The sequence below is a fragment of the Marmota flaviventris genome, chromosome 1 (assembly GCF_047511675.1).
Source record: "Marmota flaviventris isolate mMarFla1 chromosome 1, mMarFla1.hap1, whole genome shotgun sequence".
NCBI classification, from domain to species: Eukaryota; Metazoa; Chordata; class Mammalia; order Rodentia; family Sciuridae; genus Marmota; species Marmota flaviventris.
This window is the reverse complement of record NC_092498.1, coordinates 111,549,802-111,621,890: the sequence shown is the minus strand read 5'-3', so window position 1 is coordinate 111,621,890 and position 72,089 is coordinate 111,549,802. Positions and strand designations below refer to the sequence as shown.

General features: G+C 34.7%; 1 protein-coding gene across 2 annotated transcripts; it reads right to left on the bottom strand.

Annotated features, from left to right (window-relative positions):
• Window positions 1–30,025: 30,025 nt before the first annotated feature.
• Vstm2a (V-set and transmembrane domain containing 2A) lies at window positions 30,026–54,518 on the bottom strand. Of its 2 annotated transcripts, none has more exons than XM_027949383.2 (5): window positions 54,440–54,518; window positions 52,475–52,641; window positions 51,126–51,176; window positions 47,957–48,293; window positions 30,026–30,114 (listed from the first exon to the last, which is right to left on the bottom strand). In XM_027949383.2, the coding sequence occupies exons 1-5, from the start codon at window positions 54,516–54,518 to the stop codon at window positions 30,026–30,028; spliced, it is 723 nt and encodes a 240-aa protein (XP_027805184.1). The 2 variants fall into 2 exon arrangements, with proteins under 2 accessions (XP_027805184.1, XP_027805185.1); XM_027949384.2 differs by lacking the exon at window positions 30,026–30,114 and adding an exon at window positions 30,160–30,236.
• Between the last annotated feature and the right edge of the window lie 17,571 nt (window positions 54,519–72,089).

Sequence of the window (72,089 nt, the reverse complement as noted above, 5' to 3'; positions counted from 1 at the left end):
AGGAATTAGAGAAATGCAAATAAAAACTAAGATTTCATCTCACTCCAGTCAGAATGGTAATTATCAAGAATTCAAGCAACAATAAGTATTGGTGAGGATGTGGGGAAAAAGGCACACTCATACATTGCTGGTGGGACTGCAAATTGGTGCAACCATTATGGAGAGCAGCATGGAGATTCCTCAGAAAACTTGGAATGGAACCACCACTTGACCCAGCTATCTCACTCCTAGGTTTATACCCAAAGGACTTAAAATCAGCATACTACAATGACATAGCCACATCAATGTTTATAGCAGTTCAACTCACAATAACTAAACTACAGAACCAAACTAGATGCCCTTCAATGGATGAATGGATAATGAAAATGTAATATATATATATATATATATATATATATATATATATATATATATATATACACACACACACACACACACACACACACACACACACACACACAATGGAATATTACTCAGCATTAAAAGAGAATAAAATTATGGCATTTGCAGGTAAATGAATGAGCTGGAGAATATCATGCTAAAAGAAATAAGCCAATCCCCAAAAAACCAAAGGCCATTTTTTTCTCTGATATGAGCACACTAATTCACAATCCCCAAAAAACCAAAGGCCATTTTTTTCTCTGATATGAGCATGCTAATTCACAATAAAGGTGGGTGGTTAGGGAAGAATATAGTTACTTTGGATTAGGCAGAAGGGAGTGAAGGAAGGTGGTATGGGGGCAGGATGGGTAGTAGAATCAATTGGATATTATTACCTTATGTCCATATATGACTACATAACTATTGTGATTCTACATCAGATACAACCAGAAGAATGAGAAGTTAAACTCCATTTATGTATGATGTGTCAAAGTGCATTCTACTGTCATGTATAACTAATTAGAACAAATAACAACAACAAAAACAACAAAACCACACATACAAAAAGCTCTGGTGACTAGTGCCACCCCTGCAAATTCTGATTTAATGGTTTGGGATGTGACCTAGACTTTGTAAAATTTTAAAGCTCTCCAAATGAGTCTGATGTGAATTTTGAGGAATTTTGGTAGGTATTAGCAGAGTAAGCTGTTGTATTTTACCAATCTCACTGGGTGATTTTGAGAAGATCAGAGAATCTCTGCTAGAAAGTTGCAGCATTTGCACTTCACATGCCATAAACCACTATGAGTTCTAGCTCCATTGGCCAACCTATAAGATGATTTTCACTATGCTCAGGAGCTCCAGGCATCACATGAAACCAAAATTGCGCTAAGAATGCAGATATGCTTAATCCTCCTGAGTGTGTCACAGGCTCATGCCTATAGAGCATAACTTGATTTCTTAATTTCTTTGGATATATGTCTATTTCCAGAGCAGACATGTTACTTTTTTGCACCGGTTATGTTGAGATCTATTGGCATGGAGTATAGGTGTGTTCTGAGGAGAACTGGCATCAGTTTCTAGGATGTCTGATTTAAATGAAGTCATTTATAAACTTTGATTTTATAAACTCTTTCTACTTATAAGAGTTTCAAAAAGATTTAGGAGTTTTGCACTCTGATCTTTGTCTTTTTTTTTTTGCCCCAATATTTCAGGGTCTCATATGAGTGAGACCTGTCAGGGTTAAGTATCTGTCTGTAATATTTAGGTTTAGATCACTGGCTTGGTTTATAGACCTACTTGGCCCATGACTCCAGGAGATGAGGAACTCTTTAAAATCTATTTCTGTGACTTTCTGATTTCTACTTGTGTAATCATTTTATATATACTGCTTTCTAGACAGAGTTTCTTAACTTCATTACTGTTGACATCTTGGACTGAATAATTATGGGGATTTTATAGTGTTTAACTACCTCCTTGGCATCTATCCACTAGATGCCACTTAAGTGGTGACTACCTAAAAGTGACTTTGGATGTTGCCAAATGTCTTGCAGAGGCAAAAATTGCCACCAGTTGAGAACCACTATTTTAAAGTAGTCAGAAAAAGCCATAATCTCTGAATCCCCACATTATCATTATGGGGGCTTATTGCTACAGCAAAATGACTTTCCAACAACTTGCCCTCGACTTGCCTTTCCTTCTGTTCCACTTTAATTTGAATAGTCCCACATGAGTTAGCTGCTGAAGTCCCCTTTGCCTGTGGCAAGGAGAGAATTCTCTTCCAGATGCTCATGTAGAGGGTCTGTTTCCTAGAGCTATTTCTAGTACCAACTTCTTCATCAGTTAACATCCCAGCAGGAAACAGATGTTGCCCTCAACATGAGCATTTTGACAACAGTTTAATCAAGGGGCTGGTTACATAGATGTGAATGGAATGTAGGAAACCCAGAAAGGAGAATATAGTACCTCTGAATTAGCAATGGGGGACTCCATTCTCACCTCCAGATCTGAATAAGCAGGGAAGAAGGAGAGGTCTAGAACCTCAGTACCAACACAGGGAAACAGAACAAGAGAGTGGGTTTATGTTAGCCAAGGCTTTCAGACAGCAGCTCTAGTGAAGGATGAAGCCTGGGAAGACAACTACTGCAACCTTGCTGTCTCCTCTCCTTTCTGCTGATGGTCTCTATAGGCAGTGCCCAACTACAAGACAGGCTGAAAGGAAGGCCCATGACCAAGGTATAATGAATTAATTGACCTTCTGGGACACATTACAGTGTAGAGAAAGGGGAAAATTAGATCTATAGGAGTGCAAGAAAGACATCCTGCTCAGGAGTTCTGCTTCCCTTGCTGGGAGGGAATATTATAAGGGGATATTATAAAAATATTCCCAATATATCATACATAATGCATATAAATATATATATATATATATATATATATATATATACACATAATATTATGTATATGTACATGTGCACAGACATATATGTACTTCTCTTTTCCTTTCCTATATTTGTTAGGGCAAAATTTCCACTTTAGTCAAGGCATAATTTTAGGGCTTATATTTTCTTTGGTTTTAAAATCTACTTACCATCCAATTGATTTTATCTCTGAAATGGCCCTTGAATCTATTCTCTTTATTTCATATGACTTTGTTCACCAAGTTCTTCTTTCTGCTAGATAATCACAAAGGCCTAATACTTCATATTCAGATTTTCTTTTTTTAAAAAAGTTACTTTTTACTAATTATTACTTAATCATATTATTTTAGGCTGATAATTTAATATGTGTCTCTAATGTGTAATGAGCAAACTCTAATGTGTAATGAGCATTCTGAATTAGCATGCAGAAATCTGGCATTTTCGTCTGCTTAAACTAAATTTTTTGATCAACATATAATAATTGTACATGTTTATGAGGTACAATGAGATATTTCAATACATGTATACAACATGTCTTAATAAAACCAGGGTAATTTACTTTTCCATCTCCTTATCATTAGTATATGTTTGAAGCCTTTTAGCTCCTCTCTTCTAGTTATTCCTAAAATATACTATATGTTATTGTGAACCATATCCACCCAGTTGTGTTGTAGAGCAATAGGACTTATCACTTCTATTTGTGTTTGGGTACTTGTTACCCAGCCTTCTTCTGTCTGCCAGGTCCTCCCCACCCTTCTCAGCTAGGCTTCCTCCTTATTCTCTTTATCACCAACAGTTTTTATTCTAAAACAAAATCTGATATACAAATTAATTGGATGAATAATTCTCAGTGTTCTCTGTTACCTATAAACCAAGGTTATAACACCTACCACAGCTTTAAAAAGATTCTGCTTTCAATGTATTTAGTTGTCATGGTCTCCTGCAATTTTGCCCAGATATCCCTTGTGGTACATTTAATAGATCACCATCTTATTGATCATTTCACGCTTTATACTTGTGTGTGTACGTCATTCTATCTAGAATAAACTCTGCACCATTCCATAACTACTTCCCATGTTTCTCATGAAAATGCAAATACAGTTTACTTTTCAGAAGTCAACTCAACTATTAATCTCCAGTGAAAGACTTACCAAGGCATTTGGGCAGATTAGTGCTAGAAAATAGAGTTCTTATAAGCACTAAAAGTACTCAACACTGTTTTTTAGATGTTTTATTGTAATAGCAGCACTTAACATGAAATCAACCCTATTAACAAATTGTTAATCATGCAATACAATATTTTTGACTATGGGTAAGTCCTGTTAACATACAAAATAATTAAAACAATGTGATTTCATTGCTTATTCCATGGTTACATCAGATGTGCCATGCTGGTAGGAATGTGATACAAAGGTCATTTTCATAAATTAATGGTTAAATATTAAATGAATAAAACATTTGTAGAAGGGAAAACAAAAGACAATGAATCCAAGCTATTGACTCAGTAAATTTGGTTTTAAGAATTTATAAGACCCAGTGATATGATATATGATTACTACTTCTGATATTACCATTGCTCCTACTGCAGCTTTGTTTTGTTAGGCAATAGCTCTTGATGGGGATTGTTCTGATATTATAATGGTCAATTCCTTCAATGATTCCATATGAAGAATATTAATACTTGCATTTTATGGATGCAGAAACTGAAACTCTAAGAGGTGAATTAGCATGCAAAAATCTATGGCACTTACTAGATGGCACCTCTCAGAATCACACCCAGGTCTCTCTGACAAGAAGGACTATGCTTAGAATGATAACAAAGAGCTATTACAAAATTTATTGAAACAATAATCACCCTTTCAAAAAATTAGGAAAATCATTGATAGAAGTGCAGTGTACTACATTTTACTACCACTATATTATGAAATATTTAGCTAGTAAGATAGTGTTTTGGAAGATATTTCAATAATATGATATTTCCATAATATCATTATATAAATTTAAATAAAAATAATATTTAAAAAGCTTATACCAGAAGTGAAATAAACCAGACATAGAAAGATAAATATCATATGATCTTGCTCATATGTGGAATATATATATGCTGTCTCATAGAAGAACAAAGTAAAACAGGAGGGTAGAGAGAGGTCAGTCAGCAGGTACAAGTTATAGTTCAATAGGAGGAATAATTCTGGTGTTCTGTCACACAACAGGGTGACTATGCTTAATAACATTGTACTGAATATTTAAGAATAGCAAGAAGACAAGGTTTTGAATGTTCTGACCACAAAGAGATGATGAATACATGAGGCAATGGATATACAAGGTACCCTGTTTTGAGTATTACACATGGTATACATATATCAAAACACCACACTATATTCCATAAATATATACAATTATTATGTGTCAATAAAAATAAAAAATAAAGTATATATCACATTGTCTATACATCTATCTTAAATAAATATATATTTAGTACTTTTTTTTGCATTGTGGAATCATGGAGGATTTTTCATTCTCATTTATTCTTTTCTATATTTTCCAAGATACCAATGAAGGTCATGTTTTATTTAAAAAATAAGAATAAAATTTATTAAAAAGTAAAGATTCAAGTTTGAAATTCATAGCAAAATTTAGGGAAACCATTATGACATGAAAGACAGCTGAGTATGGGTATGCCATTGGTTCTCACTCTTGGATTGCATCAGAAGAAGCACTTAAGGGATAGATAAAAGACAGATTGTGGACCCCCAAATTCAGATTTTCATATAGTAATTCTAAGAAAAACCCAAAGAATTTACATTTTTTTCCTTTTTTTTTTTTTTTTTTTTTGGTACCAACGATTGAACCCAGGGATGCTTAACTATTGAGCCACAGGCCCAGCACTTTTAAATTTTTAAAAATTGTTTTATCTTGAGACAGAGTCTTGGTAAATTGCTTAGGGCCTCAGTAAGTTGCTGAGGCTGGCATCAAGCTTACAATCCTTCTGCCTCAGTTTCCCAAGTTGCTGGGATTACAGGCAGGTACCATATTGCCTGGCTCAGAGTCTTCTTTCTGTAATCAGTGAATTAGGCAATACTCTTTGAGAACCATTAATTAAAACACAATGGTTACCAGGCTTTTTCTTGGCAACAAAACTTATAGTGCATACCATAGGTGCCTTCCTGAGATTTTCCTTAATTTCTTTCCATACAAATCCCACAATTTTAAATTCTTGGTCTATTTCTTATGTTTCTCCAGTGAAGTATAGCCTCTACTAACTTCCTAAGAAGGAGTAGATAGCAGGGTTAGAAGGTCTGGTTTTTCTTCTCCCTCCTAGACTTTCTCTTTTCCCCTTCCTTGTATTTTTAGTTTATTTATTTGCAATTTTTAAACTTTGAATTATTTGCTGCATTGGTATTTGGACTCTGAAATGATACTGAAAAGTCAAATGTCCTACTGATTTCCAATCTTTTGCAAGACAATATCATTTCCTTTCTGGACACTTTAGGATTTATTCTTTAGGGTTGGGGTGCTCCCCTTGCATGTAGAAGGCACTGGGTTTGATCCTCAGCACCACATAAAAATAAAAGAAAGGCATTTGTGTTCATCTACACTAAAATATATATTTTTTAAAAAGATTCATTCTTTAAATTTCATGTTCTGATATTCCACAACCATGATCTTTCATGTGGCTCTGTTTTCTCTATTTTTTTCTATCTGGTGAAGTTCTTGAATAATTCTTGAGATATTTTTATAATAATTACATTGAATTTATAAATTAATTTGGGAAGTATTGTAATCTTTAAAATATTTAGGTTTATGATAAAAAAACATGAAACAATTCTCTCCAGTTTTTAGGTTTTGCAATAACATATTTCATAGTTTCCTCTTGAACAGCTTTATTTAGCATACATTCCTATGTGTTTGGTATTTGTAGGTATTCCTTTTTTTTCCCTATTGGTAATGTAGCTTAATAGTAAATCTTATAATGTTTATTGCTGATTCATAGACAAATTATTAAATTTTGTGTGTTGATCTTTATATTGCCTGTTATTGGTTACTGGTAAATTTTATTATTTTTTTTCCCTGTGGAATCTCTAAGACTTTGTTTGGAACCAACCATATTATCAGTGAACAGTAATTTTATTTCTTCCTTTAAAATTAAATATGTTTTTGCATTCATTTTTATACATTTTTAAATCTATAATTAAGCTCTGATAGCAGGTGTCCTAGTATTGTTCTTGATTTTAAGCAGATGCGTCCACAACAGGAATATTTACTAGTTTATTGCCAGGTGTCTTTGGTAGATGCATTATCAGATTCAAAACATTCCCTTTATTTCTATTTGCTAAACATTTTCTTTTTATCACACATTAGTGTATCATATAATTGTCATGTTATTCAATGCTTTTGGTGCATTTGTTATATTGAAATAGTTTTTCTTTATAGTATCTGTTAAAGATGAATTATATCATTTTTTTCTAATGTAGATTCTCCTGGCAACATTGGGATCAATCCTTTTTCTTCAGTGTGCTTTAAGTGTTCTTTGTCCACCATTCTCTTGAGGACTCAGCTTTTTCATCCTTTGGATCAATGCTTAATGGACCTTTCATGGCTTTTGACAAAAATGTCTTCCTCTCTCCCTTTCCACACTTGACACTTTCAGAATTCTCATCTTCCCAATGTGTTTGATTATCCCTGGGACCAGATGAAGTCTAAATCTTCTAGATACTCCTTCGTCACCCATACTCTTCCATGGTCTAGAGTCAACAAAATTCTCCACAGCCTCACCTTCCACTTTTAACTTTTTGATGTAACTGCAAGTTGTTTTCCTCCAAAACCCTCTTGGATGGTAGATGTTTTCTTTCTACACTCCTACAATTGATCCTGGAGTTAAGGGAGTTGGCTGTGGCAGATTGTGTTTTCTAGAGATGACCGCATGGTGATGTGTCCCATCCATATGCTCTTCTTTCAATAAGACATTTTTACTCCTTCATTTGAAGTGTGGGTTCTGTTTCCTTCCCTTGAAATTAGATGGAACATAATAGTAACTGCTCAATCACCAGAATGTGGCACTGATATTGCCACATGACTTGCAAGGCTAGGCAATAAAAGGCAACACAGCTTTCACCTAGCTTGCTTTATTTTAGGGTGTTTGCCCTGGGAACCCAGTTATCATGTTGTGAGGCAGCTCATGTGTGGGTACTGCAGTTGGCTCATTAAGCTCACACATAATAGCCAGTGTCCAGAAAATAAATGCAATTTTAGATTATTCCTGTCCCTCAGGGTTTGCATTTTCTAGATGGGGATCCAACTCTAGAGATAAGCTGTCCCTGCTGTGCCTTTTATGAATTACTGATGCACAGGAATTATGAGAGGAAATAAACGACTATTGCTGTTTTATGTTTTGAATTAATTTGTTATGCAACAATAAATAACTAATAGAGGTCCTTAGTGTTTCCCATTACTGTTTCCAAATCATTATCCCTACCTTCTTCAATACTAAGTTCTTTGCAATTCATGTTCTTAGACTGTATCATGCATTACTTTTCATTCTTGCTTCTCCTTATTGGATATTTTAGCTCTGTACGTATCACTTTCTATATTAACATTTCATTATGCATACAATTTGGTTATATCAATATAAATTCATAGAAAATATTTCTAATACCTGGATGACTCCTCTTTTCTCAAGCTTGCCTTTTCCAATGATCATACCCATCATCAGTTTCAGCCACCTAGGTTTTTAATTTCAGGGTTGTTGTCACTCATGATCATCGAAACCCTTTTTCATAACCTCAATTTCAAATATTCCATTCTTTGACCATTGCTTAAAGTCATTGCAATTTGCCATCTCTGTACCAATTTCATTTATTCCATAGACCATTGATGAATTGACCTGCAACTCTGTCTTTGTCCTTCAGACTCAGTTCAAGTCTCATTTCCTTTCATTCCTAGATTATAGACTCTGGTCCTTCACTGCATTCATTGTCATATCCCTTGCCACTCTTTTTCTTTATTCCTGGCAGAGTACTTCACCTGGTTAATTCTAGTTCTCCATGTACTATCCACCTGTACTCAAGAACAGAAAAACACACTCTGATACTGAATGGCCTCTCCTTCAATTCATGATCATTATACCTAGAAGAGTTTGGGTACCAATAATATAACATGTTCCTAATTTTTTCAGACTCCCACTCTTCTGAAGTCTCCTTTTAATCTCCCAAACGTCTTGCTTTTCATTCTCAAGTAATGCTTTTTAAAATTTCCATTTCTATAAGAAAATGTATATATTAAATGAAAACTTTCACAGCTCCCACCATTCTACCTGTGTGTGTACACATATTCTGCCTTGCCTTATTTACTTTGATTCTCTTTGGTCCTAAAACCAGCTTCTAAGCTTATGTAGAGACTTATTTTCTTTCTAACTCAAGTACACCCTTGAATCATCTCTCTTTTGTATCACTACATTTCCTTTTCTATTCAACCATTTCCATCATCATACCTTTGTACATAAAAATGAAAACCTTAAAAAAGCCTTTCTTGACTCCATGTTCCCCTCCAGGTGTCCTGTTTTTCAGCCTATGCTTTAGAAAAAAAAAATTGAAAATGTTTCCTGTACTTCATCTCTCTATTTTACATCCTCTCATATCTTCTTGAGCCCACAGTGGTAAGCAATCACTGCTGCCATTCTACCATGACCTCTCTCAGCAAGGTCATCTATGATTTCCATGTGGCTAACACCAGTGAAGATTTCCACATGTGACAACTTGCTCTCCTGCCCCTTTTTAAACAGGTTTCTGTCTTTGGCTTCTGAGGATTACTTAATTCCCAGATCAATCATCCATGCCAAGGTATTTCTACTACTATAGAATCTCATGGAAGAAAGTGATGTCAGTTCTTTTGGGGAATTATTGATGAGAAGTCATTCTTCATGAATAGAATTTATATTCATTCATGTAAATGGAAGAGATGAAAAGGCATCACTTATTTTTGCTTTCTCTAATGCTCCTTTTCTCCCACTTTTCCATTTAGGAGTTTTTCATTTGTTTTAAAATTCTCCTGTTTATTTTAGTACCAAGGAATTTTGTGGTCAGCAAAGTTTCTGTTTTTCTTTGTCTATGCAATTTTTGTTTTGTTTAATAAGAATTTAAAGTGCGTATGTCATAGATAGTGGTTTCTAATTGAATAGAAGGATGTGTCCTTAAAGTGCTGTAGATAAAGTGATCTTCTGGACAGCAGTAACCTGATCCTGGCATTTATTTACACATGCCACATTTCTTTCCATGAAAGATTTATGGCAGTTTACAGAGAAAACTAAAATTCAAGAAGATAATAAATGTCAAAAGTGAAAGTTACATAAAAGATAATATACCAAAGATAGAGACACAAAATGGTACCAAAAATGAAGCAAAGTTGAATGAACTGGGTCAGCCACTAATTTTTTAGCAGACAACACAAAATGAAAAATCTGTCAATTATATAATTCTGTGTCCATGAGTGAAAAGTCAACTAAATTTTCAGAAGGTGTAAAACTAATTTTTTATGAGCACCAAAGAGGACTTCCTCTCGGGAGTAATCACTGCATGCTGAACACAAAATTGTTGTTGACAGCATCATTTACATAAGTTCTATTAATGTGTTCACAGCTTCTTTATTTTTGTTTCATACTGACACTCATTAAATGAGCACATGCTGTCAGACTAAAGTGAAGTAGAATAACCATAAGAATTCTTGTGGGCAGTGTGAGATGGCCCAGGTATCCTGTTCTCTGATTTCCTTTTACTTAGAGATGAAGAGTTATCTTCAGGGGAAGTTAGAAATCCTTCCTCTGATGCATGGATTATTCCCACAAAGCTATTGGTGAGAATTAGGTATTGATGAACTTAAGGTTGTGTGTCCTGAATTATGGCTGGGGAGAACCTAGTCTATGTCTCTCAGTGTTCCAATCCACATGATATAGCAGATAATGGCTTGTGCATACAGTTGATATTCTCTTTGAAAACTAGAGATTAATAAGTCTTCTGCCTAAATGGTAACACACCTCCAACCATTTCAAAACCTCTGTCCTGTATATAGGTGTGGGTAGTGCTTAGCAAGGTCATCTGGGATCTCCAGGTGGCCAACTCCAGTGATGATTATTCACAAGGAGCCTGGCTCATTGAGTAAGAGCTTATGCCAAGGAATCTAATATCCAATAATGTCCACATAGAATATTGGGTCCATGGCAAATTAAATATTTACTAAAAAAGTGCAAGATTTTAATATTATGAAAGCTTAGGATGTTTTAGGGCATTCAAGATAGCTCCAAATTAAACTGGGTATCTTTTTGGTTTGTGAGTTTAAGAGTGACCGAAATGTTTTCATCATCTCATGTTCCATTTCTATTTTCAGATATATGTAAAGCAATTGTTGCTGATGTGTATTTGTAATACTTGAGTCTTTTAGATCCTTGTTCAATTAAACAAATCACCAGTGCATAACAAACAGCCTCCAATCACATAAAACCACTCCTGCCTTGTTAAAATCTCATTTGTTATAGGAACTCTTAAAAACATAAGGTGCCTCCAAGGAAAAATTATTACTACTCATATTGCCACTGGAAATAATGTTCCCTATAAATCAATACCAGGAGGCATGGTTCTTATTAAAAATGGATTCACAGGTCAATTGCTAATTTCCAATTGACATCATAATTTAGTAAGACATACCATGCCTTTATTGTGGCTAGTGATCACATTTAGAAAGAGTAGGGGTTATTTTTGTCAGGGTCTGTTAGAAGTAATTTGCAGTAGAAAATAAAATAGAAAAAGCTTTCAGATAGGTGTGTGTGTGTGTGTGTGTGTGTGTGTGTGTGTGTGTGTGTGAGAGAGAGAGAGAGAGAGAGAGAGACTGAGGTTGAAATCAAACTATGGGAGAATTAGGCCAAGTTCAGTAGAAAGCATGTTTCTGCAAAGGAAGGTGAGTCTTCTGAACTTAGTAAAGTCTAGAGAGGATTGCAAAAAGGGCTGAAGCATGCGGTTCAAGTTTCTGACCTTAGGAATTTAGGAGCAGTGACATAATAGCCCACCAGTTTTGGTTCTAGACCATTGTTTCACAGACTAATGTATAGTTAAGTCTCATGGGAGGTCTGGTTAAAATGCAGAATTTTAATTCAAAGCTGCTACAGTTTTGAATTTCAAACAAACCAACGAATATGCTACTAATCCAAAGAACACATTTAAGTAGAAAGGTTCCTGTCTATTTATCTCATTTTCATTCAAGATAGCTATATCCTTTGTCCACTGGAGTTACCACTGTGTATAAGAATATCATTAGGAAGGTATGGAGGTATGAGGCTGCTTATTTTTTATTGTCTTCTGCTTTTTTTTTTTTTCCTAAATGAGAACACTAGTTAACATCTCTGGAAAACTTATTATATAACAAGTGCTACTCTAATTAAGACACCATTATTACATTTTATTTAAGAAATATTTTCTTTAAACTTCACAATGGTCCTATGATGCAGGTCCTATTATATCCCTAGTTTATGGAGAAAGATGCTATAAGACTTCCTTAGTCCAGATGGTCAATGGTGAGATCTGGACTGATCCCAAAGTGAGTCTGCCTGAGTCTATGTTCACGGCACGTGTTCTTGGTGAAAACTGCCTCAGAGATGGGTAGTTCAGACTCACATTAATTGCACAATCTTGAAAGCATCATGTATAGTTTACTTCCTTACAAGGTTGGCTATCTGTCCTGCTCATCTAAATATTATTGCTTGTTTTACCTTTTTTTACCACCTCTGGTTTAAAAACATTGTCTACCATAATCTCCCTGATATTTAAATACATCTATCTATCTATCTATATATTTATAATATACACACACACATATCAGACAATATAGAAAATGCAAGTAAAGGAACACAGAAGCCCTTAATAAAAATAATGCATATGTGTTGGGTTGTTAATATAATAAAGTCATTATAAGTGTCTACTTATATGTTTATGAGAATCAGGTAAATTTATATATGTAAATATTTCATAAATGTGCCTGAGACATTGCATTTAACATTAACTATCATTGTCAAATATTGCTTACAATTTTATGTTTTAATAATTTTCAAAATATTTTTCTCTGATGTTGCAAATGCAGTCCTCTTATACATCTAAATAATGTTTTGATTATATAATCATTAAACTGATCTGTTTATTGTGTTTTCCATATTTGGATTTGGTTGTCTTGAAGTAGACTACCAGAAGTGGCTACAATGATTTTTGCCTTTATATATTATTAAACTTATTTTAAAAGTACCAGTGACATATATATCTAATTGATTTTTATGAAACAGATGAAACTTCTTTATTAAATTCCACTATTTGGGGTTCATTTATTTTAATTTATCTATGCATGAGTTTTTTTTTTTTATTTTTGAAAAATCTGAACTAATAGAGGTATATTAAGACTTATTTGCTATCAGGATACATGGATTGATTTCTGCCCTTTTGACATCCACTCTGGACTTTAGTGAATTCCCATCTTCAATCTGTAGCTGCTATATACAAGCAAAGCCTCTAATATCCACAGATTAATCTAGTGAGGTTCTGCTGAATTGAAAAGCTATCATTCTCCAATGCTATCTGGCTTGTTTATTGACACTGAAAAGGTGGTGGCATAGATGAAAAACCACAGTTCTCAGATTGCTTGGGCATTGGACCTCTTCCTGTCTTCCCTGACCTAGTCTCTGATTGAGGTGTATATTTATCTGCCACTTCACAAGCAGCCACAACTCAGGGGAGGTCTGGTTTCTCTTTCCTGGAAGACACAGCTGTTGTAATCTATGAGCTGTAATTTAGAGGGCTGGAGGGTTGTTCTGTTCTGAGTGTGGGAGATCGCAGAGAACAATTCTAAATCCAGCTCCTTTGAGGTTGCAATTAACATAAAATCCTTGCAAATTCTGGCAATGCACTAGCTGTCAATTTTAGCTTTTAAAACTGGCATGAGTTTCTATCATTCTTCATAGGTGTTATTTTGGAATTTTCTAATGAGACTTCAGTTTAATCTAGGCTTTTACTCAAAACCATAGGCATTGTACTTTTAGGAAAAACATTTCTAAGAATCCTTAAATACTCTAATCATTTGCAAATTTTCTACTTCTTTGGGTGTCAAAAAGGCTATTTTAATTGCAAATTGAGAAGGCTTAAATCAGCATCAGTTTAACACAAACTTTAACTGGGTCCCGTAGGGATTGTGTGATATTTTGATCATAGTTTGAAAAAATGTTGGGTCCCAAAGAGCTTTCATTATTTGCTATGGTAACTCAGGTAGTAAGAGGTTAAATTTGATATTTCTCATCCTAGTGCTCTTCAACTGTCTTCCATGCGAAGATAATAAAATGACACATCTCATTTTTTATTAGACTTCAGAAACTTCTTTACATACATTACCTTATTTGCTTCTGACAGCCACCACATGAGATAGTCAGGGTAGCACTATGATTTCCACTGACAGGTAAGGAAATTGGGGGCCAGGAAGGTTAAGTGGCTCATTGCAGCCATGCTCCTGTAGTGAAAGATGTCATTTTTTGTGGAAAGGATCATGGGATAGGGGAATGACACCTGCTTAGGAAGCAGCATCTTAGTCCTGTCTTCTCCTATCTTCCGTACTGTCTTGGCCATGTCATTTATATTCCCTGAGGTTTGTGTCATTAAATGAGACACCTAAAATGAAACATAGCAAGTCACAGGAACCCCACAAATACAGCTCATGAGAATCATGTGAAGCTTAGGATGAGAGAAGAGTGGGGAAGACAGGCGAGGGTTGTATCCGGCCAAGAAAGAATGATCAAAATGAAGCAGAAAAGCAACTTTCATTATTATGTGTATTCCTCTGCTTTGATGAAATATTTATCTGCACATATAATTGATCAAAGACTTAAGATATATTGATGGAGAATACATGGAACTTATTGTCTTGGACATGATGATCTTTTCCCATAGTATCTGTCATTTCTTTGAAAAGAATTGACTAAGCAGAGGGCAAAGAAAAGACACTAAAAATAGACTGAGGGGTGAACTCGGAGGATTGAGTGATGTGTTTCTGGGTTGTATCACTGATGGCAACTTGTAGTGCATTGGAGAGTGATCACTAGGGTCTTATTTAGACCAGAGGGTATTTGGGAAGAAGCAGTGTGGGATGGAGCTGAGATAATAGTGTGAGGCCATGACTTGGAGAATACTGTTTATGCAATTTATACTCTTTGAATAAATGAGGGACTCTGAAAAGTGCTGAGCAGAATTATATGTTGCATTCATTATGTGCATTCACAGGTTTTCAAATAGATTCAACAAGATAAATGACTTTTTAAAAATTGAAACCTCTTGCATTATATGGTTTGTGTGTGGCTATAATGGTGTACATACACTTAATAGATACTTACAATAACTCTATAGATATTACAAAGGACATGTAGGATAATGCCTTGTGATTACAGTTTGTGAAACTTTTCAATGCTGTATTCTCTGCTTTATATTCTGGGGATAACAGCACTGGATCTGAAAGTAAATAGATTATTTCCAATTCTGATTTTTTTTCTGAGAAATTAGTGGTGACACTAGTAATGTTATCTCTGTTCTCTTATTAGCAACTAATTGGCATTAGATATTAAATTAGAGATTTTTGATGGAATTCTTTCCTATATTGCTTTATGATTGGTCTCTCATAGCTGTCTTTGTTGTTGTTCATAGCCAAGAGCACATGCCTATCTTTGCAATTTTCTTTTTTCCCAATGGCATTGCACACATTCTTCTCAAATTTATGAGAGTTCCTTTTTTCACCCTTCCACTTCCTGAAAGAGGATGAAAAAGGAGGAAAAAAGGATGATCAAATTAATATGTAACAAAATGATGAATCACTGCCTCTATAGTTAGGTATAATTTTTGAAGCTTATATAAATCATTTTCATTCCCTACCCCCAATCACGGATAATAAAATGCAAGGATGCAGCACAATAGACATATAAAATGATGTGACAATGCTATCTATTCCAACTACACTGTTCTCATAAAAAAGGGACCAGATATGTGTTAGTGCTGAGGATTATGCACAGCTGCTGCCAATTTAAAAATGAACTAAGGCTCTTATTAAAATTTTTAGGCATTCTTGTCTTAGTACATTGAAATATGCTAGGCATAACAGTCTTATCCATAACTATCACTGAAGCAAATACATATATAAAACAGATTGCTTAAGAAAAACCTGCATGAAGTACTAGAAAAAAAAATGAACTCGGTTTCAAGACAACTGATGTTGCACCTAATGTTTTCTGATTTTTTCAGAAATTTTAAATATAAATTAAATAATAAGAGTCCAACTATATATATGATTTCACAAAATCTGTGGGATGACAAAAGCTGATGATGTGTGTAAAAAATCAGAATACTGAGCACTCCCTCAAAGCTTAGATATTAAGTTTAGGTATTTTCATACACTCAACCAATAAATCTTACTTCTTTCCTCTTATTTTATTTTTCATTTTTATTTTCTCTTTCTTCATTTACATGCATGCATATATTACTACTTCAGGCAAGATCCTATATTGCTAGAGATGCATAGCTATACCTTATAGGATCTTATGAAATGTACCACTGATTTCTACCCACAAACCTGATTCATATTTTCAAACTTTTGAATTTGAGATAAAGTAGAGTGAAATCTTGTAACAAGTAAATTTCTAACTATGCATGGGGTGGAAAATAACCACAATGTTGGGGTTTAAAGGCTTGTTGATTCCATTATAGTTTTCTTTGCATAATCATCATAATTATGACATTTTAATAGTATAGGTTTTAATATATATATTGCATCTTGGTGTGTGAAGATTTAATTATTATTTGTCTTGAATTTTAGTCATGATACTGATTGTGACAACTTTGTAACATTGGCATTGGACATTAAAGACATATTGATATCACAGTGATTGCTATAACCCTATTCCAACCTTAATCACAATCAAGCTCAATGGTTAGTGTCTCAATTTTCTTTTAAAGCACAGAGAATTTTAAAGCATTTGAGTCACCTTAAAAAATTCATAGACTTTATTGTTTTAGAGCAGTTTTGTTTACAGAGAATTGAGCATACAGTACATGAGCTGGTACAACTTTTTCTCCCACTTAGCTTTCTCCCGGAGTGTACATTTGCAACAATTGATGAATTAATACTTTTTACATCACTCTGTCTTGTACAGCTCTGTGTATTTTGACATATGCACAATGTCCTGTATTTACTGTTACAATGTAATACAGCATAGTTACACTGCATTAACATTCTTCTGTACTTTTCCCCCTTCTTCTTTCTCCCATTCCCATGAATCTTTGGCAACCACTAAACCTTCTACTGTCTCTGTGGTTTTACTTTTCCAGAATTTCCTATGGTTGAAATTATACAGTTTGTAGCCTTTTCGGACTTAACTTCTTTCACTGAGCAATATGCATTTTTAAGTTTCCTCAATCTTTTTCTGAGTTGGTAACTCATTTCTTTTTAAAATAGGTTTTATCTTTTAGAGCATTTTAGGTTTACAGAAAATCTAAGCAAAAGTACAGTTTCCATACACCCATTGCCTCAAAATATGCCTAGCCTCCCCGCCCCCCCCCCCCCACATTAACATCCCCCACTGAAGTGGTACATGTGTCAAAATCAATGAATCTATATTGATGCATCATTATCACTCAAAGTCCTTACTTTACCTTGGAGTTACTTTTTGGTGCTGTGTAAGAGTTCTGTGTTTGGGATTGAGGTCTCTGATAGCTTCATGACTGTGGCATGCTTGGTGGCTAAGGAAGTTTCTTTGCAAACACATAGAATGCCTGGCTGATAGGAAGTTGCTGTGCAAAGACACAAAATGCCTGGCTCCTGGGAAAACTTCAAAGACACAGAATGCCTAGCTGCTGTAGCAATGTCCTTCATGAAGAGGCTCTGTGTTAAAAGAGTCTCATCAGCCTCCACCTTGATCTCAGGCACACAGCTCCGGAGAATAAAGGAACTCTCTTATTAACAACCACAATGTTTCACTGAGCCTAAACCAGCCCCCATAAGAGTAACTTCATACAATGGACTTTCTTGAGAGCTACATAAAGCTCCTATCATTGCACATTGCAACTTAGTATGTAACTGAGGGATAAGCTGTATGATCTTGTGAAGTCTGTAAGTTGCCTAGTGATACAATGAACAATATGTATTAATGATGCCTATGACTAAAGTAACCTATGGGTATAAATAAAGCTAGCAGTTCAGGCAGTAGCTTTTGTTTTTGCCTCTGCACTTTGCTTCTGTCTTGTTTTTATTTTCCTTACAGTACTGTATATTTTATTGAGTTATGCAAACATATAATGACATAGACTCACCAATATAGAGTCATTCAGAGTAGTTTCACTATACTAAAATCCTGTGTGTTCCACTTATTTATTCCTTTCTACCCTCAACCCTTGGTAAATTCTGACCTTTTATTTTTTTCCTGGGTTACTGGGTATTGAACCCAGGGGTACTCTACTACTGAGTTATACCCCTATCATTTTTATATTTTATTTTGGATAGGGTCTTGCTACGTTACCTAGGCTGGCCTTGAACTTGTGGTCCTCCTGCCTCAGTCTCCTGAGTCACTGTGATTACAGATATGTGGCAAGAAGCATTGGAACTTCTGATCTTTTTATTGTCTCCATAGTTCTGCTTTTTTTTCCAGAATGCCATGCAGTTGGAATTATACGGTACGTGGCATCTTCAAATTGGCATCTTTAATTTAGTAATATGCATTTAAATTTCTTCCATAGTTTTCATGACTTGATAGCTCATATCTTTTTAGTGCTGAATAATATCCCATTGAATGTACCAAAGTATATGCAGCTACTGTTTATTTCTTCACCTACTGAAAGATGTCATGTTTCCAATTTTAATAATTATGAATAAAACTGCTATGAATATCTCTGTGCATGGTTTTGAGTGAATGAAGATTTTCAACACATCTAGCTAAACACCAGGGAACACTATTGCTAGATCATATAATGAATATATGTAAGAATTTATATTAACAGACTGCCTTCTAAAGAGGTCCAATACCATTTGCCTGCCACCAGCAAGAAATGAGAATCCTGTTGCTTTACATCTTCCCAAACACTAGGTGCTGTTGGTATTTTCAATTTAGATATTCCTATAGATGTGTGGTGGTTTCAATTTTACATTACCTAAATGGTGATTTCTGGCATGTAGGAATGTGAAAAAAATGTTGTCTGAATATAGTTTGAATTTTATCTCTGGGTTGGTCACCTGTTGTTTTGTTTTGTTTTTGTTTTGTAGAATTTGGAGGAACTTAAAAAAATACCTTAAAGTTAAAAAATTATAAAGCTATCTCTCTCTTACTTGAATTATTTGTTCAATTATTGTCTAAATATTAGCACACTCTGCCATTTTTGTTGTTGTAAGACACAATGGTACTTTTGAAAATTTTTGGTAATGGTATGGTTTGAAAGCTTCCCCAAATTTCATACACTAGAAATATAATTCCCCAAACTCATATGTTGAAGGTATTTGGAAGTGGAACCTTTGGAGTTAACTGAGTCATGAAGTTCTTGTCCTCAGAAATGAAATAACCTTTCAGGGATCAATGTTTTCATAGGTTATCAAGGGAATGTGCAGCTGTATTATGAGTGAAGTGTTTTTTTTTTTTTTTGCTAAAATAAATAACAAAGGCAATTATGTTTGGAAATGCATGACTTTGAGAAGGATTGTTATAAAGACTCATCCTGGAACATGATATGGTTTTCCAATGATTAATCTTTTCTTTTAGTAATTTTTGTTTGTTTTCTTCATTTAGGTCCAGCATATTTCTTGATATTGTTATTCTTATTTAATTTATGTGTGTGGGTTCTTACTGTGAATGCATTTTCATTTACATTACATTTTTCTAACTAACATTGAGAAAAACGTTGCTTTTGTATATTATTTTATCTTTCACCTTCTAGTCAATTACTAGTCCTAAATTACATCAGTTTATCTTGTTATGCTTTTCACATTTAGTTAATTACTTTGAAATTATGATAATAATATGTTCTTTATAGTTTTTGTTTCTTATTTCTGTCTTTTCTATTGGCTAGATAAGTATTAAATATTAAAAAATAGCTGAGATTGTGGACTTGTTTCTAAGCTTCATGAAAATGTTTAAGGGTTTAATTGTTAATAGTATGGTTTATTATCTAGAGTTGTGTTATCTTACCTTATTTCATCTTATCCTAAAATAATACATATGTTTGAGCTCAGCATTGGGGACTTTGTTTCCTAGGAAGGTATGCTTCTCCAAGTGAAAAAAAAAAAGTTTCATTGAATTGGAAGTTGAGATTACTATCTGCCTATTTGAGGTTTTCATGACACTGAATCTATTACAGATTTTTACAACATGTACATTATATTCTTGCATAAATTTTGGTGCTCATTTCTTGCTATATCATACAAATTTCTACTTATTTCTTGAGTCTATCCTTCAGAGCTTTGCCTATTTTATTATTAGTTGTTCAAACTACGTTCTCTTGTATTTGCTCTTTAAAGCTTTTCTATTATGTAATTCACTATTTTGGATGTATTATTTCTTCTTAACTTTTGATTCTTTAAATGCAAAATTTTACCTTTTTGGGTTAAAATGTTTATGATTTCTTTTGTTTGATATTAAGACACTTGGAATACCCATTTTTTCTAAAATTCAGATATAGATATGTGCAAAGCATTAATCTTTGTCTTGTCCAATAGGCTGTTAAGCATACCACAGATTGGATGATTCAACCAATTAGCATTGATCTCTCACAATTCTGGAAGGCTGGGATGTCCAATATCTGTGAGGACTTGCTTCCTGGTTTATAGATGGCTGTCTTATTGCTGTGTCCTCAAATGTAGAAAACAGAAGAAAAATTTCTCTAAAGTTTTCGGCATAAGGTCACTAATCCAATTGATGGGGGCTCCTCCCTCATACCTAATCACTACCAATTATATCACCTTTAAATATTATCATATTGGAGTTACAACTTCAACACATGAATTTAGGGGTAACAAAATCATCCAATCCACCACACTTTGCATTAGGAACTCTTACAGTTCATATCTGCCTTACCACTTCAATATGTTCAACTGATATAGTTTTCCTCGCTTACTAAGTTTTTAAATAAATATGCTAGGTACTGATTTTGGACTATTACATATGTTGAAATGGTTGTTTTTCTTTAGTTCATCTTTTGATATTGAATTTTTACCTACATAAAATGTTTAAGTTCTGTGTACACTCTTTTTTCATCAATATTTTACTTTGCTTGATTTTCCTCCCATATAGTCAATAACTTATTCCAAGGATGCTTATCAAAAAATTTCCCCTGACATTTGGAATGCTATAATGTTCATTTTCTACCTTATATACATATATATGTATATATAAATGTGTATATATACATTTTTGATTGCTGAGGATCCATTAAATATTTCAAGTCACATTTTATATATTCTCTAAATATCTTTAAAAAAAGACTTTTTGGCTGCATTGTGATTCATAAGTCAAGTTTAACAAAGAGAACAAATTCCTCATGCTATAATAAGGTGAGCTGACTGAGAACTGACTGTGTAACAGGAATAGGAAATCACAGTGTGACCTGTTTGTGGAAATTATTTGTACCTTCAGAGTCATCTTAAGTACTTTATGGCTTCTACTTGAGAATGGACTGTTGTCATATACCTGTATTTATGGATTACACTAAGTCTCAACAGGTTGTATGATTGCGTGGTGTCCCATCTTTATTTACATTCTACCAAGGGAAAATCATATGAGTTACTTGCCAAAAGGCATAATTTTCCTAAAAAATTTAGAGACCTTCATAGCAATTTTCCTATAAAGATTTTCAATAGGGCCTATAGAAAATTCTTAAATGAACAAGATATTTTTAACTCCTTTGGACCTACAATGTTATACTGGTCAAAGTGAAGAGCTACTTTTATCATGGCCTGGGCCAGATAAAAGCCTCTTTCCCCCTGGTTTGCACTGAATCCTGGCAAACTTTCAGACCTTTCAATAAATAAATCAGACAGCATACCTGACTGTAGTACATGTTGTTTCCAAAATCCAGGCAGACCCATAAAACAAGTGTCTTCATTAGTGGTATATGGGATAAGATGTCACATTTTTATCTTTTAGGAAGGAATCTTCTAGCATACTTCAGATGCTGACTCAATTATTGCATTTGCTTACAAAGGGAATCCTAGTCTATGCATTCTCTTATGGCTTTCATCAATTATGGCTTTAAGATTCAATCCATACATCTGTAAATAGTCCCAGTTTGTTTGTTTTCATTGCTTTTTATTCTTCTCATTTGTGAATATACCATTTGTTTATATATTCTCCTATAAATGATTATTTATGTTCTTTCTAATTAATGAATTATTAAATGCTTCTAAGACCATTTTTGTATAGGAAATAGATATGGGCATCATTGTTCTGTTCCTCACTTCTGATTATAAAGGGAAAATATCTAATCATAGATAAATGTTGAATTTCATCAATATCTTTATTTCATTCATTGAGATATGTGTATACTTTTTTTTCTCTGTAAATAGTTATTATTGCATCAGGAACTCTCACAGTCCATATCTGCCTTACCACTTCAATATGTTCAAGCACATTTCCAGCTGTCAATGTCTGCAGTTTTTTCCCCTGAAGACTGTCTTGGAAGCTGCAGAAGGCAACTCTGTACCTGTACAAGGCAGACTTAAAGTACCCAGAAATGAAACTCCAAATACCAGCTACCTTCAACCAATGACTCACAGAAACTTGTATTTCAATATTCCAGATTCTTTTCTGTAGTTGGATATAAGTCTGATGTGTCTGTTTAATACTATTTGCAGAAAGCACACCGTATTTTTCTAATTCACTGACAGTTTGTAAAAGACTGGAATTAGTACTCCATGAATATTTAAAATATATGTTTGAAGTCATCAGTGGCCCATGTTTATAGTTTATCTTCCATTTTGTAAAAAATAGACATTATTGAGACTCTATAGTGATTTTCCCCCCTCATTTCCAGCTCCTGTTAGTAAGTTTTTCTGAGGGCTGCCCAGGAAGACTGCTTGTGGCTCAGACCAATGGCGTCACTGCAACTTTGAGATAAGGTGATAAAGGAGTACTTTTATCCCTGCCAAGTGTAGAAAAAAAATCCTCCTTAAAAATTCTAATTTCAATAAGTATAAAGTTACCTAATTATTAACTGCATGACAGGTGCTGCAAACTCAGCTAATTTGCTCCAGTAAGTAACCCACATCGGGACTAGCAGCTACAATTGTACACAGCATGTAATTATGCTTATGATTTTCCAGTCTCAAAATTCAGCAGCCTTCTGTACCATCAAAAAAAAAAAAAGAGGTAAATGATTCATCCATTTTGATAATATCATTACTTCTCCATTTCCTCCAGGATAAGTCATTGCTTTTTATTGACTATTTTTGTAAAGAGGAGAAACTTCAAGGCTCTTCTTAGAACTATTGCTGTTACCTCACAGGGCAGAGAAGCAGTGGGTGAATTCCTTCCATCTCTAAAACTGTGCATTTCAACTTCTTTTAGGAGTTGGGGAATAATTGAAAGTGGGTATGGTGGTCTCATCGAACACACAATGACTCATAAACTAATCACCTGTCACCTAGGTCTTTGGCTATGGCACTCAGGGACATAGTTTAAATTTTGAGCTATTGCTTGAGGACAGAGAGGTGCATATTTCCCATTCTCTGATATTCTCTAAAAGGCTTCATTTGGGGGGAGAATAGGAGTAATATTCCCAGTATGCCTGTGATATATAGTTGGTGGGACCATTGCTCTCCTCCTTGAGGAGTTCTAAGAAGTGGCTCTGCTACTGGACATGAATGAGTTGTGCAACTTTATTAGGGTGGCTCAAAACTGCTTTGGAGTATTGGAGGATTTTTCTTATAAGATTATACAAATCAAATGTAAATTCAAGGTTGTAATTCCTTCCTAAAGACTCCACGATCAGTCTCTCAGATAAGTGATTAAACACTATGACTTTAATAAATTCTGCTACTTCTCTGGGTACTGGGGGCAGGTGTGGAAGTGGACTTACATGGTTGTGTTCGGTTTATTCTCCAATGTATTTCCCAAAGTTTTGAAGAAAATGCTGCCTTATCAGTTGTAACTAAGGATTTTACAAAACAGGAAGGAGGCTCAGATAAGGATAAACTAAAAAAGAAAGATACAAACCTAAAACAAATCACAAAGACCGCAGACATTAAGAATACCCTCATTGTTTCCTTAACCCCAACAATGAACCAGAGCCACTTTAGTAGAGGACAAAAGATGCATTCTTTTTTTCTTCTTTGGTTACCCCTTGACTTTCAAGTTTCTAATAACATAAGTGTTTAGAACTGAAATTATTGTGCCATGTTACATAGTTTCTTTTAATATGTTTATCGTTTATATTATACTTTGGAATAAAATACACCTATTATATTTTCTTCAAACTATGTGTTGTAAAATCATTTTACTTTTTTTTTTTGACAAGCATGGACAGAAAAAAAAAATAAAAGTAAAAACAGAATGAAATAAAAAATAATAGAATGCATTGCATGCACAATATAATGATAAGTACTTTTTGTGATGCTTTTGTTTCTTTTCATATACAGTAAGTTACAATAAAACACTCCACCATTCTTTAGATTTAACACAATTTTAAATCTCATATGGTAGACAGTTTACATATGCATATTTACTTTTAAATTTATATTTAAAAGACCCTGTCTCAGTTGGGTCATATAGGCAAATATGATTTTCAAGAAGAGTACATACATGTTATTATTTTCTAAACTTGTCTACCTCAGGATAATTTTAGTTCTTTAACAATGGAAATGTAACTTTTTCATAACCCTTTTCCATGAAGACACCGTGCCCCGATGGTGCCCTTTCATCCATTGACTTCTGGGAATTATACTGTGGATAACTCTAAGCTGTCATTTTCTCATTTTTACAATAATGTGTGTGTGTATGTGTGTGTTCATGCTGTAGAATTTTTTCTTTTGTCTCTGCTTTTAAAAATATCCAATTGAATAGATATTTTAATTGATTTTTATTTTTAAATGTTTTAATTTAATATTAATCTTCTTGGTTAATTTTTAACAAATGTCTAGGAGTAAGTATCTTTTGATCCGTCTGCCTTTTCCATTTATATAAAGAGGGATTTCTTCCAGGAACCCCAGTGGATGCTTAAAATAATGGATAGTATCAAACCCTATATATAATCATTTTCCCACACATACATTCCTGTGATAAAGTTGAAAATGCTCACCTTTTTACTTAAAGAATTATTTTTATGCTGGATGGCGCATGCCTGTAATCCCAGTGACTGGGGAGGCTGAGGCAGGAAGACTGTACCTCAAAGCCAGCCTCAGCAACTTAGTGAAGCCCTAAGACACTTAGCAAGATCCTGTTTCAAAATAAAAACTAAAAAGATCTGGGTATCAGGCTCAGTGGTTTAGCACCTCTGGCTTCAATTCCCAGTGCAAAGAAAAAAAAAAAAAAGAACGTCTCCAAAGAAGAATATTTTATGACTTCTCCTTTGTGTACATGAATTGCCATGAATTGCCAGCATGATTATTCTTGTGCTTTGGAGTCACTATTAAGCAAAATAAAGGATATTTCAGCACAGCATTGTGATACCATGGCAGTCCACCTGATAACTGAGATTGCAGCTTAGGGACTAATGGACAAGTAGCATATCCAGTGTGGATATGCTGGACAAAGGAATGATTCACATCCCAATGGGGGGTAAAGCAGGACCGTGTGAGAGTTCATCATACTATTCAAAACAACCCTCAATCTAAAACTTAGAAATTATTTTTGGAATTTTCCATTTAATATTTTAGATGGTGGCTGATGGTAGGTAACTGAAACCAGAGGAAAGTAAAACCACAAATAAGGGGGTACTACTGTACTCATGCTTTTATTTCGAATTACATTTTCAATTATTGCAATTACACACTCAAATTATTCATCCATCCATTCAATTTCTCCCTTTGCTCCTCAAAATTATCAATTGTAAATTAGCATTAAGATCTTGAGTTAGTCTCTCATGCCTCCTGTGTCCATGCAGTATCAATCCAACAGTATGACCTATCTCAAAGACTCACTGCTGTTTGCAAAAGAGTCTGGTTAACAAGTTGAACTTCATGAGAGGTCAGATTCCAGAAAGAGGCAGTGACCCTGATTTCAGAATAGGAGTTCTCACTGGAAGTTCACAAACTCTTCCTGGATCCTGTTTGCTCTCCTTGGCTCAGTATTGCCTGGTGTTTTCTTGCCCAATCTTATCTCAGGTCACTCTCCCCTCACTTGTGTGCTCTTGTCCTCAGTGCAGTCCCTGAACAAGCCTGGGTGGACTTTGCTTCAAGGAGTTTTGCACAAGCTGCTCTCTTTCCCTGAAATCTCTTCTTCCAGATTCTCTCTGGACTGGATTCATATTAAAAGTATGTTTAAATGCCACCTCTACAGAGCAGCCTCCTCTGACCTGCTGGTCACACCCCTTTGCACCATCCTCAGGTGTTAGAATTTCTTGCTTTTGAATGTTTTCTGTCTGACTCTCCTTAGATCTAGGAAAGGACGTTATCTATTTAATGATTGAAGCCCTTAAGTCTTCATACTTCCTGAATGACTGAGTATCCCCTTAAATATGAATAGGTCTAAAAATAAAATTATTTGGGCAGAACACTTGAAATTATGTGCATATATATTTTATAGCTTTATAGTCTTATTTCTAATATATAATTATCAGAGTTTGCATATTATCTCAGAGAGATTACATTTATCTTCTGAAATATTATTTCTTTATACAAACTAAAACTAAGCTATATTTAATATTTCATATTTTTTAAATACAGGGTCAATACTAGGACCACTTATTTCAATAGTATCTGTGAAACCTTTGCAAAATTACATTAGCATCTGTTACAAAAATTCGACAAATATCACCCCATATCTTTTACTCCATCTGTAACAAATCTAAAGGATTTTTTTTTTCTGGACTTAAAAATATATGTTTTCTTTGCCAAATGTGTGTGTGTGTGTGTGTGTGTATGTGTGTGTGTCCTAATATATTTCCCTGAACATGTCTTGCTTCCAAGAGCTTTAAGGCAAACCAATTCAAACATATTGTAACCAGGTACCCTTCTGTTCTCAAAATCATCTAATTATTAAGTTTTAGGCGAGCAAATAGTAACTAAGTCACTTTCAGAATCAATGAATGTGAAGGACCACCTCCATAAAACAATACACATATGCAAAAATATACATATATAGCCATCCCTAGCGTCTTCAGGGAGGGGATCAATTCCATGAACTCCCTGGGATACCCAAATCTGCAGATGCTCAATTCTTTCATGTAAAATGACATAGTATTTACATATAACATATACATATCCTCCTTTATACTCTAAATCATCTTTAGACTACTCATTATGCCTAATACAAAGTAAACATCATGTATATATTATACCATATTGTTTAAGTGTGTGTGTGTGTGTGTGTGTGTGTGTGTGTGAGAGAGAGAGATGAGTGACTATAATTTTGGTAGATTCATAGACTCTACCAAGTTTATTAACTAATCCAAAGTAAGAGCATCTGCTTTAGAGAAGATTGTTATCTTATCCTCAAGTGTTTTCATTTGTATAATTTGTAATCAGTCCGTAAATTTTTAAGAAAGAACAAAGGATCTGACTTGAATTCAAGTAAGTGATTTCAGCTTTCTATGAATCTGTCTTATCAAAGACATCACATAACCTTGAAAACAAGGTTGAGAAGGCTAGATAACTTATTATTCAATCTTTATTCATTTCCACAATTATGGATACACACAAAGTTATAGCCCCAAAGGGATAAAGATGAAAACCACTAGAAGGTCTCTGCAAGGTGTTATAGTTTTTGTCCTACTGTTTAAGATTCCACAATAATTGTCTCAGTTTGGAGCAAACAGATAATAAACCATGTTCTTTCTCAAAGTGGCCAGTGAGTTGGACTATTGCTAGCACAGTGACAAGTAGGTTTTCATTATTTTGAACACTGATAAAATGAGTCTCGTGAGTGTTCTTCCCAAACTAGCATATGCCCTTTATTATGAGCATGTCAACATTGTTACAGATGCAAGTCTGTCTTGCTTTAGAATTGACTAATCTCATTACCTGTACTTTGAGAAAAAGTATATTACATGGTGGATTTTCCCAGGTTGACTAAATTTGAATCTGTATACTAACTTACACTTTATTGTATGTAATCCTTAAACTTCATATAAACGTAACAGATGATATTTATCTTACCATTATTTTATGCATTTTAAAATATTAAACTTTGAAATAAAATACATTTCTAAGTTAATAAATAGGGCAATCAAAACCTTTATTTTTCTCATTTGACTGAAATAATAAACCAAATGAACAAGAATGGTAAGAAAAGAATAAACCATTATTTCTCAGAAGGTAAGGTCTAGAATACTATGAAAAAAAAATGCACCTTGCTAAAAACTAAATGGCAGAGTCAATGCATTTACCTTTGAAAAGTGAACTATTCATTGTCTTCAGGCTTCCACTTAGGATCTTAGACTGGGAGTACATAGTCCCCACACAGATGATCTTCTGGTTTTGTAATGAAAGAAAATGGAAGAATCTCTCTGGAAGGAAAACTTAGGTCATTTCTTTCTCAAGCCAAATTGATTCCACAGTGTATGTGGAGCACATTAAGAGTTCTATCTTTCTTTGCAGGAGTAAAAACAGGTTCCAAGTAAAATAGTCTAGTTATTATAAAATCAAAAATAAGAATGGAATATTTAAAATTATAACTCACTTAACCAGTGAAAACTGAACACATATCTTCTTTAGTCAGGGATTTGCAGTCACATTTGCATATTATATTTAGCCAGCAACTAAATTTTAATTTTTAAGTAGGAGACATTTAAATATAATTAGCAGCAAATAACAGAATGACAAAGCTACAAAAATTCATGAAGTTCAAGGGAAACAGCATCCTTTAGCCATACCAAGACATGTTCTCCCAAGAAAGTAGGAAAGGAAGGGGTCTGCTTCACTTTCCTCATGCTGGCCTCCAAGGCAGAATTTCTAGAAACAACATTCCTTTCTGATGATAGAATAATGATGACAGAGGAGTAGATGTCAAAACCAGAGTATGCATTCTTCAGAGTCAAGAGACCCTCAAACCTCAATAAACACCATATTTAAAGGTATGTTCAACATAGTAAATTCCAACATAGCATACACATAACAAAGCTCATTTATCAGAGACAGATACAATTTTGAATATGCATTTTTCCAGAGGAAAGCAGAGGACAACAGAGACCATCTGCAGCTGTCAAACCTGTGGAAGTGAAACAATGCACTGCAAATTTATACAATATATGAATTATAAATGAAAAACAAACACTATTAAAAGAAGTTGGTTGGTGGCTCAACATATAGACATTCATATGTATATATTTTATATAGCATGATAAAAATCAGCTTGCATGAAGGTTGTAGTATATCTACTTTGAAGTTATATCACAGGTACTATAAGCAATTTACAGAATTTGTTGGGTTTGCATATACAGGAATTGCAAAATGAATTGAAATATAGAACACTGAAAATGTATTTATATAAACCTCCCAGGATTGACGGGGATTGGCCATTATCAGCACTTGCCACCATTGAACAAGAAAAAGAAGAAAAAAAACAATCCAAGAAAAAAGAAGTTTAAAAAAAAATTTCTTTGATTATTCCTCGTTTAAAGTAATGTTCTCCTTGTTGACTCAAAATGTTGATAATTTTGCCCACAAAAGGGTTTTTTTTTGTTTGGTGATAGTTTGTGTTCTGTTGAATTTTGATCTCTGTTTGCTTCCTGCAGATAGTGGGTCCTTTAGTAGGAAATCAGTGGTATCCATAGTAAATATTTACTATACCGATGACTTTCAGGCCAACCCCTGAGCAGTCAGTGAGATGATGAATTTTTTTTTATTTTTTGTTTTTTGCGGAAAGAAAAGGAAAAAAAAAATAGATCTTGCTATTAGAAAATGTCCTATCACTTCACACTAATTGTCTTGAAAGAAAAGATCAGGTGTGATTTGCCAAAGAAAATATTATCAACAAAGCATGTGATAGCCTCTTCATTTATGGTTCCGGAAGCAGGCGCTCCTTGTGTAGGTAATTAGAGTACAGAGGGTGCGGAATGATGCTTGGAGTTTAGGGTCAACTTTGCTGTCCGCTCCGTAGATTTTACAGGCGATTTGCTCTTTGCTTTAAGAAGAGAAAGTGATATTGGAAAAAAGTCAGCACTTTAGATTAAAGCAAAGCACCCTTCACAAAGCCACAAACAAGAAGCAGGACAGAAAGTCCATGGCTTGTAGCTATCCTCGCACCTGCGGAAGAAGTTATAAGATATTCGCTCATCTTGAAGATTTCCAATGCTCCTTATTAGGCTGTTTTAAACACATACATATATATATTTAATTAGCTCGCCAGCTTGGCTCTGGTGCTCATGAATGTCTTGGCATGCACTGCAAATAACAACACATACAAAGTATTTCAGTCCCAGGAAGTTGGTGGCGTTTGTTTTGTCTGTTTTCAAACAATGCCATCTCATGGTAGGGAGGTCTGAGAAGAATCCAAATACGTTCCCTCAAGGAATTCCTTGAGAATCATTCCCTATAATCATTTACTTGTTCCTATCTTGGCATCTAAAATCACATGCCCCCTTGTCCTAGAATTAGCATAAAACCACAGGAAAAGCAGAAAAACTGACAGCAGCAGGCTGCTCAACTGGGAGAGGGGGATGCATTGGAGGAGGTGCCTCTGGGCTTTACATTTAGGGTCAGATCTTTCTCAGTTACCTGTCCTTCAAGTTGGAGGAGGTGTTAGTACTATCAAGAACTAGAAATTCTTGAAAGAGTTCCATCACTATCAAAGGGGAGGAATTAAATTGTACTTTTGAATTTTTTTTCCTTCACATATTCTCTCCAATGAACTACTAGGTATGAATGATATACAGAACAAAATGTCATTTTGTTAGTGAAAAAAAAATGCAATGGGGCATACAGCCTTTATTTTCTGTCTTGATGGGAGATGGGTAAAAAGACTTTGAAGGGAAATAAGCATGGGGAAGCTCAATTTTTAAAATATTTCAGTTAAATCATGTTTGATTCCATAGTGGCAATGATAAAAATTGTGGCACAACCCTTTGCCACTCAAAATGTCACATTAGAATTAGCATTTGGTACTTGAAAATGGACATTTAGTGACTCACATTACAATTTTTCTGCTAGGCTTTTAGATAGTGAAATTTAAGAACCTAAAATACTGATATTGGTCCTGTATTATTTAAAAATTGTTCACCATTATAATCCTCATTCATATGTATACTATTTGCACAAAACATAACTTAAGTATTGTCATTGATTGACTTTTTGGGAGATGGCCTGTGTATGTAATATATCTCCTCCAGACACCTAACAACTGAAGACCCAGACCTTAGTGTTGGGACTCTGAGGAGTATTCCCATATTCAAGCTGGATAACAAGGTTCAGAAATACAAAGTGATGTTTCAGTCTATGTGTAGCTCTAAGTACAAAGACCATTCAAAGAAAATACACACAATCTGTGTAGAACCACTAGCATAAGAGCTTTCCAAAATTAAGCATATATTCCTGTAAGGTTTTGATGAAAGATTCTTTAACAAAGATTCATTTGATGAAAAAGAGAAGAAAGGAAAAAAAGAGAAATTAGTACACGGCTTCTTAAGTAGCCACTGGCCCTTAATATTTTGCACAAAATATGTCTGGTATTGGAGAAAATATTTAAAACAATAAAATTGGGAAGAATGACGTAGTCTTTTAAAAATATTTTGTGAAATAGTAGTTTCCTCTTCAGCTTGTGCATTGCAGATTAGCTCAAATTTGCTAAAATTGCACATTTTATGTTGTTTCTTTCTTAACTCATCAACTTTTCATATGATATGCCTGGCCCCATCATCTCTATAAATATTGAGGGAGAAGCTGCTTCATTTTGACCCAACATTTCCTATTATACATCCAGCAAGTGCAAGTTAAAGCATAGTTTCAATGGGAAAGAAATCCCGTTTTATACTGTGAAGAATTTAAGGCTACTAAAATTCTGAACTGCCTTCAGCTATGCAATCAACCATTTTTTTAGGATTGTGTACAACCACTCTGGGCATATTTTTAAGTGGAGAATTTATTTCTGTTAGGATAATTACAAAACATTTTTCCAATGTAGTAAATTCTAAGGCAAATCTATATTGTCATCAAATCACTCATTAGTTTTTTCTTTTTCTCTGCTTTTTCATTTATGTCTTGAATGATGAGAGGCTTACTCCCAAGGCTTTTAGACAGTGAAATTTAAGAATCTAAAATGCTGATATTGGTCCTGTGTAATTTAAAAATTAATCACCATTATAATTTTCATTCATATGTATACTACTTGCATAAAACATTATTATTTATCAAATATATTATGGTCTAATTATTTTGAAATATGATTTTGTCAAGAAACAACTTTGGCTACTCATGCTTTATTCTTATTTTTACATAAACATTCCACTTATGTGAAATAATGAGAGCCAGGATTGCTGTCAGGAGCCTTGAGTGCTACTTTCTTTGGATGACAGTCACTTCTGAGCTCTCAAATAAGATACTTACTTCTTCTATGTTTTCTAACACAAGCTTAACCATTCTGTATTGTTGTTTGTTTTCATATCAGTAAGCCACATCATTATATCAAAATAAGTGAGCCTATTTTGTTTTATTTGGTTTCTTTTGCTCTATGTCCAGGCCAGATAGATAATCTGTTATCTCCTGAAGGAGATCATACATTTAAGCAACTACTGCCCTCAGATAACCTGCCCTCCATTTTATCTATTCTTACCAGCTTGTGGAATCTCTCTCTCTTTCTTCTGAATTTCAGCAGCATTTTGGTTTTGCCTCTCTTGTGACCTTCACCTGGACTATATTGCTTTTAATTCATTACAGTCATGTCTTATCCTTTGGATCACACATTAAAAGAAAGGACTAAAGTGTTTAGCATTTTTTCAAATTACTCTCTGTATCTATAACAAGGCTTTGAGTTTTTTTTTTTTTTTAACTTTTTCCCCCAACATAAAATACCCTGGGAAGAAGAAGGGGGAGATGCTATTATCTCAATTAAGTAAAGAAAATGTTTATGTAGCATGCCTGGGCCTGGAGATTTCTCCTGGACTCCTAACGCCATTTAATTATGCTCCTCAATTAGATGCTTTATTCTGTTTTTATGCCTAAAGATTTTCACAGTGTGCTCTGAGGTGTGATTCCCCATGTCTTTGTAAGGTAGGGGAGGTGTTTTCTCCATTTTGTAGATGGAAAGGAATAATCTAAGAAGTCTTAGTACAGAAATAAAGCTTCGATTTCTCATCCTTTTTTTTTTTCTTTTCTTTTTCTTTTTGTGTGTGGTGCTGGAAATTGAACCCAGGGCCTTGTGCATGCAAGGTAAGCACTCTACCAACTGAGCTATATTCCTAGCCCCATTTCTCATTCTTTCTTAATCCTCATATAATAGCTAGTGTTGGCATTGGCCTCCAAGATGTGCATAAGCAAGCCGTTTGCAAGAATGTGATGAATAGTCTGACCAGGGATCAATACAGAAACAGCCTCAAAGATACTATTTTCACTATAATTATCATTTCACAGAATAACAGAAATTTCATCTATTTCTTTGGGGGAAAAATCAAAATTAAAAACAATCAAAGCACAGTATTCAGGAGTTTGGATATCTTCAGCAAGCAAGCCAGAAATGGTGTGCAGTTGAATGACCTTTGGATATTGCCTGTTTCAACAGTTGTACTCTCCTCCATGTTGTCAGAGAGTATCACTTCATGGTAAGGTTAGTATCCCATCTTCTCCACATTATTCAATTGAGGGAGACTTCGCAGACTGGGTAGTCTGCAGTAGCAGGCAACTGTTCTCCCTCTATCCCACTTGCTGCCCCTCTTATCTGTCTGCCAGATGGAGAGCTTAATTCTCTTTCAGCACCTTCCTTTTTAAACTTCCATCTGTACTGCTATTGCTTTCTGTATCTAGGATCCATAGGCTGGGAGACATTGGATATTTTCAACAATGCCACTCCCTCATCTTGCTCATCTTAATGTCCACAATGACAAATATAAAAATAATTTTAAAAATGTCTGGGGGATTTGATGTGTATCAAGCAATATGCAAGCAGGCACTTTACATACATTATTTTAGTTAATCCTCTCAACATCCCTGCACAGTAAACATACAGATCAGGGAAAAGTATCTCAGCAACATGAAATAATTCACTTTCAGATACACAAACAATAGGAAGTAAAGCATAGACACAGAAAGAAGACAACAGATCAGTAGGGTCAGCACAGACCTTGGAGATGCTTCTTTCTGGAACTCTCTGAGGCAAGTAATGTTACTCCAATGTCCTCACAGCTGCTAAATCATTATTATTGAAATGTATACTAATATTTTCAGAAATAAATGTGTTGGACACAACACATTTTAGAGAAAACTTTTTTGCTCATGAAATTTAACTTGTCTCTACCTCTGAAATGACAAATATTGGATATGGAAACATCATCAGTATCTTAGTTTTCCTAGATGTTAATAATAAGTAAGGTTTGTTTTGCTTTTTATCATGTAACAAATATCTTATGATATAAGAATATTTTTAATTTTTCCAACTATAGACTTTTGGAACTTAAAGATTGCTCTGAATTCACTTGAATGGTTGGTTGAGATGTGGTTCCACCATTAATGTGACATATCCCTTTTCTTTCTAAAACCTTTTTCCCCTACACTTTTGACTCAAGTTTAATAGTCTGGGACCAAGAAAGCCTAAGTTAATTGTTCAAAGTGCCACCACTAGTTAGTGAGAGGAAGATAATGAAAAGCAGAGCTCTTGGTTACTAGGAAAAATTACCAGGAAAGGAGAATTTACTTCAAATAATCAAGTAGAGGGTTGAGACAACTACCCAAACAATTTGTCTCATATAAATTTTACCAGCTCTTCAATTATCCATTTTCTCTTGCTTTTGAATATTTTCTGACGCATTAATTTTCTATGTGAACAGAACTTTTAGTCAGCTTAGATGTAGGGAACATTCCCCATTCAGGGCATCTGCCTGCAACTTCAGGCATGATTCTCAAAAAGCTTTTCTCTGCTTTATTCTTGTTTTTCTAGTGGAATCAAATGAAGCAAGAAGAAAGAAAGAACACAAATTCTCTCCCCCTGTGGCTCCAGAGTGATTCCAGAATCTTTATTTCATAAAAGTGAATATCAGAGAAGCTCATATGGATAAACCTAAAGATGAAATCCCTCCAATACAAAAAGGAGCAATAGTCTAATTTTTTTGTGTGTGAAGAAGTCCAGCTTATAAAGAACTGAGTGTCCATTACAGTGCCCAGAATAGACAGGCCCCTTTGACATCCTTTTCTTTTATAACAGATGTCAGCTTTAAGAAAGAAAAATACCTGTGTGAGAAAATTTGAGCTAGCTATTAATGTAATTTTTATTCAGGTTTGCACATACTAAATTGCTATTGAAGGGGAAAGGTCAAATAATAGGATGATTTTATCCTATAATTTTTTGAGAAGAATATATTTTTATTAGAATTCTTAGAGTTCCAGTGCCAATTTCTTCCAGAAATCCATTTTTTTTTAAAAGAAATGTGCTTCTTTTTGACCTAATACATAAATCGCTGATTTTATTGTGCCCCAGCTTGTTGGCAGGAGCTGCTTAAATTTCCTGTCTTGCTTTCCTTTAGTCAGCAAATTTACAGCTCCATTCTAGTTATGAGGCCTCTTAGTGTAGCTGAGAGAAAAAGAGCAGTTAGTTGTCCATGAACACAAGGACTGCGTGGCAAGACACATGGGTGGATATCCCATTCACCACAGAATTTTCCAGATGTTCCCTTTGCCTACAACCAGTCACTGCAGCCTTTCAGGATGTCTACTTTCCCCAGTTACTGAAGAGTGGACACATTAAGTAATTCTGCTTTCCTCCATCAAAGACTATAGTGCATCTTAAAATAGCACATTTTCATGTAACTCACCCATCTGAGTAAAAACTGATTTTTTGCATCCAGGATGATCATAGTGATAGAGATAGCTAGTATTTTTTGATCACTTATTATTTCTTTACCTTTGACTATGATCCCACAGGTGTTAATAATCATTTTCTGGTAGGAAATTGAGGCTGAGAGAGTTTATGCAATTTGTTCGAGTTTCCTCAGCAAGCAGGGAGTAGAGTTGAAGTTCCTATCCAGTTTGTTTGATGCTAGAACTAAGTTGTTACAAATTACTTTGTGTCTCAATATTTTATTTGGCAGTTCTTCATATGTAAAACTCTATGCTTTCTCAATTCTGCTTGATTAAAGTATAGGGAAATATAAGAGGCTTTGACAAAATGGAAAACAATATGGTTTGGTGGAAAAACAGAATGTTTTCAAAGGAAGTTTTAGTGCCACATATATTTAATAACTGCTTTAGAGGATAAATTTATATTTTTCATTTACAATTAGCATTACATTTATGACAACAAATAAATGCTGGTAACATGTTTGAAATTATTTATTCATAGGGTTTAAATATGCTTTCTGCTTGTATGTTTTTGTTGTTAATTAACAACCTTTTCATTTATAATGAAAAGGTAGATGTTAATCCAGACTTTGAATAATCACACAATACATATTAGGGATTGCACACATGTGGTTCTTGCACTGATAATGTTCAATAATGTCGAGTTTCACTAAAGGCTTACATATGTGCATTTAATTTTGGGAATGAAGTAGAGAAAATTATGAAGATAATTGACATCCATGTGGGATGACCTCCTTACAGAGATTGTGTATCCAGTCCACTTACTACTCCCAAAGTAGTAAGTGGACTGGGTACACAATCTACAAAAGGAGTTGTCCTGGGTACACAAGTAGTAGTTCTTACTACTCCCAAAGTAGTAAGGATACTTGCTTGCATAAGGAAACTGATAGAAAGTATACCACAGCTAATAGTATTGCTATTAAGTAATGGGGCCAGAGAAATTATTAAATGTATTTTCATAACTTCTGCATTGAGAAAGTAGGTGTCAGTTTGGCTAAATATTTGAGCAATTGCTCACTAATTGGTGAAATAAAGAATATCTTCTCTCAACTACACTCCTTTTTCATGTTATAGACCCTATCTTCAATTTCTTCAGAGAAAAATTCCTCTTCAAAGAAGGAAAACCATCTCATATTTTTAAAGAATTATCAACTGAGGAATTCAGAGTGAAAAATGGAATAAAAAGAAAAGAAAGTAAAGTTAGCTGTGAATATGAGATTTTAATTTCCATGATCTTATGTAAATCAAAAAGTAAAGATATTACCATATATAATAATTTGTCTAAATTAAATAGTTATTTTTGTTGTTCAGCAATGTTTGATTTTAAGGAAGAAATTATTTGAGGACCTAATGTCTACAGGACACACCAATCATCAATCATATGTCTTCAGAGAACACATTTATTTTAACATAAGGAAAAATCTGCCCATATATTTTTCAAGTTTGAATTACAGGCTTTACCCTTTTCCTTAATCTATTTGCTTAGAAATATTCTGAGTTATAATGTTTAATAAGTTATCTTCACATCAGAAATTTTCTTCTAAACTATGAGGATTTAATAATCAAAGATATTTGAAGCAGTTTTAAACACATAATATTCAAGACATGCAAATCAAAAGATAGAAGTGAGCAGCTGCCAAGGACTCTTTATCTAACGTCTTAGATAAATTGGCTGTTAAATATCATTTTAGATAAATGTACATAATTGTTATCATTCAGTATGTAAGGAAGAATGATCCAAGAACTATTTTCCAATATTCTCTGACCATTCTTACATTAACTGTCCACAGTTGTTTTCATGAAGATGCACTAAATTCACATGTATTCTTAGCTTTATCCTCATAAATGTTTTTTATTTTGTGTAAACCCAAACATAAATTTTCAATCCCTAAACATTTACTTAACTCTAGTTATATGGTAAGCACACTTCTAGGAGCTATAATAACACCAAAAACATAGAGACACAATTCATATCTTCAGATCCCTTATGATATTTTCATATAGTTTGAAATAGAATGAGTTTTTAAATTCTGAAGATTTTTTAAATTTAGTGGTTGTGATTCTAGTGCTTGTTCTCTAAACATAGCATTTTTCAAATTAATCATTTACTATGCTGGTAATGAGAGAACTGCCATTTTGGCATATGATATTGTTTAATCAGAAAAATTTAAAAAAGAAAATATTTTACAAAGGGCCAAAGAAGACACTGCTAAGGATGTGTCTGCAAGATAGAACACTTAAGTAAAGCATGAAACACATTGATCTCATAATAGTCCCTGTCATTGCACAGTGGCTGATACCTTTAAATTATGAAATTTGGAGTATCTGAAATCATTATTTGTCATTAAAATGTTTGTAGCTATGAAGCTAAAATTTGCTTAATTTCATCTTTAATTTTTCAACAGCTCAATAGTATCAGCTTCAAAAAATCAGAAATCATAATTCCTAGCTTTTACAATTTGCTTTAATTCAAGCACGGCATTCCACCTATAATTGAGTCTGTTTTAAACATAAAAGATTCTGTATTCATGCAAAAGTGCTCTCTCATACTTTTTTGAAGCAACCATATTAAGTAAAAATTCTGGTTATTTATAACTTTTCCTGTATGTTGATTTCCATTTGTTATCCCCAATGATGATTAAGTGCTCATCATTTTAATCTTTTGAATTGGGGACTGAATGAATCATAACAAATAATTGCATGATATTTTATTTATAGATGGTAGGTGTGCTTAATTTATTTAATCAATATAGATGCATCATGATCATACCTATCTGTTTAGAAGAACAACTTAATAGTATGATTCTCTACATGGCACCCAGAAAAATAATATATCATATATATGCATATGGGTGTATATATATGAAATTCTTTATTTCAATACTAAGCAATTTCTGAGTTACTACTTTCATAACAGTGATTTAGGTATACACATTTGTACATTTGTGTGAACATAAATATTCAAGTTGTATTATATATTGGGTCTTTTCTAAGACTACTAAAACATGATTCTAGAAACTGCACAATAATCACTTTATGCTTTAATGCATGAACTAGATGACTTCTCTAGGTCATTTGCAAATTTCCACATATATGATTAACTCTGTGCTGAATGTCAATGTTCAAGAGTTCATATCTGATATACTACTGATCTGCTTGCAATGTCCTCCTGGGAGTATAATTTCAGGGATACATGGGCTGCACACCAGAAAGCCCCATGAATGGTCTTTCCTGCCAAATTTTCCTTGAGAAAGAAGTTTCAACTCAGTGTTGGGGTTGTGGATTACATAATCATAGTATATGTAACTCTTAATAGGTAAACAAAACACTCTCTTAAAACAAATGTTTTGGATTATATTAAAATATTATATTCCTTTGTAAATTATTTTGTAATTTTAAAATTTCAAAGCCTTAGGCCTCTGATTTTATGCTATTTTTCCTGTATTTGATTTTTCTTTTTTGCTTAGCTCTTGAATCAGAGTTCACTTGCATATATACACAAAAGTGAATATATATATGGTGGTAACATTTTCCATTTTCCTTTGGCTTCTTTTAATTGAATAAATTGTTCTCTAATTGTTATATTTTTAATTCTTCAACTGTTATTTTATATACTTTCAGAATGTTCTTATATTTTCATTTTTCTATTTATGTTTCTTTATTGTTCTCTTAAATAATAGTACTTAATAATATATTTTCATATTTAATAGGTAAAGAGGAAGAAAATGAACAGTTACTGAGCTCCCTTACAAGCTAGGTTTATTTACTTTGTTAGATGTTTAAATTCATTATCTCACTTAAGGCTGAATATGACCTTGGGGGAGATTATATATATAACCATATCAGTTTTATAAATAAAGATTTTTTTAAGATTCAGAGGGATTTTTTGGTCAGCTCAAAGTGACAAGGGTAGATAGTTAATCTGGGAATCAAATATGAACATATATGATATCACAAACTGAATTTTTATTGTAGGTTTCTACTTTATTTTCTTTTTAAAAGGCTTTTAAATATATTTTCACTGAGGTATTTTTTTCATATGTATTTCCAATTACTTTGTGACTTAAAAAATTCATAGGGTCTCTTTGAAAGCTTTTATTTAAGTCATATAGCAGAGAGTTCATATAGTTATGACATCTGAATAGATATGTTGCATATTCAGGTCAAATTCACAAAAATCCTTTGGAATTTTATTGTGCACTACCATAAGGATCTAGTTACAAGCTTAGGTAAGACAGCTGGTGGGTAATATGTTATGGTTGTATAGAGAAAAATTTATCATCAATTAATAGTATGACAGAAGGACAAAAGAAATATCTGAAATTATAAACAAGGCATAAGCCATGAATAAAGACTCTCATTCTTCCTTCTTTAGCTCGTCACCTCTCCACAACAACAAGAAAATATTTGCTGAGTGGAATTGACCATTTGCCGTGTTGCCTCCTTATTTACAGATTTCATTTCAGTCACTGAGAACAACTGCTGTCCAAAAAATTAATATTTGTCTTGACTCTTAGGAGACGAAGATCATGTACACCAAACTTTTATTACACTATAATTATTCTAATCTTCTTACTAGTTATTGTTGCTAACCTCTTCTTTACTCAATTTATAGATTAAACTTTAGTACACATTGTGCACACAGAGCGAAAAAAATAGCATCTGTAGGATTCAGACTATGTGCAATTTCAGGCATCCACTGTGGGTCTTGGAAAGGATCAATATTAGATAGACATCTTCACTCTTGTCCTTTGATTGCTGATAATCATAATAATATACAAGCAATGCAATGATAGTCATATTAATACCATAACTAGTTGCCATTTGTTAAGTGATAATTAAGTGCCAAGTCTTAAATGTGTCACATTCCATATGTAATTTTCATAACTCTGATCATTCTATAGTTTTTATTAAAGAAATGAGGAAACAAGCACATAGTGATGAGTTATGGAGCAGAGATGTGAACCATCTGCCTCTCTAACCACTGTGCACTATGGCTTCCTCTGTTGTCCGAGGCAGAAGGTCTAAGAAGTACCTCCTTGTTTATTTAGGACCTTTCATAGCTGTGTTGAATGCACCACAAATGCATGTTGTCCAAACATCAGTGGCAGAAGTGGTTCTCCAGAGAAGGAGTCCCTGCCCTATTTTGCTCTTCTTAGCATGTATGTTACTTTGATCAAAAGAATGAAGTCTTTTCTGCAGTTTTCTGACCCTTTGGTCATATTATCCAGAAAACTACTCCTATTATACTTTCCTGAAGTCACAAGGACTGTGAAATCATTTGAGACAAATCATTTGACAAATTCTGCTTCATGTCCCTTCAATAACCTTCACACAGCTAGTCATGTATGGAAAAGCCCATCCAGCCAAGCAAAGGGCCTTGGTTTTATAGGCCCAGATAGTGACTGGATTCCAATGTGTAAATAAATATGGTTTGTTAGAGAATTTAACCAGTATAGACTCTTAATCTGCAAAATTCTGGTTCAAATAGCTCTAGCAGATAGATTCCTTGGCCTGTGTTACCCAAATTATTGCCTCAAATCTGCTTTTCATCTTATTTATAGACATTTGATTTACATAGTGGTCATTTAATTGATAGAATTACAATGATCAGATTAATTTAACCTGTGTAAGCAGCCAAGATGGATCATTTAAACCAAAATCAACATTAAGGTCTGAATTCTACAACTGGCTCTCTACCCCAAAACTGTAAACCATTTATTTATAGATGAGATCAGAAAAACAATCTTTTTGTAAGATCCTCAGTATCTTATCTCTCTCTCCCCAACAGCTTTGAAATTCTGTTTTAAGATCATTTCTGCTAAATCTGGCTACTTTTGGAAACCTGCCATGTTTATCAGCAACAGAGGAGCTCTGGTGTGATCTTGGCTTCTGGCAGCTGTAACAGCAGCTGCCTCCGAACACTCAGGTTTGCTTCGTGGTGAAAACACAATAATCATATTTTGGAGTTCAGAGAATCAGCATTCCTGCTGAGCAATGACAGACTCCACACGTGGAAACATAACTGCAACCTTAAGCACAGCCAGTTTTCTTACAAATGCCAGCTGTTCATCACAGGAGTGAAGAGAAGACCTTTGCAAAGTCAATTTCAACACTGGAAAAAGTAATCGCCAAAGAAAAGAGTCTCTAAAAAAGTATTTGAGGCATCACACACAAACAAAGAGGGATACCTGTCCTGGTTTGCCTGAGACTGAGAAAAATTCCTGAAATGTAGGATTTAGAACATGAAAATGAGGCAATTATTACAATACAGGGTGCAAAAATAAGGGCTTCAAAGGAAATGAGAACAAATTGCTGCAGGAGGCTGGATGAGGAAACAACCAATTATGACTAAAGCAATGGGAGAAAGCTTTATAAAGGAATTTGCATTTGAGTAGAAACTCAGCAAATGGGGAAAGACTCACACAAAGAAAGCAGCATTTGCAGAGTCACAGAGGAAAGGAAGTGTCTGAAAACATTGGGGAAATACCAAGTAGCAAGAGTAAGTGTAAGGATTAGGAACTCCCCCAAACAGGGCTGGAAATTAGCCTGTGAAAATTAGAGATGGTGCTCCGGAAATAGTAATACATGTTCTGTTGCGATATGTTCCTTCATTGGAATTAAAACAGGGAGACTATTAGGAACTGCTGGAATAAAGAAAGTAAGGAGGGCTTATGTTGAGAATGAAACCAGTGTTAGCATAACAGGAAGAAAAAAAAGTTTTTCAAGGACTTTTGGTAAGAAAATTACTAGGACTGAATGACTAATTCAGCAACTGACAGAGGAAGACATAAGAACATTTTCAAGGTTTTTGCAAAATCTGTGATTGTGATTATGTTATTAAAAGTTTAGGAAAACAGGAGGAAGGCCATTTCTTTTGGGTGAGCAAGTTAGGAGAATAAATTCAGTTCTGAATATTTGAGTTTTAGACCTCAGATTTGGTTATATATTGCTGTGAAAAAAAGCAAAAACAAAAACAAACAAACAAAAAAAACCCAAACCAACTACCCTAATAACCAGGTGCCTTCAAAAAGACAATTGACTATTATCTTGCACTGCTCTGTGCTTTGCCAGGGCTCAGCTGGAGAGTGACTGCAATGAAACAGCATCTGGGGCTGAGTTGGATGAAGGCTGGCAAGTCTGAATGTCCAGCAGCCTCCTCACTCCCATATATAGTGCCTACAGTGGGGCCTCACCCAGGAAGACGGTCTTAAGCTATCTGTGCTTCTTATATGGTGGTTGGCTTTCAAAAGGTTTCTAGTCCCCCTAAAGACAGGTCTGGAATTGGCATAACATCACTGCATTATATTAGTCAAAGTGGTCACAGGCAAGCCCAAATTCAAGGTGGGGTTGGGGAGAAAAGGCTCCACCTGTCAATATGTGGAATGCATACTTGTGCAGTTATCTTTTCCAGGACATGTAGGATGAAAATGTAGAGATGTTTATGGAACAATTATGAGCCTTTTTTTGGATCTTCAGAGAGAAGTTAGAAGTAGAACTGTGAATGGGAAAATTTTATCAAAACCAGGGGAACAGGGGGGTAAGATAAAGAAGGTGAGAATGGAAAAAGAATGACATAGCACTAATTAAGAAGTGGAAGCCAATAAAGGAGAGGGTAGATTGATAAAGCCAGTGAAGAGCAAATCAACCTGAGGAGACAAGAAGGGTAAGAGTGTTAGGAGTGATGAGGGTACAAATGCTGCCTGCAAATTGGGAAGGATCTTATCAGAGGATGTGGTAATTGGAAGTTTAGGAGATGCCAGTGACTTGAATGAACATTTACAGTCACATTGACCAGGGAGAGAAAGACTTTATGGTATTGAGATATAAGGAAGCAGGAGAAAGCATACAGTGCCCCTCTTGGAGGATGGCAGGCATCAGTTAGGTGTGCCACCCTGAAAGATCTGACTTTGCCAGGATGGAGAAGGGAGGGAAAGGGAAGCTGTTTTCCCAGTTTTCTCTGCCTGTTTGAAAGGGTGGTTTGGGAGAAGGAAAGAAGAGAAGGAAAACATAGAGAACAAAGAAAGGACCAGTAGAAGAGAGGTACAGAAGAGGTATTTAGCTTTAGAAAGGACTGGAGATGCTGGATGATACCGGAAGAAACATGGAGAATGGAATTTGGCAGTGGAGGGGAACTAACAGTAATCTTCAAGCTTTCTGTGAAGAGAGAATTAAACCACTTCATCCTGGTAGAGATCTTGGGATTTTCCACCTGTAGCCTGTTATATGCCACTCTTTCTGAAAAATCTTTTCCATCTTTGCTTGTATACTTTCTCCCTGTAGTTTGAGCCCTTTCTCCCAGGTTGCCCTCCTTGATTCAACCAGCTAGAATCAAGGGTTCTTTCACCTCAGAACATCTATCAAATATTTCTTTAACTTCTAATTCCATGTATTTATTTCCATCCATTATTTAGTGGCAGTTTCTCTTTCTTTCTAAGCTTTCTCTAAATACATTTTAAAAAGAAGGAGGAGTAGGAGGAGGAAGAGGTAAGGGATATGGAGGGATATAGGTTTGATATGAAGAGTGTTGGTCATTGGTAATGAGTACACAAAACTGGAGAGGGTTTGGTAGAACTGGAGATGAGAAACATAAAAAACTGCAGAAACCAACTTTCATCTAGCTTTAGCATTTTCTTCATTATTTTGGTTCTAATTGTTGATTAAGAAATTATGTAGAATTAAAATAATTTAAGAATTTATAATTTACTTATTTATGAAAAATTCTAAAGATAAATAAAATTATAAAGGTAAACAGTCTCAAGCAGGACAGGACTGGGTCATGCTCACTAACTTTAAAAAAAATCTAGTCATATTAAATGATACTTAAATCTCCATCTTTTAATATTTAGATAGTCATGAACTATCCTTTCCATCTTCTTTTTTTTGTATAAATTGCCTTAGAGAAACTGGTTTAATTGTTTTACAATTTGAAGATTTTACATAACATTATTTTCAGCTAACACTTCTCTTTTATAGACACAAAAATTACTTGACAGAAAAATAGTATGAATTAAGAGTTGAGTGTGTTAGCATAAATAATATAGTCAACTAAGTCAAAGATAATTATGAAATAAAAGGTGAAATAGACCATCTTTTTTTTGGACACAGCCTAATATTATAGTGTTATTTGTACTGAACAAGAAGCATGCCTCCTTGTATCAAATTATAAAATATAAAAGTCTAGAATAGCCCTTGGCCTGTAAAAAACAGATTTTAACTGTGTGTTTTTACCATGTCCTGGTTTTAATAGAAAACAAAAGATGCATGGTAAATGGAATTCCCATGTATTTTGTTTTCTTACAAACTAAAATATAAGCCCCTTGAGGAGAGGGAGTATATCTTTCAAAAGTCCCTGTGCCTGGTGTAAGCGTTTCCTGAAGTGATGGAAGGTGAATAAATGAATGAATAGATGAAGCATGGGTATTGAAGTAAGCTTTATTTGAATATAATCTGAAAAATTCTAAAGCAAAATTATAAACCAGGATGTGAGTAATACAGTGAATATAATATATAAATATCCATCCTAGGTTCTATATTATATACAATAATTGTGCAAGCATAAAACTTACACATCAATGGAATGGGCAACTGGGACACCCAATACTGAGAGAATGTTGATAAAATTATGTAAAACATTTTCCAATATGGTAGAAAAAGTATATTAAATATTTTGAGATAGTCCAGATTAATCTTTGCTATAAGCAGGTAAGTTTTTGTGAAAAAAAAGTTTTTAATGAATATAGGCTTCCATCAGACAGCATTCTTTCCCTCCTTTTACCCCTAACTCAAGAAAAAACTATTTTGTACCTAAGAGCAAGTCTGATGGATATAGATAAAATGAGCAACAATTTTCATTTGAAAATTGTTTTATGATTTCTAGAGCTTATAATTTGGCTCAATCACAGTAAGAAATAGATATTAAAATGGATATTTTAGAGTATATTATTAACACCATAAAGAAAATATCTTAGAAATAGAACATTTCATCAATGTTTAGACTCTTTCATTTGAAATAGGTAATCTGTTTGATTTTATTCCATAGAGCAGATTTATGATATCTGGCTTGGAATATTCTATGTAGGCTAATAATTTCACTTCCATGATTTGGAGTTCTAATTGGATCATAAATTGTCTGCTGAGGCTACTCTGTAAATAGAGTCTAGCTGCTTCTTTTGATAGTCTGAAGGAAGAGGAGGACAAGTCCTCCAAAGACATTAAATCTTTCTCAAATAGTGGTTACAAAATTGTAACTGAGATATAAATATGTGTGCATACCCTTATATAAAGTAACACCCTTATTAGCTCTGTTGATAAAAACCATTATTAGCTCTGTTGGTTTTGTCCTTTAATTTGAGAAACAAAGGCAATGATAAAGAGGAAAATAAGACAAAGCCATACAAATTGGACTTCAGAGAGACTAAGCCATCTGTTCATCAGATTGATAAATTACTATGACCAAGGCACCATGGGAGAACTATTCATTAACATATAAAGGCAGTGCAAACTCACAGGGACCCTAAGCCAAGTGGCCTATAAATCTACAAATCATATCCATTAGAACAGAAAACATAAAGAAGAAATCTGTATTGACATACATTGATTGATTGATTGATTGATCACAGTGCTGGGAATTGAACCCAAGACATTATGCAGGCTAGGCAAATTCTTTATCACTGAGCTACACACTCAGTCCTGTCATATATTATTTTAAGGTATTTTTCACAAGCAAGGATTTAAAGATATTTATATATTATATATACATATATACCTATTATATATATATATTCTTTATATATATTCCTTTAAAGATATACATATATATCTTTATATATGTATCTTTCATATATGTACAAATATATCTGTGTGTATATGTATATACATACACACACACATATATATATATATACACACATATACATATATTTGATCAGGATGATTTTTAAGATGTGTGCATATATCTCCATGTATACATATCTATATCTGTCTATATACATACACATAAGATGAGATGGTCAGAGTTTTTAATTTAATAACTGAAGTTATTAAATATTAGCAATATAATTTTCTATTACCATTAGTAGTATCAATTATTGTTCAGAAAAGGGAAAAGCTTAAATTATTATAAATTGATATTTTTGTGCTCTCTTTGTCCCATAATATTATGTCAGTATTAGAGAAAATCAGGACAGCCATGGGTCCTGTAGGAGACTGCTCTACAAGAAGCCTGTAATTCATATCAAGGTTAAAACTTCAATGAGTTTCCATTGGCTGAATGATTGCATAAATTAATGCCATTCAGAACAGCTTTAACTTGCACAGCTGACTTAGGAAATGTGTGACTAAGCTTCTAAATTGGCATCCGAGGCGCATTTACAGGAGTTGCCTTATCTCTGCACCACTTATTGCCTTTCATCCCCCCTCACTTCCTCCCATTATCATCATCACTTTCATCACAGGCAGCTGAAGTTTCTCCTTCAAAATCAAAAGCCCTTGGAGACTAGTCCTGCTTAAAGTTATGGGTCGCTAAAAATGTTGATGATGTGGTGTCTCTCTTTCATTTCCATTTTGATTAAGTGAAAGCCTCTTAATTTGGGTCATTATTGATACATAAATCTGTAGAGAAAATGAACATGCATTTATAATGTGACCACATTACATGATTTATTGTTCTTACAACATATATATACAGAAAGGAAAAATAGAGTCCAGCTCTTAGATCCCCTGGATATGAAGCACTGACAGGGACTAATGGGGCAAATGCACATCCTCTGAGCAGATCAGCCCCTGCTCTCAATGGCTCAAGACTCATTATTTCAACTGAACTAGGTCTCCCATAAAAAACAACAACAACAACAAATAAAAAACAAAAAAACACATCTAATATCAGTCTGTCTATTCTATTTGACTTAACTTTTTGTGGAGGGTTTGTGAGTGGTAAATGAAAGACTCAAAATGGGTTTCCATACCTGATTGTGGACTTTGTTTAGGAATTTTGGCTACCGCTTGAGGGCTGGAGGTGGAGTGCGTCCGTTGGTTGGCTGAGCTGTGGATGCTGCTGGGAACTGCAGCTGAGATGTTCTTTCGGGGCTTCATATCTTGCAGCCACATAGGTGAGGCTTCGAAGGCCTGCATCCTCCGAGCATGACTGTTGGCATTGACTTTCAGGTAGGCCTGGGCCTTGTGTTCTTGGAGCTCCCCATAATTGGCATCAGTCACCCTGCACTCATATAAACCTTCGTCCTTTTTCCTCACTTTGGAAATCTGAAGTTTGTGGGAGATGTCATTGCCTTGAACTTTCACTGTCTGAAAAATTGCAGGTAAAAAAAGTGCTGCATGAAATGATTTTGTTCTCATTCTTTATCCTGAGCTTGTTAATGTTGGAAAACTAATGGGCCTTAATGACCTCATAGCTACTGTCAAGGGGCTTTTTATTTCCTTAACATCTGATCTTAAGATCTTATTTATTTTACTCCACTAATAATGACATTCACAGACTTAGGATAATGAGGTCAGTCTAAACAGAGCCATATTATCAGTGTGGTTCATACTCTTCAGGTTCTGATAAATAGAAGTGCCAGCATTTTCTCAACATGGGACTGGATTAACTCTGCTTGGTTAACTCAGATGAATGGAGTATAAACCAATGAGGCCAACTCCATAGTTAATGCAGATTCTTTTCTTTACTGTGGGTTATAAACTAACCCCTTCAAATCTGGAAGATCACAGAAATATTTTTGTTGGTCATAACAGCTGAGATGAGAATATACTTTTATCCCCACATTGAGGTGATTACTAAAGGTACTGTTACAACAGGCCCACGCCTATTAATGTTTTTTTTTTTTTCTTCTCAAAATTTTCATGTAATCTTGGTTACAGTTATTGGGTGGCAAAGCTCAGGTACTTGTTTATATCACCTAAAGTCTTATGGCTCAAAGTATATACCAGATGCCTTTGTAGGAAATTGCAATGCCATCAATAAAACACTGATTTGATTTTCAAAATTGAAATTGACCTTTTTATTTCTTCTAATAATTTTGTCCCAGGTTTTTAATATAACAGCTATATAAAATGTATATGATACATAATAAATATGATATATTTAAATATTATTATTGGAACAGTTAGATTTAATATATATCATGTTATCCATGATTGACAGAATGATAGATTTCATAAGACATTCAGGATTTAAGGTTTGAGTTAATTTTGAAAGACAGAGAAAAGTAGTGGAGACAAGAATATAGTTATTCTGCTAGTGGCTATTGCATTTTCAAACAGCCATAAATAATTAAGAAAATTTGAGAAGTGTTATTCTGTATTTTATATAAACATATGTGTATATAAGCATATATATAACAAGTAGTTTCTGACATTTGAATTATAACCATAAGTATATATTTATGTGTATACAAACTTATATATAAATATTCTAACATTATAAAATAATGGAAGTCAGTTCTACATATATTCCTGACTAAGTCTTCTAACACTTGGAGGTAGTCAGAGTATTTATATCATTATTATCCCATTTTACCATGGAGTAAACTGAGGTTTAAGAAGTTTGCTTAGTGATTCCTAACACTGATTTTTATATTAGTCAATTAGTTTTGCTTGAATTAATGCAGTTCTATGTGGTCTAGAGGTTGAAGTTTTATCAGTATTTTATAAATATTTCCCAGAAAATCTAAGTTAATAAATGTTGGTTTAGTACAGAAGTTAAGGTCAAACAGAATGTACATGGGGAACAAATTACCTTCTGCCTCAGTTCATATCTAGAACTCTTTTCAACTCAGTAGATTTTATAATCTACTAACCTAGCTATTACTATTAGCAGTTGCATAAGTGATTATGTCTCTGTATGTGTCTGAAGGCTCTTTTTGTTACTATTCTTCAGATGGTATGGTATGGGCATGAAGAGTCAGCTGTTAATATTCAATCAATAAGCTATCTAATTATATGTGTATGTACAAAGTAAAATGCTTATGAAAAACACTATTAATTGATTTTACCAGTCAAGCTTTTCCTAGCATTATAGGAAAACAACAGCTTCTGTGATGTAAGAAAAATTGAAACTAAAATATTCTAAAAAAGTTTGTGATTTTGTGAGTTATTAAGTTGTTTGATATTTCTTCCATGTTGAGATTACACAATTAGATGATAGATTTAAGTTCTGCATACAATATATTTTTATGCTTTTAGTTATAAAGTAACCCCAATCTTATGCCACTTTATGCTATCATAAGAGCTTTAATATAAATCTTTCTAAAATGTAGATTATTGAATTTTTAGATATCTAAAAATAAACAATATATTCATCCTCAGTAGATTTCTTCCTTTTGTATTATAAAACTATTTCATATCTAGTACTGAAAACTTGTTAAAGCCATTTTTCAAGGTAAGTTGTATTATTAATTAATTTACTCTGCATAGCTTCATTTGAAGTGTAGCAAAAAAGATGATTTTCATTTTCTTCTCATCATATAATTATTCAAACTAATAACCAATAGGGTAAAACAATATTTTCTTAGTTTCAATAGGTCAGTCTTCTCCAGTAATGGTTGCAAATTTATATTTGCTTTTGGCTTTATATTTTTATGATTTTGAACACCAGCATTAGAACTACATTAGATACACTATGAATGACATTTAAATTTGAGTTTTTTTATTTCACTATAATTTCAAAATCTTCTTGGATGCTTTAATTTTTTTCTCTCTCTAGGAAGATTTTTGTATATTACTTTTTCACTTTCTATTAAAGGATAATCATTTCCAAAATTTAAAATGCACATTAGCATTGCAGCCCTTCACTCTTATACAACTGTTACAAAGAACAAGAAAAAAAAAGTCACACAACCTTTTTGGATACCAAAATGATTCTCTAGTTAATTTCTAGGTATTTACATGATTAATACATAATTTTACTTATGGACTCTCAAATCGCTTCAGTTTTTATGTACCTAAAGAGGTAAAGAGGAGATAACTGGCTCTTAACCTGCGTTTGCAAAATTGCTTTTTTTCAGGGACAACAAATTAAATGGTTTTAAAATCTAAAATCCATTTACTACTAATGTTCACCTTGGGCCTGCCTAGCAGCTAAGGCACGCGCCCCCTGTCGCCTGTCCCTGTGACACTCACACTGATCTTGGTCCCGTCGTTGTCCGGCTCTCTGTCTGGTAAGAGCTCCACCTGCGGGACAAGGATGCAAATGCTCAAATTCCCACCGAGGTCTGACTCTCTTGTCCGCAGCACAGTGGTGCGGAGCCTTCCAGGCTAGTCCCAGCCTTTGTAGGTGTGTTGCAACATTTTAGTTAGGACTGGGAAGAGAAGGGACGTGGCCCCATCTGCATCTGGTCCCATGGTCGGCCCTAGACCAACCCGCCTCCCGGAGGTTCGCTGGCCTGCGGCCAAAGCCGCGCGGCTAGACCCCGCTACCTCCCAAGCGCGCTTGTCGCTGCCCAGCGCGGTCCCGGCGCCACCAGTTTCGCGGAGGCTGAGCTCCGAGAGGCGGGCCCAGTGCCCGCGGCCGGGCCAGGTCTTCCTTGCGGTTGGATCCGTCTGGGGCTTCGGGTTCCGGGAAGGTTAGGGACAGACACAAAGATGCAAAGATGGGCGGAGATGTGAATGTGGGTGGAAGTTTTCGGGCACAAATTTCTCCATCTTTTTCTGCGCTGCTGTCCCATCCCTGGGATTTATTTATTTATTTTATTTTATTTATTTACTTTTTTTACAGACTTTCTTTTTCACTCTCCTGAACGTCCGAGTCCTCTTTTGCTCAACTGCCTTTCTTCTTCGCTCTGACCCTCTTCTGTCTCCCTTTCTCCTCACTAAAATTCCTTTTCCCCTCCTTTCCTCACACTTCCTCCTTTTCTTCCTCCCTCCTCTTCTTCCTCCTCCCCTTCCTCTCCTATCCACCGGTGGCTCCATCATTCCCTCCTCCCTTTCTCCCCTCCCTCCTTCCTCCGCTCCGCATCAGCCTCTCCCTCTCCCCTACTTCTTTTCTTCCCCATTCCCTGCCCCACCCTCAACTATCTCGGTTAAAGGCAAAGGTGAGAGAAATGGGACTAGAAGGGAAGAGGGTGGTCATGCGGGCATGACCTCGGACAGGAGTTCTTCACACACACATACTGTCTAGGAAAGAGTAGCGGATGTCCTGGGATGTATGTACAGCGCTGTAGTGTCACAGTGGGCATCTTAATAAAAGCAATATTAAGAGTAGGAGGTTACTCTCCAATTTAAATCAGGAAAGGCTCCCCATAATATGACTTCCTTGGTGGTTTTAACTTATGTCGCCCAGGACAAATTCAGGCTTGTTTCCTATATGGCTGGGCGTCTTTCACGCCCCCCTCCCCAAAAGATGGGAAGGTCCCCAGGGACACCTAGGCAGCATCTTGGGCCCTGCCCCCCCCCCCCATTGGAAACCCAGAGAACTAAAAGAGTGGGACAGACACGACACGGGAGCTTTGCGGACTATGTGACTGCACTACCTGCGCTCCAGCCACCTCAGACCCAGGCTCCAGGTCCTCGGGTCCCCGCAGGAACCACCATTGGATCTCCAGGTACACCGAGGCGGAGCCGCTCTGAAAAGCGCAGGACATCTCCACATTCTGCCCCTCTGTCGCTGTCACATTCCGCGGAAACTCAGTAAATTTTGCTGTAAAACAGGAGCATATCCTTTTGGCATATATACACCACTCTCTCCAACGTTTCTTTCCTTGAGAGCTCACGTTTTTCTCGGACTTAAAAAACAGCAACAACCCGTCTATGACATCCCTGACTTTGCCTGCTTACATCCCCCACCCTCCGCCTTTCTTTGCCCCTTGCCTGTCTTATTTTTGGTATCATGACTAAATCACTTTGTTGTTGATCAAGTCCAGATAATGGAATGGCTAACAAGCTTGCCAGTAACTCTGTTAGCCAAGATGCCCAGAGTTAGATCCAAATACCCTTTGTCAGATTGCAGCATGCCATAAAACTTACTGAGATTCAGTGAGGTACAATTTAGACCATATGTCAAGTTGTTATTATGAGGAAAGCCTCTTCCCTCTAAGTTTCTAAACAGTCTATGACTAATGGAATATTTCATTTTGCAGGCTGATCATGACTCTGTCAAAATGCACATTGCTGATATGACAAAAACAGTTATTAGCAATTGTGATCTGAAGCCTACAGTAGTGAAACAAGTTGCACACTTTTTAATGTTTTTATTTCATTCTCTAGAAATTAATCTTCACATTTGTTCCTATCAAGTTATTGTATAGCTATTGCCATGTCCCTTGGAATCTAACAATCATACATCCAGGCTTAGATGAGATTGAAAAATATTTTGAAGTCACTACAGAGATTTTTTTTAAAGCCTATTCATTACCAACTGTAACACTGCCAGTTTGTCAGATTCATATATACATGGTGAAACTCACAAAAATAAAATGTCCTCTTTCTCCTTAAGGGCATGTTTTTGAACATGGGATGCTCTTGTTAACATGGTTGTTCTTATCTGTGTAAAGGACACTTTGCAAAGAGCTGATTGCTTCCGAAAAGTAGTCTTAGATTTGTGGCGGTTGGAATTGTATAGCTACAATGCACAGTTATGGAAAGGAGGGCTGAGGGAACTGCAGGGATGATTTAGGGTGTATGCACTTTACCCCCACTTTTAAAAGATAGATACTCATTTCAAAATTTTATGAAATCCCAGATTGATCTCTAGTGAAATGGAACTGTGTTTATACTTAAAGGAAATGGGAGCTATTGAGAAGGCAGTCTGATCTGAAAAGGACTTTTCTTTTCAAACTGGAAGGAGGAGTACATGGCATTTCTGCTTGCAGAAGTGATGCAGTCTTCTGGCAGCAGAGATGTGATCTGTTCATGGTGCTGAAACGACCACTGCAGCCTGCAAAGTCCTGAACAACTGGATTCAGCAGGCTGCTGCAGCTTGTAATGCAAGTCGTGCCTTTTTTTATGGGTCCTCAGAGGAGTCTGTCCTTTGATAAACACACATGCAAATGAAGTCACACAGACTCAGAAAAGGAAAACTCTAAACCCTTTCTGCCTGCAAGGGAAAGCAGGACTGATGATGGAAAGTCCCCCAATATCCAGTTCTGTTTGTGGTGATTATGTATGCATGAGTGGTTATCCTGTGCATGTACACAGAAAGTACACACACACACACACACACACACACACAGCCCTGTGTTTGTGTTCACTGAGGAACTCACCTCCTTGCCAGGCACCAAGTGTATAATCTCTGAAACCTCTCATGCCTATGATTTAATAAACTTTAAAGAAAAATATCAAACAGAATACTATCCATACAATCTAAACCCACTGTTACTTGCTAAGAATCTCACTATATCTTCCTGTACATGCTTTGAATATAAGGAAAACAACACACACACACACACACACACACACACACACACCAGATGTATATTTGCCATTGAGCACAGACTTACCTTGAGAAGAAAGCCCTTGTTGTACGTATAAAACGGAAAAGAAAACAATTCCAACATATGCCAAAAAGATCCCCATCATTCCAAAGTGGGGGGGTCACATCAGTGTAGCCAACAGCCAAAAAGCCCTAAAAGAAGAGAATGCAAGCGTATCAGAAGGCTCTGTTTCAGAGCCCTGGGCGCGACACTGCAAACATCCTATCCTGCTGCTCGCTCCGCGGGTGAAGACTGGCTTTGGGGAGAGGGGAATGCAATTCGCGAAGGTTAAAACCAGATGGCTAGGATTCCTGAGGCTTCTAGTGCAGACCCAGGCTTCAAACGCCGGGAAGTGTCTCCGCTGCTGGCTGGCTGCTTTCAGCTACCTGGCAGCTTGTCCAACGTCAGCCCGCTGCTCCAGCTTGCGTGATCACTGCCCTCCCTAAACACCGAGCCAGCTCGGGAAGCGGGGAGTGGGCAAGGGGGGCGGGCTGGAGGACTTCGCTGGGCTCGCGGCGCCGCAACTTTTCCCTCTAATGGCTGCGATGATGCCTTTAACTCTCTGCGTGCTGGAAAGCTCCGCACCTGGGGGAAGCTTGGGCCGGGCAGCCCGCAGAAGGCTGAGGGCTGGGCGGCTCCATCTGTGTTTCCCTTCTAGAGAGCAGGGACATTTATTTTTTCCCAATTTGCTTTTTCTCCCCATCAGTTGAATCTTTTTTGTCTGGATCTGATGGCTTACTGCTGAAGAAGACAATACAGTTGGAGGGTTGCAGTGTTTGCTTGGGGCTAGGAGTGAGGGATTTGAGGAGGAAGTTGAAGCATTGTTGAAGAAGAGGGAGGAATGGGATGGGGTGGAAGAGACTGCTTCGGGGCGATGAAAACAGCCATTTGAGGGAAATGTCGCTTAACCAGTTATTAACTGCTCTAACTAGAATGATCACATGCTATTATTTCACAAGAATTTATTGCTGCACAGCCTCCAGTTGGAAGACAAGCCTTTCATGCAGGCACCATATCACTCCAGCTGGTAAACCAGAGAAGAAAAGTATAAAAAGTCACGTATTGAGAGAATTTCAAGAAGAAAAAGCCCACCATATTATGTTTATTATTTTTTATTCATATATCCTCTGCCTTCCCTCCCTCTATCGCACAGTATCTTGGAGTGGGGGGGGGGGGGGTTCAATATCATTAAGGTTTTCACGACATGATTTATGTCTATTTTGTTCACTTTCTTCTCTTTTGTATAGCAATAATTTTGTAAGGTACCCCAGGATTATATGAATATGAAATATTATTTGAGGCAGAAAAACAGTTTTAGAATTTTTAGCAAATATAGTTTTCTGCTCTGACAAAGTTTGAGAAGTATATTCTATTTTTCAAATGAAAAATCTAAACAACAGTATATATCCTATTAGATTGAGATTCTATTTGCCCTTGTGAATTCTAATCATTATTGAGTTTGAATCTTTAACAAAATTGAACATCATGTGCTATCAAAGGAGAGTGTAATTTTTTTAAAATTCCAATTATTATTTCTGTGTAACAATATCTCCAATCTGTAGTATAAGTTGGAAATATAAGTTAATATTAGCAATGCTGTCCAGAAACCAATGCAGTATATGTGGATTCATTAACAGATAAAGAATTTGCAGTTGGCTAATGCGTTTATTGGCCAGAAACAAAAATTAACCTTAACATAGCTTTTGGATTTTAAAACCACTTCTACTGCTGAAAGCAGCAGAAACTTAAATTTCAGAAAACTAAGACACAATAACTTCGAAACAATGTAATTTATTTTCTGAAACTACATTTATTTTCTACCATAGGTAGAGGCAGAACAGGAGACTTGGAGACAGTCATGGAGATATTTTGTATCTGTTGACGTTTAGGCCAACCAGACTCTACATCCTCATATTTTATTCAGCAAAACAGATTTTGAAGTTTGTCATTCTCAGAAAATAAGACTCTTTATGTTCAAACACTCCTTCTAAGAATGTGTTCAGTGTATAGAAACACAGTTTAAATTAACATACCTATCCCATTCTAAATATTATTTGGAAAGCAAACAACAAAACATTGCAGGTATTAGCTATTTAGAGATTGGTCATCTTCAGCTTTGAATATGCTTAACAGAATATGCACAAAGTGATAACAAGATTTAAAGCTTTTTTTTCAACATTTATTATAAACACTAGTTTAGTATGTCATGAAAATGACCTGACTTCAAGGTTATCTGCTGTTTGAATGGTTTTCAATATGAAGAAAAGGGCATCCATTTTAAGCAAGAGAAGTTCTAAATTAATTTAGCAAAGCACTTCAACTGCTTTATGGGGAATTTTATCACTATAATTGTAAAAGCATAATAAAAATAAGATAAAAATGTAAAAAAGAAAGTGTGAGGAATGCTATTATAGGGAAGATAAATCATTAAAGTATTTTAAATAGAAAGTTAAAGCATTCAAGCTATGAAAAAAGGAAGAAAGGAAGGAGTGTGAAAGGGAGTTAGGGAGGAAGGAAGGAAAGATGGATGAAAGGAGGGGTTGGAAAAATTTTGTTATTCTTCTTATGAAAATTGCCTGATATGTATTTTTATTTTCAGTTTTGCCATTGTAGACCAAACTACTTTCTTAAGTATCTATAACATATTCTTAAAGACTTTAAATAGTGCCACTAAACACATCTGTATTAATTTCTACAGAACAATTAATTGCCTTATTAAAGACAATATATCTCTATATTGGCAGCTTGAAATGACAAAAATATTAATAAAAAGTAAATATACACAGTGTATTAAATGATACTGTCAAAGACAAAGTCCCATAATTTTAAAGAGTCCTCATAAAACATTATATTTTCCTATAAGTTCAGAAGCAAATTATCAGGTAAGATTTCTTGTCTGTATCCAAATATGGGAGAAACATTTTCTACTCATCTCTTCTTCCCAAATTATTGCTGATGACTGACACTATTTAAATGCCTGCAAATCTATCTTTTTTTTTTTTTAAAAAAAAAAAAACACATTTATGAACTAGTGTTCCAAAATTAAAAATCTATCATATCAACTTTTGATGGTTTTCTTGCTCTCTGAATTAGTTTTCGTCCATTATTTAACATTTAAAAAATGTAAAAAGTCCATATCCCCACAGGTATTTTTGGTCCTAAATTTTATGATGGTCATGGTCATATGATATGTTCCTTCCTCAGACATAATTCAATCTGTTTGTGTCCTATTGTTTTACATTGTATGTTGTTTCAGTTCCATTTATTTATTTTTCACATACTCAAATTTGCTTAACTTTCTCTTTCAAACACTGTTCCTTTGTGATGTCTGGTAGCCTTCACATCTTATAAGCTTTCAGAGCTCTTAGTCCATCTAGATCTCAGCTGGAGAGGAAGGTCTTTAAGTTCTGTGCCTACTGACAATATGATCTCTTTCTCCTAAAAGGGATTTGGGGGACATTTTTTCATTTTGAACTTGAGAGAAATCACATTTCACTCCCATTTGCTCTCAGTAGGTTGACTTTCCATGTCACCTTTCTTATATATACCAAATGTAAACATTAAACAAAATTGGAATAGGGGCTGGAGTTGTGGCTCAGTGGTAGAGAGCTTGCCTAGCATGTGTGAGGCCCTGGGTTTGATTCTCAGCACTGCATATAAATAAATAAAGGTCCATTAACAGCTTAAAAAATTGGAATAATTGGCAGATGTAAAACTAGGTATTTTCTTTTGCAAACAACCTTTAAAGTATTAAAAATATTCACTTACAGAATTGAAAAACAACCTGTGTGGATCCTGAAAGGTAAATTTTGTTTCTTTACTTCTCTTGCAGGTATCTTACTGGCTCAGATGAACTGTATTTGTGTTTCCACCATGCCCCTGGAGGTACATCCTACTGTGCTCTTGAACACTTTCTTTGGAGATAATCAAAACTGCATAAGAGAGAATATTTCAAGGTATTGAGAAAAATTTTCACATACAGTCTCATGCTTGGATTAATTTATTTCTCACTTGGGAAAATAAAAGGAAATATTACAAAGTCTAAATGTTGAAGAGATATAAAAAATCAACAAATTTTATTTCAACTAAAGAAAATGAGTCTAAGAGAAATTCACTAACTCATGTTAATCCAAAATGAGCTTTTAAAATATGTATTCTGCTGACCATACAAGCTAAAGTAGTCAAATTTATGTCTACTCTACATTCTGCAATTTCAAAGATATGATAAAAATCAAGGACACATGGAAAAAATGGATGAAACAACATAAATAATATCTTCTTCCATACATGTTCATGTCAGTTTCCCCCAGAATTACTAATTGCACATATATGCACATGTCTGTACAAAATGAGTGCATTTCTGAACTGCAGTGGATTTTAAGAAAAAAATGAACCCTAGTCCTTCATGTTACACTATTCTGGAACAAACTAATACTTTATTTCTTCAAGATCATGAGATATAAAATGCAAGTTAAGACAAGCATAGGAAAATTGTTAATGCTTATGGTTCTACAAATTATACTAAGAAATGACCGTATAAATCAAAATCAATTAATTCTTTCTTAGATACTGTTAAACAAGTCATTTAAAAGTCTAGGCTCTGAGGTAGTTCGCAAATCTCCTCAGTACAACCTCGTGTTGTCTTATTTCTTGTGTTTTATAAAGTAAACAATTTATGTAGAGGGAATAACTGGTGGTCTCTGGAAGTGATCAAACATTTTAAATAGGCAGGTAACCTATATGGACTCAGACTGCCCATTAAATGGCTACTGTTCATTTTAATCTTCCAGATGGCATTTATCCTTTTGTCTTTTTCTTTTATACATGACTGAAATGTAAATTACTTAGATCTGGCTTTTATGCTGTGGAACTCTGTGTAACTTTGTAATTGAAGTTCACAAAGTTAGAACTCAAATTATTCATGAGGTCGTGTTATGTCATTTTAAAACTGTAATGTCTGGCCTAGAGGCGACCTCTGGAAAAAGCAAAGAGAAGCCTCACATTTTCTGTAAAAGTTAATATCACAATCTGCTTAGATGCCCTCTACAAAACTCATGGACCCTGATATTCATTTTCTTCTCTTATGAGAAATTAAAATGGGCTCATGATCAAATATAGGTTGTGTCTGTTAATTTCTTCATTAGCAAAAAGTTCATATCTCCGTTTAAAAAAAAAAAAGTCTGCAGTAAAACACTACCAAGTAAGTCAAGCTTTTAATTTAGTTCTGCATTTGATTTAGCCATGTTCTATCACAGAGTTCTATATTGGATAAAGGGCTTTGATATTACTCCAGCATGTATGGAATTCTCATTGTGACTTAACTTGGATCTGAGAACATGGTAGGAAGATTTTTGTTTGTGTATGCATAATGACCTAAATCTGCTCATCAAAACCAAAATTTTCATTTTATTTGTTTTTGTGTTTGTTTGTTTACCTCACTGGTATAGATTGGTTGGTACTTTGGAAGAACAGTCTTCTATTTAATTTCTAATGTCATTGTAATAAATGTGCTTCGACCAGATAATCCCAGCATGTTTAAAACCTCTGTTTGATGCAGCATTTCTTTGACTTATTTTGTGGTTAAGTGATGAAGTACTGTCACCAAGTAATCACTCCGTCAAAAAAAGAACCCGTTAAAATGAAGCACAACAGAGATGATGTCATAGAGCTGGCTTCACAGAAGTGGTAGCACTTCACTGTTGTAGTTGAATCTACTATCTCAGGAATGTTTCTTCTTGTTTCAAAATTATGCTGCAGTTAAATCTCAAGATTTGTGTTATTTATTAGCTTCACTATATGCTTTTTTCATTAAAAATCCCGTGGGTTTGATTAGACATGAATAACTACTGTCTACATCTATTTTTGTGCAACAGATAATTATTTGGGGGAAAGAAAGCAAAAATACAAGAAAAGCAGCAATTTTTGGTACAGTCTGTAATTTCCAAGCTTGTCCATGGTTCTATGCCTATATTTATTATTTGAATGAAAGTAAATATTAACTTTTAATAATGCTTTTGAAAATATATTTAAAGAAACAAAGCAACTTATAAATATTTAGCTAGGTTTACATTTTTAAGTATGCATGTTTCCCAATTAAATGTGGATTTTGAATACTGCAGACCTGGGTTCAAATATCCTCTCAGTGTTTATTATCTCTGTCTTTATGCAAGTGACTTAAACTCCCTAGCACCAGACTTTCCTGAAAATAACAGTTCCTGTTTCCTGTCCTGTGGATACAATGAAATAATGCACTTGCTTTATCACAAGTGTCAGGCACTCAACAAGTGCTTAATAAAAGCTAACATGTTTTATTGTCATTTATCCCTGTCTGTGACTCATGAATTTGAAGTTTTACAAAGATGTAATATTCAGAGAAGTCTCATTAAAACTCATAGTGATCATTTCGGAAGAATGTATGAGAATTCTGAGCATCTCCAGAGGCAAATCATGCTACATTATAATTTATTGGTACTACATTATAGTCTATTGGTACTAAGAACTGATACTTGAGAGAAAAAAATGGAGTTAGTTCCAGTAAAAAGACTAAACAAACAATCAAAAAACTAGTGTACTCATACTACATTTATGAGATGTGCATGTGAAGGAAGCCCAGGCAATTCTCTGAAATTCTATATTTGATTTAGCCATGTTATAGAACAGAATTATATTGGGAAAAGGATTTTTTGTGACTCCAGTATACATGGAAGTTTCACTCATACCAAGGTAAACTAAGTCAACTTAGTCAGACATGTTGTTAAATCACTAAGTGATTCTGCATGGTGATATGCTCTGAACATTATAGGAGCTGATTCTAGTCTGCCCAGAACTAGCTGGAATGCTTGAACTCCTCAAGATTTAAAGGAATATCATTGAAATCTCGGGCTGGTTAATAGTATGGTCACCTTACTGGATGGTCCTGGTTCATGTCAGTTTCCCCCATAATTACTAATTGCACATACTTTTGCTTTCTAGCATTGTCCTCTTTGGATGATAAATGGTAAGACCACCCTAGATAAAAAGAATAAAAAGCCCTTAGATCCAGTATCAAGTTAAGATTCCTGACTAGTTAACTTGAAGGGAACAAGAGGAAAGGTTGTTTAAGACTTCTTTAAGTGGTTTGGATTTAGTTGGGAGGTTATTTGAGGTAGTATGAAAGAAAAATTTGATCTCAAGTCAGTGTTCTAAATTCAGAGAATAGGAGTCAGCTCACATTCTCTTTGGAAATACCCATGGGCCCTGTGGGAGTAGCCCCTGATGACTGGGCTTAATCATCAATTAGTCTTGGTAATTGCTAAGAAGGAACAAAAATGCTTTGGATTTAAGGAAATATGAATATAGGAAACAAAACTTTGGGAAGCTGTGTTACAGTTTAAGGAGAACAGAAAAAGGTAAAATGAGGTCTTCAGAAGTTCCAGGGATTTGTTCTATATTTGGAGAACTTGATTACTAATTGTGAAAATTGCATTCACCTCTACTCCATACTGAGAGTAGAGGGTATGTATGTGTGTGAGTGGGTGTGCGCGTATGCGCATGAGCATGGTGTGCTACAGCAGTGAAATCACAGATGTGATGGGAAAGGGAAATAAATGCAGGGCAAGGGGAAAATTGTAACTAGTACTCATTATTTTATAGCATTTTTCAGCCAGATGAATTTTATGGATCACATGCTCTGGATACACTTGCTTGCCATGCAAGACATGCACCAACCTCTGTACTGCATGGAGCCCCATTCTCATACTGTTCCAGACATATTAACCAAATTTGCTACAGCTTCATCCTTTGCACTAAATCAATCTCTCTCTCTCTCTCTCTCTCTCTCTCTCTCTCTCTCTCTCTTTCTCTCTCTCTCTCTCTCTCTCTCTCTCTCTCTCACACACACACACACACACACATTAAGTCCTTAATGGAAAACTACTTCTTTCCAAATACCACCACATTTTCAAGGAACTCACTTCATTATCTCTTAACCTATAATCTATGACCTGCCCTTATTCCTTGCTTCCTTCAACCTTCAGATGAATGATGCTTTCAAAGTTCTGCCATTACAGATCTCCAGTTTTTATACAAAATAAACGTACTTTGACCACACATTTCCATTGTTCATCATGAACTTTGTCATTTCTTAAAATGGTTACATTTTGGGAATAATGAAGGTAGATACCCATTCTTACCAAACATTTTTATTCTTTCAGTCTTTTACTCCATTGCTTCCAGGATATTAGTTAGTCAACTATTTTACAAGTTTCATTAAGGTTCCTTTTCTGACTTTTCCATATGTAGAATTTTATTCCTTTCTTCTCTTGCTTGCTTCCCAAATTCAGATTCAATGTGCTATTACTTCTACCTGTCTTGGCCTCACTCCTTATGTTAAAGAGTCAATATGAGGATTCTATAAGATTTTTTTAGCACGTGTATTTCACAATTCATTCATAAATAAGAAAAGTAACCACAGGGTTGATTCATCAACCCACCAGATCCAAAATTCTTCTATGAGTTGATCTTTATAAGCCTCCAACTATGGTGGCATATCAGGTTCCCAGACATTGGTGTGCCACAGGACTTCTTCAAGGGTACCTCCTTAAGAAGTTCTGTGGTGAACTGAAATATTGTTGGCATTGGAAGAATTTTTAAAAAGATATTTGATAGACAAACCAATATTAGTTCCAAAGAAGAAGACCAAATGAAAAATACAATAGGGTTTTGAGACAATATTCATGAGATGTATATGAGAAAAGGGCCAAGGCAAAAGTGTGGAGTTCTGCATTTGATTTAGCCATGTTCTAGAACAGAGTTCTATATTGGGTAAAAGGCTTTGGTATATTACTCCAGTATGTATGGAGTTCCATTTGTGGCTTAACTTGCATCTGAGAACATGGTAGGAAGATTTTTGTTTGTGTGCCCAAAATGACCTAAATCTGCTCATGTAAGACAAAATTTTCATTTTATTTTTTTTATTTGTTTGTTTTTCTCACTGGTATAGATTGGTTGGTACTTTAGAAGAATGGTTTTTTCTTTAATTTCTAAGGTCATTGTAATAAATGTGCTTCAACCAGAAATCCCAGCTTTTTAAAAACTTCTGTTTGCTATGGCATTTCTTTGACTTATTATTGTCATTTTGTGGTTAAGTGATAAAGTATTGTCACCAAGTAATCACTTCATCATAAAAGGAGCCCATTAAAATGAACCACAGAAGAGATGATGCCATGGAGCTGGTTTCACAGAAGTGGTAGCACTTCACTAAGACACTTCATAATGTCTTAGTTAGTGGGGTTCTCTGAGCCCTTCCAGGAGAGGCAGTGTTAATGTGTTTCAAATCACAAACATACACAACATTCCTGTCTTTCTAGACTTGGCATCGTCCTCCATAATATACTAGGAATTTCATCATTTTGATTTTATTGAATGTAAATTGTCTTTAAATCAAAATTTCAGTTGCTGAACCAAGAAAAATCTGAGAGCCATTTTTAATTTCTAATGTTAGTGTATATTAAATCCTAAATCTCATTTAGTGACCTGCCTGAGAAATTTGTAAAAGTGCAACAAAATGAAATATTTATATATAATGACTATAAAATTATCCTTGAGTGTACATGAATATAAGACAATAGTTTTACTGTCTTGAAGGATATCTATTAAATACCAATGTCAAAGATCATATTTAATAGCAAAATGTTAATATATGTTGTTTTAGTCAACTTTTTCATCACCAGAACCAAAAGACCTGACAAGGGAGGGAAAGAGGAGGGAAAGTTTGTTTGCAGTTCATGGATTCAGAGGTCTTCGTCTGTAGATGATGGCCAACTCCATTGCTCTGGGCTGAAGGTGAAATAGATCATGGCAGGAAGGGCATGACAGAGGAAAATGGCTCAGGACAATGCAGCAAAGAGAGAGATAGTTCCACTCTTCAGGGACAAAACATATACCCTCAAGTTAGGCCCCCAATGACTGACCCTGTTTGCTGAGGGTTATGACCCTGTTAATCCCTGATAGGGGATTAATGAATTAATAAGACTCTGAAAACCCAACCATTTTACCCATGAATGTTCTTGTGTTTTCTCATACATGAGCTTCTGGGGACACCTAATTTCTAAATCATAACATACATCTCTGAGATTGAGAGTTAGACAAAGATACCTATAATCCCTACTACCACTCAACATTGTACTGGAAGTATAAGCTAATATATTAAATCCAGAAAAAGAAAGTACAAAAGGATCAAAAGAAATAAACTGTCGGTGCTGGGGTTGTGGCTCAGTGGTAGAGTGCTCGCCTAGCATGCATGAGGCCCTGGGTTCGATCTTAAGCACCACATAAAAATAAAAGGATAAAAGAAATAAACTGTCAATATTTGCCCTTGATGTGATTATAAATGTATAAAATATAACATCTAAAGATGAATTGTCAATTTAAAAGTCAATTTTGAAAAATTATAGGACCTGAAGACAATGTAACAAATCAATTATATTTTCATATTTTAACTCACTTTTAAAATAGTTTTTAAAGACATAACTTATAATAGAATAAAATTAGCAAGTACCCTGGAATAAATCTAATGAATATTATAGAGGTCCTCTGCAGAGAAAAACTATAAACATGCAGGGAGAAACAAGAGAATATCTAAATAAAATGAGGGAACTTCCTACAAATGAAGATGGCAAATGGGAGATCATCTTGCCTCAGTTAGAATGACTATCATCAAAAAGATAAAAACAGTAAGTGCTGGCAAGGATGAAGAGCAAGAAGAACTCTTACACAATTTGATAGGAATGCAAGTTAGCAGAGCCATAACAGGAAATATTTTGGAAAAAATCTTCAAAACACTAAAAACAGAACTACCATGTGAATGAACAATTTCACTACTGAGTGTGTTTGTGTATTTATCTCCAAAGGAGATGAAATCATTAACCAAAAAGATACTTGCATTCCCATATATATTGTAATACTATTCGTCGAAGCTAAAATATGGACTCAACCTAGATGCCCATCAGGAGATGAATGGATAAAGAAAATGTTTATTCCTATATGTATATTATTTAGCCATATTATTTAGTATTATTTAGTCATAAAAATAATGAAATCTTGTCATCTGCAGCAACATGTGTGGAACTTAAGGGATATAAGCCAGACACAGAGCAAAGCCACACACTCTCACTAATATTTGGAAAATAATAAGTCAATTTTGTGGAAGAATGGAATAGAATAGTGGTCACTGAAGACTGAGAAGTGCAGGGGGAGAGAAGAGGATGGGATGAAAGGCACTAGAACACAAGAGGAATCGGCTCTGGTTTTTTGGTGACACATCAGGATGACTATTTGTTAAAACAACTTATGATATATTTCAAAATGACTAGAAGAATAGGAGATTACTAACACATAAAGATGATATTTGAAGTGATGGGAAAGCTTATTATCCTTATTTGATTTTTATACATTACACATTGTGTATGTATATCAAATTAATATAATGGACTCCATAAAGATGTATAAACATTATGTCTCCATAAGAAAAAAAAAAGAAAAACAATGAGGATATTTCCATATTTTTGGGCTAGAAGCCAAGTACACACACACACACACACACACACACACACACGCACGCACACATATTTGTCTATATATATTTGATGTAATTTAATCGAAACAAGAGGTTATTTGTGGTAATTACAAGTGATTCTAAATTTGTTTTGGGATATTTTAAAGATAAAGACTAGCAAAGATTAAGAATATATAGAAGATATTTTCTAAGTTCTTTTTTTTTTTGGTAGAGTGGAAAGTAAAAGGTTTTATTAAAGGATAGAAGAGAAAACTTCTGCCCAGAGGAAGAAGGGGATCTGTAAGGCTGAAAGGTAGAATCCCTTGTCTAAGTTCTTTGGGCTACTTAGAACAGAGTGACAGAGGCTGGATAACTTAACCACAGAAATGCATTTCAATGGTTCTGGAGGTTGGAAGTCCAAGATATGGCTCTGACAGATTTAGCATCTGGTGAGGGCTCACTTCCTGGTTTACAGATGGCCTTATTCTCTCTGTGTTCTCATATGAAGGAAAGGGCAAGAAAACTCCTGGGGCCATTTTATAAAAACACTAGTTCCATTCATGAGGTCTCTAAGACCCAACATTCAAATGCATTACATTGGGAATTACATTTTAGCATATGAATTTGGCAAGATGGGGGAGCAAAAATTTAATCTATAGCAGCTCTGAAGACTTGGTCTACTAGATATCATGGATTAGTATAAAGAGTGTTTAAGATACTGTCATATTAGCATAAGTTTTGACAAACTGAAAAATTACATTAAAAGAGGCAATCTGGAAATCTCTGTGTATACAGGAAGTTTATCTATTATTAAGTTGAGATTTGAAGTAAATGCTCAAAGAAAAATCTTTTTTTTGGCAGGGTAGGGTACTGGAGATTGAACTCATGGGCACACAACCACTGAGCCACATTCCCATCCCTATTTTGTAATTTTTATTTAGATATAGGATCTCATTGAATTGCTTAGTGCCTCAATTTTACTGAGGCTGGCTTTGAACTTGCAATCATCCTGCCTCAGTCTCCTGAGCGACTGGGATTACAGGCCTGAGCCTCCGACCGGGAGATCTTTTCTATAAATGATAGTTGTATAACAATATGTGCGCATGGAAAAAAAAGGAAAATATCATCCTTAATAGGTGCTATACAGAAAAAAGGTACAAGTTGACTATTATCTAAATGATAACACAAAAAAAGTTTCTGCAGAGCAAAATAGAAGAAATAATCTTGATTTTAGTATGGTAAGATTACTTCTTTTTACTGGGTATAAAAACACTACCTATAAAGAAAAAGATTAATAAATTGGACTTCATTAAAATTAAGCAGTTTTGTTCACTAAAGAACACAACTAAATTGAGTAAGAATGAAAGAAAGAGGAAAAAAGAAGTGTCACATGTATAACCAATGAAGAAATTGTATGTAGAATATACAAAGAATTTCCATAGATCAATAAGAAAAGGCATTTTTCTTTTTAAAATAGGCCAAATACTTTGCAGATTCTTTACAAAAGAGAATACCTCAAAGGTCAATAAATACCTGAAGAGGTGTTTAATCTCTTTATTAGTAACTTGCATACAAATGAAAAACACAGTGAGATATCAGTACATTCTCATTAGAATAGCTAAATTGAAAAGATTGGTAATTTCATTGTTGGCCAGAATAGGAATCATATAAGAAAGTTCATGCAATTTGGTTTGAATACTACCAAATTAGTACGAGCACTTTGAAACAATATTTGACATAACTATTTAAGATGTGCTTATACCATAAACTCTAAATCCATTCTTAGTAGTATTTAAAAATACATGCAATAGGAATTTTTGCATAGGTACACTAAAACTTGTACAAGAATATTACAATAATTATCTTAAAAATTCACAATAATTACTTTTAATATCTCAAAATTGGAATTAAACTCTATGTTCACAGAATAGGGAAATAAACTACTGTGGTATGTTCATATAATGAAATGGAAAGCATCAAAGAGCATTAAAAAATGTAGATAAAGACAAGAAAATTCATAAATCACATGAATATATTGAGCACAGAAGTGAGATACAGAATACCTACTGAATGTTACTATACAACAAAATCTCAAACAGAGATGGAAGTATACTCTGTTTGTGTCTAGTGAGGTTTAAAGGGGGTTGGTCATGTTCTATTTCCTGATAAGGGAACTGGTTATCTTGCGGTTCTCTGGGTGATAATTTACTGACATGGATCTTTAATACAAAGTTAAATAACAAGAAGTTCAAAACCATTACTATTAAACTGAAATCATTAAACATTCCTTCTGATCAGCCTCAAATGGGCCCTAAATGGTGATCATAACTCTATTATTTCCATAATAATATTAATAATGTCTATTATTTTCCTAATTGGTCCACTCCAGATTCTCCACAGTTAGTATTTCAAGCTTTTTCCAGTTTCCTCAAACCACCAATCTCAAAGGCCCTCTACTGTGCTTCAAATAATAAGTAGAAGCCATCGGAGGAAAACACATTCAACTCTTTTGTCACCAAAGACACAAAACTTACTTGTGGAAGTTAATTATTACTTGATGTTAATTATTTTCAGAAGACAGATTTATTAGTAAGAGTTAAATTCAGCTTAGAGTGATAAAACCCCCCAAATAACAGTACCTTAAGGAAGATTAAACTTCATCTTCTTGTCTCAAAACAATATCCATTAATAAGGGCTCACAAGATGTTCTGCTCATTGAAAACTCAGAGAGGCAGAAAGTGGCCCTTGTCCTCACTGTGCAGTATGGTCAAATATATATTTGAGACAGCAAAATAGGTGAAAGGAGAGGACAAAGGACAAATATGAAGATAAGCAGAGGATCTTTCTTCTGATTTTCTATAGTGTATGCCTATGCTATTAAGATATTATTCACCCAGATTGTCCTTATGTGTCAATTCAGATTGATTTTAAGAGAATGTCTATGAAGTGCAGCCAGTTCCAATATAACCAACACGTCGTAATATGGATTGGGCCAACAAAAATTCACTAAAACTTGCTTCACTAAGGTGACTAAAAACTTGCTTTCAAAATAAAATGAAGGGACATTTTTCACACCTTATCTAATTTGTTCTTTCTCAATATAATTTAACATTTTAAATTTATTAGTTCTAATCAGTTATACATGACAGTGTAACTGATTCATTGTACACAAATGGACCAGAACTTTTCACTTCTCTGGTTGTGTGTGAAGTAGAGGCACACCATTTGTGCAATCATACATGTACTGATGTCCATCTCATTCCACCTTCTTTCCTACTCCCATGCCCCTGCTTCTTCTCCTTTCCCCATCCAAACTTTCTTCACTTATCCCATGCACCCCCCACCAGCCATATGGATTAGCATCCACTTATCAGAGAAAACATTCAGCCCCTGTTTTTTTGGGATTGGCTTACTTCGCTTAGCATGATATTCTCCAATTCCACCCATTTACCTGAAAATGCCATGATTTTATTCTCTTTTAATGCTGAATAATATTCCATTGTGTAGAGGTACCACAGTTCCTTTTTCCATTCATCTATTGAAGGGCATTTAGGTTGCTTCCACAGTTTAGCAACTGTGAATTATGCTGCTATAAACATGAAAGTGGCTGTATTACTATAGTATGCAGTTTTTAAGTCTTTAAGGTGTAGACTGAGGAGGGGGATAGCTGGGTCAAATGGTGGTTCCATTCCAAGTTTTCTAAGGAATCTTCATACTGCTTTCTAGATTGGTTGCACCAATTTGCAGTCCCAGCAGCAATGTAGGAGTGTACCTTTTCTCCCACATCTTCGCCAACACTTACTGTTGCTTGTATTCTTGATAACTACCATTCTGACTAGTGTGAGATGAAATCTTAGAGTAGTTTTGATTTGCATTTCTCTAATTACTAGAGATGTTGAACAGTTTTTCATATATTTGTTAATCGATTGTATTTCTTCTTCTGAGAAGTGTGTTGAGCTTCTTAGCCATTTATTGATTTGGTTGTTAGTTTTTTGGTATTATGTTTTTTGAGTTCTTTATATATCCCGGAGATTAGTGCTCTATCTGATGTGCATGTGGCAAAAGTTTGCTCCCCAAATGTAGGCTCTCTCCTCACCTCATTGATTTTTTTTTTTTTTTTTTGCTAAGAAGAGCTCTTTAGTTTGAACCCATCCCATTTATTGATTCCTGATTTTATTTCTTGTACTTTAGGAGTCTTGTTAAGGAAGTTGGGTCCTAATCCAACATGATGAAGATTTGGGTCTACTTTTTACTCTATTAGGCACAAGGTTTCTGGTATAATTCCTAGGTCTTTGATCCACTTTCAGTTGATATTTTTGTACATGGTGAGAGATAGAGATTTAGTTTCCTTTTGCTGCATATGGATTTCCAATTCTCCCAGCAACATTTATTGAAGAGGCTCTTTTCTCCAATGTATGTATTCAGTGGCTTTGTCTATTGTAAGATAACTGTATTTATGTGGGCTTGTTTCTGTGTCTTTTATTCTGTACCATTGGTCTACATTCCTATTTTGGTGCCAATACAATGCTGTTTTGTTACTATAACTATAAAAAAACTTTGTATTATAGTTTAAGGTCTGGTATTGTGATGCTTCCTGCTTTACTCTTCTTGCTAAGGATTGCTTTGGTTATTCTGGTTCTCTTAGTTTCCAAATAAATTTCATGATTGCTTTTTCTATTTCTATTAGAAATGATGATGGAATTTTAATTGGAATCACATTGAATCTGTGTAGTATTTTGGGTAGTATGGTCATTTTGACAATATTAGTTCTGCCTATCCAAGAGCATGGGAGACCTTTCCATCTTCTAAAGTCTTCTTCAATTTCTTTCTTTAGTGTTCTGTAGTTTTCACTGTAGAGGTCTTTTACCACTTTTTTTGATTCCTAAGTTTTTTTTTTTGTTGTTGTTTGTTTGTTTGTTTTTTGAGGCTATTGTGAATGGGGTAGTTTTCTTCATTTCCCTTTCCAAGGATTCATCACTGATGTTTAGAAATGCATTTGATTTGGGGGTATTGATTTTATATCCTGCTACTTTGCTGAATTCATTTATTAATTCTAGAAGTTTTTTGGTGAAGTTTTTTTTTTTTTTGGATCCTCTAAGTATACAATCATGTCATCAGCAAATAATGATAATTTAAATTCTTCTTTTCCTATTTTTATCCCTTCAATTTCTTTCATCTGTCTAATTGCTCTGGCTAGAGTTGCAAGGACTATGTGTAATAGAAATGGTGAAAAAGGGCATCCCTGTCTCATTCCAGTTTTTAGAGGGTATGTTTCCAATTTTTCTCCATTTAGAATGATGTTGGCCTTGGGTTTAGCATAGATAGCTTTTACAATGTTGAAGTATTTTTCTACTATCCCTAGTTTTTCTAGTGTTTTGAACATGAAAGGGTGTTGTATTTTGTCAAATGGTTTCTTTGCATCAATTGATATAATGATATGATTCTTATATTTAAGTCTATTGATGTGATGGTTTACATTTATTGATTTACATATGTAGAACCAACCTTGCGTCCTGGAATGAGCCCCCTTGATCATGGTGCACTACTTAATAAATATGTTTTTGTGTGCAATTTGCCAAAATTTTATGGAGAATTTTTGCATATAGGTTCATCAGGGATAATGGTCTGAGATTTTCTTTCTTTGATGTGTCTCTGTATAGTTTTTCTATTTCATGGAGTAATTTGAGGAGATTTGGTATTAATTCTTTGTAGGTCTTGTAGAACTCAGCTGAGAATCTGTCTAGTCCTGAGCTTTTCTTGGTAGACTCTTGATGGTGTCTACTGTTTCATTGCTTGAAATTGATCTATTTAAGTTGTGTGTGTCTTCCTGGTTCAGTTTGAGTCAGTCATATGCCTCTAGAAATTCGTCGGTGTCTTCAATATTTTTCATTTTATTGGAGCCTAAATTTTCAAAATAGTTTCTAATTATCTTCTGTATTTCAGTAGTGTCTGTCATGATATTTCCTTTTTCATCCGAGATTTTAGTAATTTGAGTTTTCTCTCTCTTTTTCATTATGGTTGCTAAGGTTTTGTCAATTTTATTTATTTTTTTCAAATAATGAGTTTTTGTCTTGTCAATTATTTGAATTGTTTCTTTTGTTTCAATTTTGTTGATTTCAGCCCTAATTTTAATTACTTCCTGTC

Excerpts from the sequence above, each read along its gene's own strand:
- Vstm2a (XM_027949383.2), bottom strand. The coding sequence starts at position 54,518 with ATGATGGGGATCTTTTTGGCATATGTTGGAATTGTTTTCTTTTCCGTT. Across the intron at positions 51,177-52,474 it reads CTGAGGTGGCTGGAGCGCAG|GTGGAGCTCTTACCAGACAG; the intron begins GTAGTGCAGTCA and ends CTTGTCCCGCAG. Across the intron at positions 30,115-47,956 it reads TAAACAAAGTCCACAATCAG|CAAAGAGCAAATCGCCTGTA; the intron begins GTATGGAAACCC and ends CTCTTCTTAAAG.